Here is a 61229-nt window from a genome sequence, read left to right on the forward strand (position 1 = left end):
CATGTCCCACACGGGGCTTACAGCCTTAATCCCCATTTTACAGATGAGGTAACAGACCCAGAGAAGTGAAGGGACTTGCCTGAAGTCACACAGCAGACAAGTGGCAGAGGCAGAATTAGAACTCAGTTCCTTCTGACTCCCAGGCCAGTGATCTATCTACTATACTATGCTGCTTCTCTTTCTTGTTTAGGCCTGGCACTCTAGAACCTCCAGCATGGCTCAGTGGAAAGAGCACGGGCTTTGGAGTCAGAGGTCATGGGTTCAAATCCCGCCTCCACCAATTGTCACCAATTGACCTTGGGCAAGTCACTTCACTTCTCTGTGCCTCAGTTACCTCATCTGTAAAATGGGGATTAAGACTGTGAGCCCCACGTGGGACAACCTGATCAACTTGTATCCCCCTCAGCGCTTAGAACAGTGCTTTGCACATAGTAAGTGCTTAATAAATGCCATAATAATAATAATATATTATTATATAATTATATAATAATTATTATTATTAAAGCCCTCCAGTGATTCCTTGAGGCTCGGGGGTCCTGACATCTTAGAGCCAGAGTAGAATGGCATGGGACCTGGCAAGGGGATGACTAGACCTTCAACTGGCCTGGAGAGCATGGGTAATGCCACAGGATATGCCCAAACTTCACTCTTGCCACTGGTCAGCTCTCACCCGTGCAGACCAGTGGAGGCAGGCAGCAATGTGGATAACCCAGAGCTACAGATATGCCAGAACTGTGCTCTGGGGCAGAGGCAGACAGGCAGGCATAATGAGCTGGGGACTCGCACAGAGGACAAGAACCTTGCTCCGTTGTGGAGGAAGGGGGTGATTGCTGGTCCCTGCCCCGGTGTGGACCGGCCCAGGGTAGTGAGCCACTCCCGGCAGGGGTGTTGCTCAAGCTTGCTGAATGCCAGAGAGGCCTGGCCAGGCCCCACCATCAGCAAGGGGCAGAGGTGGGCAAGTTGGCTTGGCCGGGTGTGAGGACTGTCCTCCCAGGGGTCAGCAGGACCAGAGCCTGCCATGGCCACCGTCGTTGCCTGCGGCAGGACCAGGATCCGGCTGCCCCCCACCAGATGCCCAGAAAGCACTGGGGGACATCCAAGAGCCCCCAGAGGTAACTCGGTTCCCAGGATGGGCTGGCACCAGGCCGGGGCTGGCACACGTGGCGCCCTGCCCTCCGCCAGGGCCCCATTAGCGGATGGCTAATTAGTGATGCACAGGGGGAGGGTCGATCCTCGAGGGAGAGCTAGCTCACATAAGGCCATGGGATCCAGCTTCTGGTGATGTCCCAGAGCCCCCAGCAGCCACTTCCTACTGGCCTGCAGCCACCCCCACCCCCTGCTCTTCAACCACACTGCACGTCCCACTACATATTTCACCCCACTGCCCCCCGTCCCCCAGCCAGCCTGCATGGCCCCACCTCTTCTCCCTGGCCCCCCAGCCCCAGAAAGGGAGCTGAAGCAAGCGAGCTCAAACACCAACAAAGCCTTCCTCTCCCAGCAAGGTCGGCCCGGGCCACTTGCTCACCCGGCCTCAGTCCAGAGCTGCAGCAGCCGGGCTCTCCAAAACCCAAGTCACTGCCTCCACTGTGCCTGCCCCGCCCTGCCCTGCATGCCCACTCTACCCATAGCAGCATCTCTGGGCTCAGCTAGCTCAGACCTCTGCGTCCCCTGAGCCACCAAACCACGGGGCTGGGACTCAGAAAGACCTGGGTTCTAATCCCAGCTGTGTGTGACCTCGGACAAGTTACCTCACTTATCTGTGCATCAGTTCCCTCATCTGCAAAATGGGAATTTTATGACTTTGAACCCTATATGGAACAGGGATTGTGTCCAAACCTAATACCTAGCATCAACCCCAGCACTCAGAACAGTGCCTGGCACATAGTAAGCACTTAAAAAAATACCACAATTATTCTACCACCACAATTATTATTGGTGCCATGGGTGACAGGCCACAGCCTGGCTGACAAGTCTCGGTGTGCTCTGCCCCTGCTGCAGAGCACAGTCTTGGGGGCCAGGGTAGCGCCCAGGAGAGAAGAAGTCACCATCAGCACTGAGCGGGGACAACCAGCAGCTTTGGTCCCAGACCCAGGAGAGCCAGGCTGGCTGAGACCCCACTGTCCCCATTGCGAAAAGGGGCTGGATGAATCAGGTTTAACTGCCAGCATCCCATGGGCAAGCTCTGCATGCAGGATGCTGCCAACCTGGGGCCTGGCCTGGCAAACACACCCTGGGTGGAAGGGTGGGAGAGGGGGCTGCTGCATTAGACAGGGGGCCAGAGGTCTCCAGGCACCATGCCAGGCAGGCATCCATGCACCTTGCCAGGCTTGCCCTGTTGCTGCCGAGACAATTACTCCGTTCAATCAAACACTGGCATCATGAGCCCCAGCGAGGCCTGGGGAACAATTTCTGCCACATTGTCTGCCTTCCAGAAACCCAGGCCAGTAGCAGGAAGGACAGGACAAAAGTCCCCCTTTCAATCAATCAATAGATCAACTGTATCTATGGAACACATTCTGTGTACAGTGCACTGTACGAGACGCTTGGGAGAGTGCAATACGGGTAGAAAACACGATTCCTGCTCTCAAAGTACTTACAAATCTTCACAGACAGATACAAAGACGCCAAACAATTTGTGAATAGGAGGAAGAAGAGTCTGGAGATGGATTCGTGGATAAGTGCTTATATCCTAGATCAATATGTTCAAAAATGAAACAGCATGGCCTAGGGGAAACAGCATGGGCCTGCAAGTCAAAGGACCTGGATTCTAATTCCAGCTCTGTCATTTGCTTGCTGGGTGACCGCAGGCAAATCACTTTGTTTTTCTGTGCCTCAGTTTCCTCGACTGTAAAACGGGGATCCAATACTTGTTCTCCCTCCTAGACTGTGAACCCAAAGTGCAACAGGGACTGTGTCTGACCTGATTATTTTTTATCTACCCCAGAGCTTAGTACAGTACTTGACACATAGTAAGCATTCAACAAACACCTGTAACACTATGGTAAGTTTAAGCGGAGGCTGTGAATTGACAAGGATTGCAGTGATAGTGGGGATAAATGCCAGCATTACTATCATTATATAATCTTGTGAGGAGAGAAATTAATCAGGAAAAGCCTCCTGGAGGAGGTGGGTTTTCTGGGGAGCTTTGAAGTCAGGAAGAGCTGTGGTTTGGCAGATTTGAAGGGGAGGGGGTTCCAAGTGCAAGAAAGGGTGCAAGCAAGGGGTCAGAGATAGGAGAATCAAGGAGGCACAATGAGAAGGAAAGCTGGGGAAGAAGAGGAGTGCAAGCTGAGGTGTATTTTGTTAGTATGTTTGGTTTTGTTTTCTGTCTCCCCCTTTTAGACTGTGAGCCCACTGTTGGGTAGGGACTGTATATGTTGCCAATTTGTACTTCCCAAGCGCTTAGTACAGTGCTCTGCACATAGTAAGCGCTCAATAAATATGATTGATGATGATGATGATGAAGGGAGCACTGATACAAAAGCAGCATGGCTCAGTGGAAAGAGCCTGGGCTTGGGAGTCAGAGGTCATGGGTCCTAACCCCAGCTCCGCCACTTGTCAGCTGTGTGACTTTGGACAAGTCACTTAACTTCTCTGTGCCTCAGTTACCTCATCTGTAAAATGGGGATTAAGACTGTGAGCCCCATGTGGGACAACCTGATTACCTTGTATCCCTCCAGTGCTTAGAACAGTGCTTGGCACATAGTAAGCTCTTAACAAATACCATCATTATTATTATTATTGATGCCTGTTGACTTGATGTCTGTCTCCCCCCTTCTAGACTGTTAGCCCATTGTGGGCAGGAATTGTCTCTATTGCTGAATTGTACTTTCCAAGTGCTTAGTGCAGGGCTCTGCACATAGTAAGCGCTCAATAAATATGATTGAATGAATGAATATGTAAGAGGGAGAGAGCTAATGATGGACCTGTACAAAGGTACAGTGAATAGGTTGGTGTAAGAAGAATGAAGTGTGTGGACTGGGTTGTAATAGATCAGCAAAGTAAGGTAGGATGTGGAGAACTGATTAAATCCCATAAAACTGATGGTGAGGAGTTTCTTCTAGATATAGAGATGGATGGGCAAACATTGGAGACTTCTGAGGAGTGGGGAGACACACGAGATGCAAGGAGCAGTGTGGTCTAGTGGAAAAAGCCTGGGCCTGGGATTCAGAGGACTTGGGTTCTAATCCCAAGAGGAGAGAATCCCAGAGAAGCAGCATAATTTAGTGGAAAGAGCACAGGCTTGGGAATCAGTCTTGGTTTGGCAGATTTGAAGTGGGGGGGGGGGGGGGTTCCAAGTGCAAGAAAGGGTGCAAGCAAGGGGTCAGAGACAGGAGAATCAAGGAGGCACAATGAGAAGGAAAGCTGGGGAAGAAGAGGAGTGCAAGCTGAGGTGTAGTGGGAAGGGAGCACTAATACAAAAGCAGCATGGCTCAGTGGAAAGAGCCCGGGCTTGGGAGTCAGAGGTCATGGGTTCTAATCCCAGCCCTGCCATTTGTCAGCTGTGTGACTTTACACAATCATATTTACTGAGCGCTTACTGTGTGCAGAGCACTGTACTAAGTGCTTGGGAAGTACAAGTCGGCAACACATAGAGACAGTCCCTACCCACGCAAGTCACAACTTCTCTGTGCCTCAGTTACCTCATCTGTAAAATGGGGATTAAGACTGTGAGCTCTATGTGGGACAACCTGATTACCTTGTATCTATCCCAGTGCTTAGGAAAGTGCTTGGCACAAAATAAGCACTTAACAAATACCGTCATTATTATTGCAGCTCTGCCACTTGCCTACTGGGTAGACTTGGGTAAGTCGCTCAACTTCTCTGGGCCTCAGTTTCCTCATCTGTAAAACAAGAGACTAGATTTAGACTGAGCCCCAGGTGGGTCAGGGAGTGGGTCCGATCTGATTAACCTGTATCTGCCACAGAATTTAAAATAGCACTTAACACTTAATAAGTGCTTAGCATATAGAAAAATAATGAACTTTTTTTAGGAAAAAGATCCAAGCAGCAGAGTGAGAGGGAAGACAGGAGGCAAGAAGGTCAATGAGGAGGCTAATGCAGTAGTCAAGGCAGGATATGGTAAATGCTTGGATCAGCATGGTAGCAGTTTGGATGGAGAGAAAAGGGTGGACTCTAAAGATAGTAATAATAATTATGGTATTTGTTAAGTGCTTACTACATGCCCAGCACTATTCTAAGTGCTAGGGTAGATAAGGTAATCAGGTTGTCCCACGGGCTCACAGTCTCAATCCCCATTTACAAATGAGATAACTGAGGTCCAGAGAAGTTAAATGACCTGTCTGCTGGGTGACCTTGGGCAAGTGGCAGAGCAGCAGACAAGTGGCAGAGCTGGGATTAGAACCCAGGTCCTCTGACTCCCAGGCCCTTACTGCTTCTCTGGAAAGATACTGGGAAAGTAGAACTCTGTAGAATTTGGGGACAGACTAAATATGTGGGTTGAATGAAAGAGATGAATCAAGGATAATGCTAAGGTTATGAGCTTAGGAGACAGTAGAATGGTGGTGGTGTTTACAGTGATGGGAAAGTCAAGGGGAGGGCAGGGTTTGGGTGGGAAGATAAAATGTTTGATCAACTCGTCTGACTCCTTCCATCCTTTTCCAAGCTCCTTGAACAAGTTGCCCCCATTTCTTCTCGTCCAACTCTCTCCTTGACTCCCTGCAATCTGACTTCCACCCCACCCACTCTACTGAAACTGCTCTCTCTCAAAATCACTAATGACCTCCTTCTTGCTGAATTTAATAGTGTCGCAAGCCCCCCACACCACCACAGTTCCTACCGATCAGGAACTAACATGGAGTAGAGTTCAAACCACCCCTCTGATCACCAAGGTTAATGTGTAAAGTTTTCTACTTAGTTTCACCAACATGCAAGGGAGTGACACATACACTCCACCAAGGGTCCGATACCAGTTTGTGGTCAAAGGAGCCCATTCTGCCAACGCTTCTTCTTTCTGCTTCCAAGTACTACTTGCTTCTCTCTGCAACTCAGCTACCTCCAGCTATACCCCTCTGTCTGGCTGCCCTGTTGGGATTTAAAGGGGCCACCGTTTACCTGGCTTAGGTGTTGCTGCTGTGGCCCTATGTAGCAGTCATTGATTGCTGGGTAAAACAGGGAGAGAAAGCCCCACCTCCCTCCATGCTCCACCCCCACAGGCCCACAGTCACCTGCCTCAGATACAGCCCATTAGTGCCTTGGCAAAGTGTGTCCCTTGTTGCTGTTCGTGGGATCTCAGTCATTAAAATGGCAGCTTGTTGTGGGCTCATCAAAAGCATCATGGCTCAGTGGAAAGAACACAAGCTTTGGAGTCAGAGGTCAGGGATTCAAATCCCAGCTCCGCCAATTGTCAGCTGTGTGACGTTGGACAAGTCACTTAACTTCTCTGTGCCTCAGTTACCTCATCTGTAAAATGGGGATTAAGACTGTGAGCCCCCTGTGGGACACCCTGATCACCTTGTAACCTCCCCAGCGCTTAGAACAGTGCTTTGCACATAGTAAGCGCTTAATAAATGCCATCATTATTTTTATTACTACTCCACTGTAATCTCACTCAACCTCTCAGCTGCCTTGATGCCGTGACCACCCCCTTCTCCTGGAAAAACCAGTAAACCTTGGTTCCCTCCTGGGTTTTTTTGTTTGTTTTTATCCTCTCTCTCTCCCTCTTCTACCGCCTCATCTGCCGCCACCCTCCCGCCATCCCTGCCCTCAACTAATATAGAGAGACCCTCAAGGCTCAGGTCTGGGGTTCCCTTCTATTTTCCATCTCACCCATTTCCTTGGAGAACTCATTTTCTACCACAGCTTCAACTACCATCTCTGTGCGGATGATTCCCAAATCCACATCTCCAACCTCGAAATCTCTCCTTTGCTGCAGTCTTCTTGCCTTCAAGACATGTCCACTTGGATGTTCCACCAACACCTCAAACTCAACATGTCCAAAGCTAAACTACTCATCTTCTCACCCAAGCCCTCTCCTTCCTTCCAACTTTCCCAATGATGTCAACAACCCCACCATCCTCTCTGTCAAACAGAGAGAAGCAGAGTGGCCTTAATGGAGAGAGCTTGGCCCTGGGAATCAGCAGGACCTGGGTTCTAATCCCTGCTCTGCCACTTGTCTGCTGTGTGACCTTGGGCAAATCGTTTAACTTCTCTGTGCCTCAGTTACCTCATCTGTAAAATGGGGATGAACACTGTGAGCCCTATGAGGGTCACTGACTGTGCACAACCTAATTAGCTTGTGATAATAATAATAATAATTGTGGTATTTGCATGGCTTAGTGGAAAGAGCACAGGCTTGGGAGTCAGAAGTTGTGGGTTCTAATACCGCTCTGCCACTTGTCAGCTGTGTGACTTTGGGCAAGCCACTTAACTTCTCTGTGCCTCAGTTACCTCATCTGTAAATTGGGGATGAAGACTGTGAGCCCCATGTGGGACAACCTGATTACCTTGTATCTACCCCAGCGCTTAGAACAGTGCTTGGCACATAGTAAGCACTTAACAAATACCATCATTATTATTATTATTTACTGTGTGCCAGACACTACACTAAGCGCTGGGGTAGATACAAGCAAATTGAGTTGGACACAGTCCCTGTCCCACATGGAGCCCAGTCTCAATCCCCATTTTACAGATGAGGAAACTGAGGCACAGAGAAGAGACGTGACTTGCCCAAGGTCACACAGCAGACAAGTGGTGTAGCTGGAACTAGAACTCATGACCTTCTGACTCCCAGGCCTGGGCTCTAACCACTACACCATGCTGCTTCTTCTGTCTACCCCAGCACTTAGAACAGTGCCTGGAAGATAGTAAGCTCTTAGCAAGTACCATTTAAAAAAAAAATTCCACAACCTTGGCATTACACGTTTCTCCCTCCACCCAAATATCAGTCCATTACCATCAGTCACCATATCCTGTCAGACAGATCTGCCCTCCGACCCAGAGCTCTCTCTCACTTCAAGCTCATCTGACATTGGGAACCTCTGCCTACCATCTGAAAGGACACAGAACCAAGAACAGCTCGTGGTGGGCAGGGACCATGTCTACCAACTCCACTATATTGTATTCAACCAAGCGCTTAGTACAGTGCTCTGCACACAGTAAGCGCTCAATAAATACGATTGAATGAGTGAATGAATGAGCCAAGAAGGGCTTTTTTTTTCATCTTCCCTCTTCCTGCAGCCCATCCTGAATCCACAGTGGAGAACACAAAACAGAACAGAGGAGAACACCTGTGACACTCAGGTGACAATGACTCGGATTTTTACATATCAACAGCTGTCTGCCTTCAAGTCAACTCAGCTCTCTGTTTATTCCTAAACATTCTCCTCTTCATTCTCAAGGACCCAAATTTGATTCAGCAATTAATCAGCCAAACTGCTGTAGACAACCTCACCTATAACCCTGCAACTTCTCTGGCCCCACCAGGTCCCCTCAATCCCCTCCCTCCAATCACCCCAACCCTGTCTTCCCTTCCTAGGAGCCCCCTTAATCTCCTTCCAACCTACCCCTTCCCACCCCTTGTGCTGCCCCACCACTCTCCCCACCCCAGTTATTCAGTCCCAGAAGTCCTTCGTCCTCCTCCCTCTGTGCCAGCCCATCAGCTCACTTCTCTCTAACCCCTTTCTTCCCCTTGCGTTGTCTCCCTCCCACTCCCCTACCCCACAGCCACAGCTAAGTGTGGCCTGTGGACCCCCTACACCATCATGGAAAAGCCTCGAAGCCTTTTCTGCCTCAGTTACCTCATCTGTAAAATGAGGATTAAGACTGTGAGCACCCATGTGGGATATGGACTATGTCCAACCTGATTAGCTTGTATCTACCCCAGTGCTTAGTACATTCATTCATTTGATCATATTTATTGAGCACTTACTGTGTGCAGAGCACTGTACTAAGCGCTTGAGTACACAGCCTGGCACATCATAAGCGCTCAACAAATACCACAAAAAAGGCATCTCTTCATCCTTGACCTCTTCCTGACCCAATTACTACTCTCCTGACCAACACTGAAAGCTGGTTCTCTCCAGATGACACCATCTCTCCAGCTGCTCTCTCTAGAGAGGGCCTCATCTTCACTCACCACCACCCCCACCCCCCGGAATCACTGGGAAAGGGACAGTCCTCTTCCTTTTCTCTCCCTAACACCACTTTTGCACCAATCCACCTCCCCCATCCCTCTCTTTCCTTTCCTTTGAAGCCCATATCATCCCCCTCTGACACGCACTCGTTACGAGTCACGGTCATCTACTGTCCCCCCAGGCCTCACCTCCAACTTTTGGAACCATTTTGATCCCTTTCTCATATTCTCTACCACTTTCTCCATCCTTAGATTGATCCTTGAGGATTTCAATATCCATATGGATGTTCCTGATGATCCCTCAGCTCCCTCTTTCTGTCACTTCTCAATTCCACTGACCTCCTGCTCCACCCCACTTCACCAACTCATCAACTTAGAGACAGACTCAGTCTCCCTCTATCCTACCACAACCTTCTCACCTGGCTTCTCTCCCACACACACCCCCCACCAAATCTGTGTTGTTCCCTTACAGAGACCTCGGATCCTTTTTTTTAATGGCATTTGTTAAGCGCTTACTGTGTGTCAGGCACTGTGGTAATTATCACGTAAATACAATCACTTACCCTATCCTACCTTGATTACTGTATCAGCCTCCTTGCTGACCTCCCAGCCTCCTCTATCTCCCCACTTGGGTCCATACTTCACTCTGCTGCCTGGATCATTTTTCTATAAAAGTGTTCAGGATGTGCTTCCTCTCTCCTCAAGAAACTCCAGGGGTTGCCCGTCCACCTCTGCATCAAACAAAAACTTCTCACCCTTGACTTTAAAGCACTCAAATCACCTTGCTCCCTCTTACCTCACTCACCTAGCTACTTTCCAACCTGTGCACGTCACTCCTCTAATGCCAACCAGTGTACCTCGATCTCATCTATCTCATTGCCAACCTCTCACCCATGTCCTGCCTCTAGCCTGGAATGTCCTCCCTCCTCAAATCTGGCAAACAATTACTCTCCCCCACTTCAAAGCTTTATTTAAGGCACATCTCCTAAGAGGCTTTCGCTGACTAAGCCCTCCTTTCCTCTTCTCCCTCACCCTTCTATGTCACCCTGAGTTGCTCCCTGTATTCACCCCCTTCCCAGACCCACAGCACTAAGGTACATACCTGTAATTTATTTATTTATAGTAATGTCTGTCTCCTCCTCTAGACTGTTAGCTCGTTGTGAGCAGGGAATGTTTCTATTATTATATTGTACTCTCCCAAGTGCTTAGTACAATGTTCTGCACACAGTAAGTGCTTAACAAGTACAGTTGAATGAATGAATGAAAGCTCTGGGATAAATAAAGCTAGTCAGGTAGTCCCTGTCCCACAAAGGGCTCACAGTCTTAATCCCCATTTTACAGACGATTTGGCTGGGGCCCAGAGAAGTGAAGTGACTTGTCCAAGGTCACACAGCAGACAAGTGGTGGAGCCTGGATTAGAACCCTGGTCCTTCTGACTTCCAGGCCCATGTTCCATCCACTATGCCATGCTTCTTTTGTCATCGTGCCCCATTTAGTCTACATACCCAAAAAACCTGATGCCCTCAACACCGCCCTCTCTATTGAACTCAACTCTCTCGCTTTCATATCCCTTCACTAATGTCATACCACTAACACACAGCCCTGGATCACCTCCACAACCCGCTTCCTTCACTCCCATGCACCAGCCGTAGAAATCCAGAATTCAGACTGACCTTCCCCATCTTAAAATTATCACTGCTTCCTTTAGCCCTGCCCTCTCCTCCACTCAGCAACATTATTTCTCCATCCTTAATGATTCCCAAACCCACTGCCCTCACCAGTTGTTTCAGACATTTAACTCCCTCCTCAAACCCCTTCCCCCCACCCAGCTGTCCTTAGTTACCCCTAATTACCTGCACATGAACTTTATTAAGAAAATATTCAATTGTTCAATCACCAATGGTTTCTTCCCTAATGCTTTCAAAAACGCTCATAAATTCCCTCTCCTAAGAAAAACTCCCTCAATCCCGTGACTCCCTCCAGTTATTGCCCAATCTCCCTCCTATAATTCCTCTCCAAACTCCTTGAGAGAGGTATCTACACACACTGTCTCCAGTTCCTCTCCTCCAATTCTCTCCTTGACCCCCCCCCTCCAAACTGGCTTCTGCCTCCTTCACTCTACCGATAACACTCTCTCAAAGGTCACAAATCATCTCCTTCTTACCAAATCCAACGGCCTCTAATCCATCCTAACCTTCCTAGACCTCTCATCTGCCTTCAACACTGTCAATCATCCCTTTCTCCTGGAAACATTATCCAACCTCGGCTTCATTGAAACTGTCCTCTCCTGGTTCTCCTTGTATCTCTCTGGCAGGCCCCTTCTCTGCCTCCTAGCTGCTAACGGTGGGAGACCCTCAAGGTTCAGTTCTGGGTCCCCTTCTATTCTCCATCTACACCCACTACTCCCCTGGAGAACTCATTCGCTTCCATGGCTTCAACCATCTCTATGCAGATGATTCCCAAATCTACATCTCCAACTCTGATCTGTCTCCTCTGCAGTCTCACATTTCCTTCTGCCTTTGGGCATCTCTACTTGGATGCCTTGACGTGTCCAAAACAGAACTCCTTATCTTCCCACCCCAACCTTGCCCTCCTCCTGACTTTCCACCACTGTAGACAGCACCACCACCCTTCTTGTTTCACAAGGCTTTAGCCTTAGTGTTACCCTTGACTCATCTCTCTCATTCAACCCATAGATTCAATGTCACCAAATCCTGTGGTTCCACCTCTACAATATTCCTCTCCATCCAAACTGCTACCCTGCCGATCCAAGCATTTATCTTATTCCACCTTGATTACTGAACCTGCCTCCTTGCTGACCTCCCAGCCTCCTGTTTCTCCCCACTCCAGTCCTTACTACACTCCGCTGCTAGGATCATTGTTCTAAAAAAACATTCAGCCCATGTTTCGCCACTTCTCAAGAACCACCAGTGGTTGTCCATCCACCTCTGTATTGAACAAAACTCCTTACCATCGGCTTTAAATCACTCAAACAGCTGTCCCCCGTCTATTTTTTTAAGCACTTACTATGTGCCAGGCACTGTACTGAGTGCTGGGCTGGATACAAGTAAATCAGGTTGGATAAAGTCCCTGTCCTTTATGGGACTCACGATCTCAATCCTCATTTTACAGATGAGGTACCTGAGGCACAGAGGAGTGAAGTGACTTGCCCAAGGCCACACAGCAGACAAACAGTGGAGCCAGAATTAGAACCCATGACCCTCTGACTCCCAGGCTCATGCTCTCTTCTCTATGCCATGCTGCTTCACATTCACCTTAGCGATTGCCAACTACAGCCTGGCCCACACACCTCTCTCCCCTAGAGCCAGCTTGCTCACCGTACTCCGATCTCTATTTTGCCGTCGACCCCTTTCTCACGCCCTGCCACTGGCCTGAAACTCCCTCCCCCTCCATATTCACCAGACCACCACTCTCCCCACCTTCAACGTCTTATTAAAATCACATCTTCTCCAAGAGACCTTCGCCAACTAAGCCCTCATTTCCCCGCCCGCCTCCCTTTCCCTTCTGCATCCTGAATGTGCTTGGCTCTGTGTGCTTTGGGCAATTGAGAAGCAGCATGGCCTAATGGATAGAACAAGGGCCTGGGAGTAAAAAGAACCTGGATTCTAATCCTGGCTCCACCACTTGTCTGCTATATGACCTTTGGCAAGTCACTTCACTTCTCTGTGCCTCAGTTCCCTAATCTGTAAAATGGGAATTAAGAATGTGAGCCCAGGTGGGACACAGACTGTGTCCGACCTGATTTGCCCGTATCCGCCCTAGCACTTAGTACAGTGCCTGGCACACAGTAAGAGCTTAACAAATACTGCAATTATCATTATCGTTATTATTATTATTCAATATTCACCCCATTGCACTTATGTCTATATCCATAACATTTATGTTAATGTCTGTGTCCCCATCTAGACCGTGAGCTTGCTATGGGCAGACTCTGTTATTTTTCACTTTCCCAAGTGCTTAGTACAGTGCCCTGTACACGGTGAGAGCCCAATGATCGATTGATTGAAAGAAAAATGTTTGACTTCTGATTTGGCCTTGCTTGGTTTCCGGGTTCCATCAAGTGGCCAAGGGCCCACAGTGCAAGCTGGAGAGTTTACTCTCGCCCTCCCCAGACCCCCTCTGGCCCAGGGAGCCCCTGAACACCTGCGCCCAGGCACCTGGGAGGCATCGGACATCCTCCCCGGTGGGGATGGAAATCCTTGCACCACCCGGCTCTTCCCTAGGGCCCTGGGATTGGGCCGGGTCCCTTTAAGCGTGATTTACAGTTGTATTTCCAGAATGTGCTCGCGGGTATTTGCGATCTGTAGCGGACAGAGACCAGAGGGGCTGGTGGGGCCGGAGAACCCGGGAGTCCCGAGGGCCGGGACTGATGCACAGGTCATTAAAGCACAGATAAACAGCTCGTTCCCCTGAGTGCGGGCGGGTGGGCGGCTGACTGGCCCCTCATTAGTGTTCATTGCGGACCGGCCCCAGCGAGGGACTGCCCACGGCCATGGGGAACCATCCCCTGCAGCCCGGCCCCAGCAGCTTCGCTCTCCTCCCAAACTTTTAATTCCACTCTCGGTCCCGCCGGGGGTCCGGAGCTGGTACATCAACTGGGTTAACTCTTGCTGGGAAAAATTATGGCCTAGAGAAGCTGCATGGCCTAGTAGATAGAAAACGCGCCTGGGAGTCAGAAGGACCTGGGTTCCAACCCCGGCTCTACCACATGTCTGTTGTGTGATTGTGGGCACGTCACTTTACTTCTCCGGGGCTCCGTTACATCATCTATAAAATGGGGTCGGAGAGCCCCATGTGGAATAGGGTCTGGGTCCAACCTGATGATCTAGTATCTACACCAGCACCTAAAACAGTGTTTGACACGTAGTAAACACTTAACAAATACCATCATTATTATTATAATTGTTATTATTATTACAGCCTGCATGAGGAAGAGGAAAGAGCCAGGAGTACAGATTAGCAGACAATTGGCTGTCTCTCCATTCATGTCCCTCTATCCCCGGCTTTTCGTTACTGCCTCAGCCCTCCTCACCCACTCCCTCCCAAACCCCCTCAATGACGGAGGAATCCCAATCCCCCTCCAGCCCCACATTCTGCCCCCCTTACTCAGTCCCGCTGTCTCTCCTGCTCCTGTGACCACCACCCCTAATTCCTGAGGCTATTTCCTCACTGACCCTGTTCAGCGAGATCAAAGGAAATGATCATTTTAGTATTTTTAAGTACTTACTATATGCCAAGCACTCTGTTGAGCACTGGGGGAGATAAAATATCAACAGGTCAATCACAGTCCCCTATCCCACATAGAGCTTCCAGTCTAAGGGGGTGGGAGAACGGGTTTTTCATACCCATGTTATAGATGAGCAAACTGAAGCAAAGGGAAGTTGGCTTGCCCAAGGTCACACCACAGGCAACAGGCAGCACCAGGATTAGAAGCCAAGTTCTCTGTTTCCCAGCCTGTGCTCTTTCCACTAGGCCAGGCTGCTTCCCGAAGGAAAAATCAGCTTTCCAGTGGGCCAGGATATGGCCACTGATGCTTGGGGGAAGGTCTCACTCGGTGGGGGTGGGGCACTTCAGGCCAGGCCCAGGAACAGGAGTTGAAGACCCCCTCCTCAGCATTTTGCAGATTGTCTCTGACCCTGGCAGCCAGGAGTGCAATACCAAAGGCACTGCCAAGGGCTTGGCCTGGAGACCTGCACCAGGGCTGGGTCCCTTCAGCTGGGCCGACATGGGCACTGCCTGAGAAATGCTACAGGATGCTTCCCCAGTAAACCAAGTCATGTTAAATGCCCAGAATAATTAGGCCTGTGGGAAGTCTCAGGACACCTGGATCTTAAACCTGGCTCTGCCCCTGCTACTGTGTAGTCTTCAGTCAGTCACTCACCTTCACTGGGCCTTGGCCTTCTCATCAGCAAAAATCCCTCTCCTTTCCACTACATCCCCATCCCCCTCCAGGCCTCTCAGGGTCTTTGAGCAAGCTAATGAGTCCACTAATGTGGAAACAATTCTGAATTTTTTTTAAGGCATGAAATAAATTCAAGATGGTATCATTTACAGCCCAGCCTACAGACAGCACTGGATAACTTTGACAGTTATCCCAAGACAGCGATTCCCCACGACATTTGAGGCAGGAGAGGAGGAGGTGTGATGTGAATTATCTAGTCCATTTACTCTCATCTCAATGAGTTTGCTCATGTCACTACATTGTAAGCTTCTTGTGGACAGGAATTGTGTCTACTTACTCTACTATCAGTAGCAGCGTGGCTCAGTGGAAAGAGCATGGGCTTTGGAGTCAGAGGTCATGGGTTCAAATCCCGGCTCTGCCAATTGTCAGCTGTGTGACTTTGGGCAAGTCACTTAACTTCTCTGTGCCTCAGTTCCCTCATCTGTAAAATGGGGATGAAGACTGTAAGTCCCACATGGGACAACCTGATCACCTTGTATCTCCCCAGCGCTTAACAGTGCTTACCAGAACAGTGCTTTGCACATAGTAAGCGCTTAACAAATACCATCATTATTATTATTATTATTACTGTATTGTTCTCTCCCAAGTGCTAACTACAGTCCTCTACACACAATAAGTGCTCAATAAATAAGACTGAATGAATGAATTGATTGATATGGCAGTGAGCAGCTCTGGCTGTTTTGGCCAGGAACAAAAGTAGACACTCTAAATGTCCTTTCAGAGTGACAGAGTGAGAAGCAGTGTGACCTAGTGGATAAAGCACGGGTTTGGGTGTCTGAAGGACCTGGATTCTAATCCCAGCTCCATCTCTTGCCTGCTGTGTCACCTTGGGCAAGCCACTTCTCCATGTCTCAGTTACCTCCTCTAGCCTGTAAACTCATTATGGGCAGGGAATAAGTCCACTAATTCTGTTGTACTGTACACTTCCAAACATTTAGCACATAGCAAGCACTCAGATAATTCCATTGATTGATTGACAGGGATGGGACTCTTCAAGGACTGTTTCATGGTCATTTCCAGCTCATTTCTGGAGACCCAAGCCCCACCTTTCCTCCCCTCCCAACCCCTGATTTATTCCCATGCCGCTCCAACCCACCTCTCTCAGACCTGGGACCTTCAAGTTTGAGCATGGGAGGGGTCTGTGTTTCAGAGAGTTCAAAGAGGACTGGGTTTTCTGGGGAATTGCGGCCAGGGAAGGGTTGGATGGCAAAAAAATCACTCCCAGGCCTCTCTGAGGCAGCTGGAACAGAGGAAGTTCAGCCCCACAGAAAACAAGGGGGATATGCCAACCCTGTCTTTTTTTTAATACTATTTCTTAAGCGATTACTATGTGCCAGGAAGTGTACTAGGCACCGGGGTAGATACAAGCTAATTCAGCCGGTCACATTCCATGTCCCACATGGGGCTCACATTCTTAATCCCCATTTTACAGATGAGGTAACTGAGGTGTAGAGAATTTAAGTGACTTGCCCAAGGACATCCAGCAGACAAGTAGAGATGGGATTAGAACCCAGGTCCTCCTCTGAAACCTTGGATGCTCTTGGGTAGGAGAGATTTCACACTACTCAGTCTTCACCCACTCCTGCCAGCCTCATCTAAGGCCTACAGGCACTCCTGGGCTTAAACCATCACCTTCCAGAACTCTTTGCTCCAGAGCAGACATAGCCGCTGCTGAGGAGGAAAGGGATCAGATTTGGGATCAGATTTCCCCCTTCTAGACTGTGAACCCGCTGTTGGGTAGGGACAGTCTCTATATGTTGCCAACTTGTACTTCCCAAGTGCTTAGTACAGTGCTCTGAACACAGTAAGCACTCAATAAATACGATTGAATGAATGAATGAATTTGGGGTTTGGGAGGGGACCTCAGAAAGCAGAGAGCTGGGAGAGGAAGTGAGAGGCAGGCAGAGGAGCAAGATTTTGCTCTGGGAAGTCGGCCTGGCCCTTTAACATTAACTTGTGGACTTTAGGAGTTTGGACAGAGGGACAGCGGGGAGATGGAAATCAGGAGGCAGGCGGCCCCAAGGGGACTTCTGGCTTAGAAACAAAATAACTGCTCTTCCCCATTAAAAGTTGGAGCGGCAGGTGTCGGGGGACAGTCCAGCTCCCCAGATCCCCAGACCCGTGGCCGGCAATGGTGAGACCCTGTCCGGCACCGCCATGTGGTAATTGGTCCCGGGGAGGCTGGTCGGAGCTGAGGGGCCCGAGGCAGGTGGCCAGAGCCGGCTAAGCGGAGCAGTCCCCCACCGGGCTCATTACAGGCTAATTGGCCTCAATGCCAGGGTGGCTCCCGGGAAAAGCAGGGAGGGAGAAGGCGGAAGGAAAAGTTTTGGTGGTAATTGCTGCCTCCAGCCCAGGAGCCCAGCCCTCTTCCACAGGTGGCTGGAACTCTAGGCCCTCCAGGGACCAGCCTCCTGCTTGCCTCCAGCCCTTGACTGGCAGCTGGCTCTGGCTGGCCTAGGCCCAACCCCGGCCCAACTGGAGCAGGGCTTGGGCAGGGGCTCATTGTGGGGTCCCCAGACTTGGGAAGCCCTCTCTAAAACATCCCCATTTCTGTCCAGGTACAGAAAAGCTGCCCAGAGTTCACCCGCCCAAGAAGATTGTTGCCCCCCGTTTCTCTGTAAAATCCCCTGAGGAAACGCCCCTCCCACCCATGACCCCCATTCTGCTGTCCCCCAGTCCTCAGTTGGAAAGTTCTTCCTGGGAGAGGAAGGGAGGAGCTGAAAAGGGGTGGCACAGTAGAGGTGGGGAGACTCCTCAGAGAAGCAGCGTGGCTTAGTGGAAAGAGCATGGGTTGGGGAGTCAGAGGACATGGGTTCTAATCTCTGCTGTGTGACCTTGGGGAAGCCACTTAACTTCTCTGTGCTTCAGTTACCTCATCTGTAAAAAGAGGGTTAAGACCTTGAGCTCCACGTGGGACAATCTGATTACCTTGCATCTACCCCAGTGCTTAGAACAGTGCTGGGCACATAGTAAGAACTTAAATACCATAATTATTACTACTGCTATTATTATTATTACTAGTATTAATCCTGCCCCTTTGCAGGGAACACACGGGCAGAAAGCTGTCTCTCTGAACCAACGTCAATTTCCCAATCGTATTTATTGAGCGCTTACTGTGTCCCGAGCACTGTACTAAGCGCTTGGGAGAGTATAATATAGCAGACCCATTCCCTACCCACCACCAGCTGGGGGGACAGGGGCATAAACAGCAGCAGGAGCGACTGATCACTTAAGTACAGGACTCCTGCCTGAGACTGTGAGCCGTTGTTGGGTAAGGACCATCTCTATATTTGGCCAACTTGTACTTCCCAAGCGCTTAGTACAGTGCACTGCACACAGTAAGTGCTCAATAAATATGATTGAATGAATGAATGAATCCAGGCAGGAGGTTAATGGAGCTAAGGACTTGGGGTCCCTTCCCAAAGCAGTCTTGTGAACCAGCCAGCCTCGGCCTGGTCTGAAAGAAACCAGACTTGGGGGGTGGCAATGGTGAGGAGGGGTTTAAGAGGAGGGGGAAGGGAAGAGGGGATGGAGGTCAGAAAGTTCTCTAAAATGGTCAACTGGATGCACCAGGCTTCTGCCCTCACTCCCCCTCATCACCCCTACATCTGGTTTGCTGGTTGGTCAGTGCAAACAACCCTGTGGGGGAATTTTGCAGGGCTGGAGAGTCCTTTTCTTTTTATTTTATGGTATTGAGTAAGCATTTACTACATGCCAGGCACTGTACTAAGGGCTGGGGTAGATACAAGCTAATCAGGTTGGACACTGTCCATGTCCCACATGGGGTCTGTCTTAATCTCTAGTTCCCAGATGTGGGAACCAAGGCATAGAAATGTTTAAGTGACTTGCCCAAGGTCACAGAGCAGATAAATGGCAGAGCCAGGATTAGAATCAAGGGTCTCTGACCCTCAAGCCCATGCTCTAGCTGCTAGGCCAGGCTACGATCCCCTCCTTCAAGAGTTTCCAAGGCATATCGGGAGAAAGGGCTGGTCACATACACATTTCACAGTGCTTAGAACAGTGCTTCGCATATGTAAGTGCTTAACAAATGGCATAATTATTATTTCACATCCTTTTGGATGATCCACAGATCCATTTGGATCTGTGCCCTTTGGGCATGTGGTGTTTTCCCCACCCTCAGCCCCACAGCACTTACAAACATATAGATAAATTATTTATTTTTACTTGTGGCTGTCTCCCCCTCTAGATTGTAAGCTCATGGCAGGCAGGAAATGTGTCTATGAGCTCCATTGTATTGTACTTTCAGTGGATAGCATCGGTCTGGGATTCAGAAGGACCTGGGTTCTAATCCCAGCTCTGCCACTTGTCTGCTGTGACCTTGGGCAAGTCACTTAACTTCTCTATGCCTCAGTTACTTCAATCATTCATCTATAAAATGGGGATTAAGACTGTGAGCCTCATATGTGGGAGAGGGACCGTGTCCAACCTGACAACCTTCTATTTATCCCAGTGCTTAATACAGAGCCTGGCTCACAGTAAGCACTTAACAAATACCATTAAAATCAAAATAAAATAAAAAATAAAGACTCTGGGCAAGTCCCAACTTGTCTGTGCCTCAGTTATTTCATCTATAAAATGGAGGTTAAGACTGGGAGCCCATTATGGGACAGACTATTTGTTAAGTGCTTACAGTGCCAAGCACCGTTCAAAGCACTGGGGTAGATATAAGTTAATCAGTTTGTCCCACATGGGGCTCACAGTCTTAATCCCCATTTTACATATGGAGTAACTGAGGCACAGATAAGTGAAGTGACTTACCCAAGGTCACAGAGCAGACAAGAGGTAGAGTGGGATTAGAACCCACATCCTCTGACTCCCAGGGCTGTGTTCTGACCTGATTATCTTGTCTCCATTCCAGCACTTAGAACAGTTCTTGGCAACTAGTAAACTGCTTCAATACCAGTTTGTATCTGAGAAGAGGAACCAGCTATAAGCAATCTTCAACTCTTGGTTCTTCGAATTACAAAAGCAGTTTCGTTTCTAAATTTACATTTTTTTTGCCTTTTTTAATAGTATTTGTTAAGCATTTATTATGTTCCAGATACTGTTCTAAGCGCCGGGATAGATACAAACTAATCAGGTTGGACGCAGTCCGAGTGCCACATGGGGTTCGCAGTCTGATCCCCATTTTACAGATGTGGAAACTTCACCAAGAAATGAAGCAACTTGTCTAAGGTCACACAGAAGACAAGTGATGGGCTCAGGATTAGAACCTGGGTCCTTCTGACTCCCACCCAGGCCCAGGCTCTATCCACTAGGCCACACTACTTCTCTATATTGCTTCAACTTTCCCGCATCACAACATTAGCCTTCTTTATGGCACCAGTGGGGTGATGGGGCAAATACTAAAACCCAAGATGAGGGTGGGAAAGAAAGAAGGGGAAGTTTAAAGAGGGCAGGGGGTGAAGGGGTGGTACCTGATCCCCAGATGGAGTTACCATGGAAAGGGCCAACACATCCACTTCCAATGAAGTCAACTAATCTCTGGTGCAATCTCACTAAACACAACCACATTACACTAATGTAGGTTTATTATCTGTAAAGGACCGAGTGCCCAATTCTGGGTAATTTTGATTAAAAAATAAAATAAGGATTATGACCATGGTGTATTCTCCCACTTAAGGCATTATTTCTATTGAAAAAAGTTGGTCTGGTAAGTTTCATCGTCTTCCTGGAATCTCCTTCCAAACCTGCCTTGCTCCATCTAGCAGAAGGGCTAAAAGCAGCAGCAGGAGCAGGCCACAGCCTCCACAGAGTGAAGAACATGGGGAAGGCCACAGCCATGGCAGCCACTGGGCTTGTGACCGCTCAAGCGCTTAGTACAAAGTAAGCACTAAATACGATTCAATGAATGAATGGTCTCTGACTCACGAGAAGCCTGATACTGCACTTTTAGCTCCACTATCCCACAGCCATTTTATTCTGCACTTATTCCCATCCTCTGTCCTTTACGTTTGACTTTATTTTTTTTTCCTCATGCTTCTGTTCCTTGTCCCCTTTTCCTTTTTACTGTTGGAGTGTGAGCACCTTGAGGCTCAGAGACCCTCGTTCCCAGCGCTTAAAACAGTGCTTTGCATGCAGTAAACTCTTCATAAATACCATTACTACAACTACTTATTGTGTTATAAGCCCTGCGGTTGCAAGGTGAGACCAGGTGTATTGGGCAGGGGGATGGGGGAGGAGGAGGGGCACAAGGACCCTAATCAAGGAGGCTGCTAGCAGGCCCAAAACCCCAAACCTTGGGCAGAGATGGCCAGACATTAGGGCCCCATGGCGGTAATCTCACCTACCCGGGTCTATGGAAGAACTATGGACAGGGGTCAATCCCCAGCCTCCGATCCAGGCAATTCAGCCCTAACAGCCTTTTTATTCAGGCAATTCTTCTTGGGACTGACCTGCATCCCTGCTGCTGCTGTTTAAACTCACTTCCCCATGTTCAACAGTCATTAAAACTGTTGCCGACTTGTACTTCCCAAGCACTTAGTACAGTGCTCTGCACACAGTAAGTGCTCAATAAATACGATTGAATGAATTAAACTAAGCTTGTTGTGGACAGGAACATGACTACCAACTCTGTCATATTGTGTTCTCTCAAGAGCTTAATACAGCGCTCTGCATATAGTAAACATTCAATAAATATCATTGATTGATGGATGACAGGGCATTAGGATATTCAGTATTACCCCATGTCAGTAGTTACAGATGAAATGATAAATTAGGGTATTTTCTCCCACGGACAACTGTAAGGAGAGGAGAACCCAATCCACTTCATCTCCCTCTGCCCCACTCTGTCCCCCTAAGCTGGACTGGTGGCAGCACTGCCTGAAGAAAGGGGGGCACTTCTGGCCCAGGTTCATGTACCCCACCAAAGCCTGCCTTCCCCTCTGCTCTGAGCCCATTCTTGGGTAGGGGGTTGTCACTATCTGTTGCCACACTGCACTTTCCAAGCGCTTAGTACAGTGTTCTGCACACAGTAAGCACTCAATAAATGACAATGTATGAATGAATGCTCTCCTAGAATAGAGCTTGGGTGCCACCTAGTGGCTGACTGGGGGCATGCAGGATCCTGCTCCTGATCCCCGGCTCTCCGGGACCCACCTTCTAAAATCAATCAATCAATCAATCCTATTTATTGAGCGCTTACTTTGTGCAGAGCACTGTACTAAGCGCTTGGGAAGTACAAGTTGGCAACATATAGAGACAGTCCCTACCCAACAGTGGGCGTCTGGTCGCCCGAAGATTAGATTAGAGAAGCAGCATGGCTCAGAGGAAAGAGCCCGGGCTTTGGAGTCAGAGGTCATGGGGTCAAATCCCAGCTCTGCCACTTGTCAGCTGTGTGACTTTGGGCAAGTCACTTAGCTTCTCTGGGCCTCAGTTACCTCATCTGTAAAATGGGGATTAAGACTGAGCCCCAGATGGGACAACCTGATCACCTTGCAACCTCCCCAGCGCTTAGAATAGTGCTTTGCACATAGTAAGCGCTTAATAAATACCATTACTATTATTATTATTAGGGGAAATCACTTTGGAGCCAGGGACCTTTTCTGGAGGGGAAGCGGCCTATGGAGATCAGGGAAGGGGGTCGGATGTTGGGCCCACCCCTTGGCCCGTGGCCACAGCTGGACTTCCAGAGAAGAAGCATGGCCTGGTGGATAGAGCATGGGCCTACGATTGATTGATTGATTGGGAGTCAGAAAGTCATGGGTTCCAATCCTGCCTCAGCCACTTGTCCGCTGTGTGACCTCGGGCATATCATTTCACTTCTCTGGGCCTCAGTTACTTCATCTGGTAAAATGGGGATTGAGACTCAGCTCCACATGGGACAAGGGACTGCGTCTGACCCAATTTGTTTGTATCCATCCCAATACTTAGTAGAGTGTCTGGCACATAGTAAACACTTAAACACCAATACTTGTCTGCTGTGTGACCTTGGGAAACCACTTAACTTCTCTGTGCCTCAGTTACCTCATCTGTAAAATGGGGATGAAGACTGTGAGCCCCACGTGGGACAACCTGATTACCTGGTACCTACCCCAGTGCTTAGCATATAGTAAGTGCTTAACAAATACCACAGTTACTATTTTTACTATTATTATTGATCTTCTAGACTGTTGGGTATGGACCGTCTCTATATGTTGCCAACTTGTACTTTCCAAGCGCTTAGTACAGTGCTCTGCACACAGTAAGTGCTCAATAAATACGATTGAATGAATGAATCTCATTTATCTGGCCTGCTGCTGGACTTGGTAAAGTTTGGTTGAGCGTACATTTTGTTTCAGCCAGGATAATAAGAGTTTTGGAGGGTTGCCCTTGGCAGTTTTAGCAAAGTGGTCTGATGTCTTCGAATTGGGACTGACCTAGCCTACTGGGACCCCACCCCTCTCCCATCCCACTGCTCTCTCCCTGTACATGTTTACTTAGATAATATTCACGGTATTTGTTAAGCGTTTACTATGTGCCAAGCACTGGTCATGGTCCCATCCACACTGCGACATGCTCAGTTTAGTTGTCACAGCAACCTGGGAGTTTCAGACATCCCCTAAGGCTGGAGAACAGTACACCCACAATCCTCCCCTCCTCTCTCACTGACATTAAAGGCAGAGAAAGGGGTTAGGGTTCCTTGCCTGAGTCACTCACTCTCACGCCACCCCAGTCCATCTTTTTTTATATTTTTACGGTATTTGTTAAGCGCTTACTCTGTGCCGGGCACTGTTCTAAGCAGCGTGGGTAGGGTAGGGACTGTCTCTATATATTGCCAACTTGTACTTCCCAAGCACTCAGTACAGTGCTCTGCACACAGTAAGCGCTCAATAAATACAATTGATTGATTCTAAGCCCTTGAGTAGATACAAAGTAATCAGGCTGGACACAGTCCTTGTCCCACTTGGGGCTCACAGTCTTAATCCCCATTTTCCAGGTGAGGTAACCGAGGCAAAGGGAAGTGAAGCGACTCATCCAAAGTCACACAGCAGACAAGCAGTAGAGTCCTCATTAGAGTCCTTCTGACTCCAAGGTCCGTGCTCTATCCAGTAGGCCATACTGCTTCTCCTCAACACCCAAACTCAAATCACCACCCTCAGTCACAGCTTCTTTCTGCTCCGAAAAACCCAGCTCCCTATTCCTCTCTCCTGGGGTCAATCAGGTGACCCAGTCCTCATCCTATCCCATCTGGACTACTGTATCAGCCTCCTCTCCGATCTCCCATCCTCTTGTCTCTCCCCACTTCAATCCATACTTCACGCCGCTGCCCGGATTGTCTTTGTCCAGAAATGCTCTGGGCATGTTACTCCCCTCCTCAAAAATCTCCAGTGGCTATCAATCAACCTACGCATCAGGCAGAAACTCCTTACCCTCAGCTTCAAGGCTGTCCATCACCTCACCCCCTTCCTTCTCTCCTTCTACAGCCCAGCCCACACCCTCTGCTCCTCTGCCACTGATCTCCTCACGTGCCTCCTTCTCACCTGTCCCACCATTGACCCCTGGCCCATGTCATCCCTCTGGCCTGGAATGCCCTCCCTCCACACATCCGCCAAGCTAGCTGTCTTCCTGCCTTCAAGGCCCTACTGAGAGCTCACCTCCTCCAGGAGGCCTTCCCAGACTGAGCCCCCTCCTTCCTTTCCCCCTCCTCCCTCTCCATCCCCCCCGCCTTACCTCCTTCCCTTCCCCACAGCACCTGTATATGTTTGTACGTATTTATTACTCTATTTATTTTACTTGTACATATTCTATTTATTTTATTTTGTTAATATGTTTTGTTCTCTGTCTCCCCCTTCTAGATTGTGAGCCCACTGTTGGGTAGGGACCTTCTCTATATGTTGCCAACTTGTACTTCCCAAGCGCTTAGTACAGTGCTCTGAACACAGTAAGCGCTCAATAAATACGATTGAATGAATGAATGAATGAAAAACAACTGGTTGGACTCCTCATTCCCCAGGCCCAACCAGACAGCATCTCTGCTCCTCCCGTCTCCTCAGGGTAGGAGCTCAATAGGGGTCTTGTCCCTCCGAACTATCATGTTGTTTCTGAGCTCACCCTGATCCTCAATAGTGCCAACTGCACAGTGAGGAAGGGCAGCAGAAGGAAGGGTCTCTCCCTGCCCCAGTGGCCCATACTTTGGCACATCCCTCTGTCCCCTGGCCAGCGTCTGAAAGATCTCTGCCTCCTCTTGCAGCTGGAACACGTCAGCCTGCTCAGCCACCTGCTTCAAATATCCAGCTTTCTCCTCCTGGCAGCCTAAACCTTTCCAATCCTCATGACCCTGGGCAAGTGCATGGCCTCTTGGTGACCCCTAGAACCTGACCCCACTCCCCCTCACTGGAGACTGGAGCCTCCAGCAGCATCATTGGTTTCGGTTCGTGGCCCTTCTGAGCCAAGTGTGAGGGCAAAGAAGGTCCCGGGCTTGATCAGGACAGTCATCAGTCCGGGGCTCCTTCCAAATCCCCTGGGCCACGATGACATGCTCACTGAGGGACCAAAGCACCTGTGAGTCTCCTCAAATCTCCCTCACTTGGTACAGGGGACTGACTCCTGCAGGCTCCTTCGTCCCCCAGATATGGGACCGCTCAAATCATCCAGGGCAGATGGGTGCTCCTGGAGATCAACTGCCTGGCTCCTCAAAGCACGAGTTTTCTGGAATTACAGGGGACGGACACTTCCTCCTGCAGGTTAGCAGTCCCCATAATCCTTATCATTTCATCCAGCTTCCCCCAACTTCTGGTCTCTTTCTCCACCCGCCCCCACCAGAGGCCAGGAATTCTGGTCAAATGCAAGCTGGAATTCAGCTGGGCCAAACTAAAAAGGGGGAGGGACATGGGACAGGGAAATCCTAAGCTCAATTTTAAGTGTGGTCAGCCAGACCCTCAGCAGCATCACAATAGGTGGAGGGTTTGTTTTCAAAAAGACACAGTGACTCCCCCCCTTCCCCAGTGGAGGTCCAGAGATATGCCTGCGCGTGTCTCCAGCCAGCCAGCCAGCTGTCCTCAAAATTCACTGTTGCTAACTGCTGGCCTGAGCCTGAGGGAGGCTTTCAGGTGGCCAGTGGGACTTTGATAAATCATTTCTACAACTAATTTGAGGCCTGGTCATTTCCTCCCTCCTGTGTTCCAGTTCCCATGACCCCGCCAAAGTGCCCAGCATAGCGTTCCGCACCTCATGGCCTTCCGGACACGGTAACCGGAAGGAGGCCGAGGGAATCGAGGGGTTCCCCGTAGATAAAAAAAGCTTGACAAGAACATCAATTGAGGGACAGAGGATCTGACTCATAAAAGCAGAGTGCGTATCTTTATTTCAGAATGGCCAGCCCCACCCTCTGGCCAGAGCAGCCGTACAAGCTGAGAGGAAACAAGAAGGGTGAGGGGTGGGGGGCGTCTAAGAGCTAAACACAGACAAAGCGGAGAAGCCTGGCCCCCTGGCCCTCAAGGCCTGGGAGCCGGCCAGATGGGTCCTTCTGACACCCTGTGGGCCACAGCTTAGCCACCAAAGGGTGGCTGCACGTCGGCCCGAGCGGACAACACCCCCCACCCCGCTGAGCTGAGGAAACCCACCCAGAAGGGGTGACGGAGCCCCCTTAGGTCCCTTTCCCCAGCTGGCTTCCTCAGTAAGTCTGAGGTGACACTTCTTTCGCGACCGGCACATCAGTAGAAATTAGTTTGACATTGAGATCGCACTTTGTTCTGATTGAGCCTCTTATGGCAGTGGAGTCCAGCAAAGCCCTTCAATCTTCAGACGGTTTCACTACACCTACCTAGGCCCAAAGAAGCGGTTTTATGGCAAAGTGCTGGCCGCCCCCTCCAATCTCCTCTGCTCAGGATCCACACATGAGGCATTCATCTCTGTTCTCCAAGGAGCAGACCATGGCCGCTGTGTTCCGCTCCTTTTCCTCTTCCTCCTTCGTGGCCTTCTCCTTCTCTTTGAGCTTCTCCTTGTTCAGAGTGAACTGGATGGGGTTGGCGGCCGGCCTGGTCCGCAAGTAGTACATCCCCGTCTTCAAACCCTGTGGGAGGGGGAGGAAACAGGGCAAGCGTCAAATTGAAGCACTGCAGGCCCATGAGAGGGGAACTCAAACGCCAACTAGGCTGCAACAGTGCTCCTGAGGCTGATCTGGACATTTTTTTTTTTTAAAGGGCCCACTAGCTGGAGAGGGCTACACAAATATCACTACTTAACCATACACATAAGTGACAGCCACCGTTATCCTCCTCGCCTTCCTGGTCTTCCAGACCTCCCAGGATACCAGGTGGAGACACGGCAGCTTTTTGGTAAAAATGGTATTTAATAATAAATAATAAATAAAATGGTATTTCTTAAGTGCTTACTATGTGCCACGCACTGTACTGAGCGCTGGGGTGGATACAAGCAAATCGGACTGGACACAAAAACTGTCCCACATGGGGCTCACAGTATAAATTCCCATTTCACAGGTAAGGGAACTGAGGCACGGAGAAGTGAAGTGACTTGCCCCAGGTCACACAGCAGACATGTGACAGAGCGGGGATTAGATCCCCTGCCCTTCTGACTCTTAGGCTAGTGCTCTTTCCACTACGCCACACTGCTTCTCATGCTGCTTGCTAAGTGCTTACTATGTGCCGGGCACTGTACTAGGCAGTGGGGTAGATACAAGCCAGTTGACCACAGGCCACATCCCATACGAGGCTCACAGTCTTAATCCCCACTTTACAGATGAGGGAACTGAGGCCCAGAGAATTGAAGTGACTTGCCCAAGGTCACATAGCAGACAAGTTACAGAGCCAAGATTAGAACCCAGGTCCTTCCGACTCCCAGTCCCATGCTCTATCCTCTAGGCCACGTCAATATCCGTGCCCCATCAATCCCACTTGGAGAGGGGCATACTCATCTGTGGATATCAGCTGAGGCCCAGTCACAGCCAGCAGAGGACTGGGGTTTCTGAAGGGGTTAAAATGAGCAGATGCAGGAAACAGGAGTTCTCTTTTGCCTTCCTGCTCCAAAACTGAAACAGTTATGGAGGCCTGGAAGCTAAATGAAAGGTCTTCAACAGAAGAGAAAGGGTAAGTGGATGTCACTAACTATTAAGGACTAGTATCAAATCAGAGAAGCAGCGTGGCTCAGTGGAAAGAGCTCGGGCTTTGGAATCAGAGGTCATGGGTTCAAATCCCAGCTCTGCCAATTGTCAGCTGTGTGACTTTGGGCAAGTCACTTAACTTCTCTGTGCCTCAGTTACCTCAACTGTAAAATGGGGATTAAGACTGTGAGCCCCCCTTGGAACAACCTGGTCACCTTGTAACCTCTCCAGCGCTTAGAACAGTGCTTTGCACATAGTAAATGCTTAATATATGCCATAAAATAAAAAAATTAGGGCCAGCCTGCAGTTAGATCACAATATTGCTTTGAAAGTTGCTCTTGCCTAATTAGTGTTGCTGGTTTACTCACTCCTGGCCACAAGAAACTTAAGAAGAGTCTGTCTTAGATGCCTCTGTATAGATACCAAATATTTTGATATCTCTTTGTGTCAAGAAGGGTGTTTCTGTATGACTAACTCCAGGGAGAACATGCTATTGCTCTGGGGAAGGAGTTGAGGCTATCAACTTTCTTTCCCAGCCAGCTCTGGCACCCATGGAGGGGTTGGGGAAGCAGTTGGCAGAAAGCTCCCAAAAAGCTTCACGAGCCTCTTGGAGGCTTAAGATCTCCTGTCAGAGGATGGTGGTGGCAAATTTCCTTGGACAATTATCAGTGATCACTGGCCAGAGCTATTTAGGTCCGGTCAATTCTGCACACATCTTCACAGACAGGGGAGGGACCCAGTCTTGGGGTTCCAAATCCCTGTGCCCTGACCAGGTCCATGAAGTCAGAGGTCTGGAGCAGTCTGTACCCCAGCAGTGGCTGTAAGGAACTGCCTACTTAGAGGTCTGGACTCAAATATGGGGCAAAATTTCCCTTCAAAGTAACAGGACGTATCACATCAGCTCCCCACCTCAACGATAAAGCTATTCATCCAAAGCATGCGTACATGTGTGCTCTGTGTGTGTGTTTGTGTGTGCGCGCGCATTCTTTTTCTATAAAATATCTCCGATATCCTGCAGTACCTAAAAAGTGGTTTAAATAAAAACAGGTACCACCCCCTCCCCACCAAAGCCATGGCTTCCGTCTGTCTGTCCACTCCTCCCTGGACCTACCTGCTTCCAGCCATAGAAGTGCATGCTGGTGAGTTTGCCATAATTGGGCTCAGCGATGTGGATGTTCAGGGACTGGCTCTGATCGATGAAAGCCCCTCTCTCGGCAGCCATCTTCAGAACGGTCTTCTGGGAGATTTCCCAAACGGTTTTATAGAGTTGTTTCAGATCTTCAGGAATTTCAGGGATGCTCTGAGGGGTTGGAAAAGGAAACTGCCAATGAGCACACATGAGTCTGGCCCTACAGAAGGGGCCCGAGGGGCAGAGGGGGAATCTCCTTGGTTTAGTGCGTATGTGCCCGAGGGCACTGGGGCTCTCCATGTCGACGGGTAAAAGACTTTGCCATCTAGATGCCCAATTCCAAGGGCTCTCAAAGTTTCAGAGATGGCAGGCAGCCCATCATCATCATCAATCGTATTTACTGAGCACTTACTGTGTGCAGAGCACTGTACTAAGCGCATGGGAAGTACAAATTGGCAACATATAGAGACAGTCCCTACCCAACAGTGGGCTCACAGTCTAAAAGGGGGAGACAGAGAACAAAACCAAACATACTAACAAAATAAAATAAATAGAATAGATATGTACAAGTAAAATACAGTAATAAATATGTACAAGGATATATACATATATACAGGTGCTGTGGGGAAGGGAAGGAGGTAAGATGGGGGGATGGAGAGGGGGATGAGGGGGAGAGGAAGGAAGGGGCTCAGTCTGGGAAGGCCTCCTGGAGGAGGTGAGCTCTCAGTAGGGCCTTGAAGGGAGGAAGAGAGCTAGCTAGCCCATGTGGGGGGGGGGGGGGGTTAGCTGAGCGTCCTGAAGCACAAGGCCACCACCCACCTTGCCCCAGTGGAGCCTGCCCCTTCTTGCCCGCTGAAACTCTGCCTCCTATAGAACTCCAACTACTACAGCAACGGTCCTAAGGGGGACCGGTTTTCTCTCCCCCCACCTCTTAGCCCTTCCTCGGCTGTGCTGCAGCTACAGCTCCTTCAGGAGAAGGACGGTGGGCTGAGCCCCAGAGTGGGGAATCTCGGTGCCACCCCCAGCCGAGCCTCCTGCGGGAACAGGACACGGGTGGTGGCCCGGGAGCAGTGGCTATGATGGTAAGGGTGGTGCCCAAGAGCCCAGCCAACCCCAAGCAGAACAAAGAGGCGGGGCAAGTCTCCATCTCGCTGCCCACTTATCTCTGGCTCCCCATCCTACCGTCAACGTCTATCGCCATTTCCCAGTCACACTGCAAAGCATACGCCTTCGTCCTACTAGTTATTTGCCAAAACTACTAGATCCCAAACCTCAGGCCCTGAAACATACCATATACTGGTTTGTATGGTGCACCCTGGGAGAAGTGACAGCAATGAGGGCCTGCCGGAAGTCATATTCAATCAATCCCCCCGCTGTATACCTGGATGGAGCCGTTACAGGCGATAATCTGGTTTTTCATCTCTTCATTCCATAGGCCTCTCTCTGTCAGGTCTTTCAGCAAGTGTGGGTTCACAATCTATGGAGACCGACATGCCAGTTGTGAGAAGGAGAGAGCAACAACACAAACTCCACGTAGAGAATGAATTAGCCCCTCAGACCAAGGACCTGAAAGAAACTGGACTAGGCTTCTACTTGTTTTAGGGGGAAAAAAGCAGCGATCGGGCTACGGACCAAGTATAAGAATTTCAAAATTGAAACTTCAGCCCGCAACAATGATGCTGCATTTCTCCAGGCTTGGAACGCCTGGAGAAACTGAGGGACACTTAGAGGAGTGTCAGAACTGGCAAAAGTGCTGCAGTTTTGATGGCTCTGTGTGGCTTGTCTCCAAATCAGGAGACATGGAGTGTAGACTGTAAGCTTCTTGTGGACAGGGATCGTGTCTGCCAAATCTCTTGTGTTGTACTTTCCCAAGCACTTAATTAGTACAATGTTCTGCACACAGTACACACTCAATACCACTAATAGATTTGTGGCACTGGGGAGATTAGTGCTATGTACAATGCATGGCATGTAGTAAGCGCTTAAATCCTATCATCATTATTATTATTATAATTACTATTAAGGGATCTTGAACAGCTACTTGGCCATAAGAAACACCAGTTCCCCATCCTGAACCAGAAGGAGTGACTGGGAAAGAGGGAAGGAACCCTTCTGCATTCAATCCACCCGGCACCAACGCCCCACAAAACATCCAAGAAAAGGGACCCTCAGCGAACACATCCGGTCTGCACGGTTCCCCAACACCTCCCCTCTTCTCCAGTCCCAACACCACCCTCCTGCCCAATTCCCCAGCCCTTAGAAAGAGTTGCCTATCGTCACGTTTTCACCTGAAACTCTCCCGACAGGACTCTGCGAGTGTAGATGTTGCTGGTATATGGTTCGATGGACTCGTTATTCCCCAAGATCTGGGCAGTGGAGGCAGTTGGCATGGGGGCCAGGAGCAGGCTGTTCCTGACACCATACCTGCACCAAACATGAGGCCAGTTGGGGTGAGGGGCTGCCCACCACAAAAAAATCTTCCAGCAAGAGACAAGTAGAGCCTACATTTCACCAGAAAGGAGGCAGCCTTCAGAAGGCAGCCACACAGGCTGTGAAGTAAAATACGGCTTCGTTGGCCAGTTTTCAATTTCGAATTAACGTTCCCTAAAAAGATACCCCCTGGGGGGATGCTTTCCACTTCCTGTTACCGAAAAAGCATTCAGAGGCAGCATTCACTAAACACACATGCTTTTCATAAATCAAGAGTCCAGCTCAAACAATAACTACTTACACTCTAAAATTATACTGATCCCTACCCATCCTTAAGAATCGGACCTGATAATCTTACTTGGGATATTGAGAAATCTTAAAATGCCATTCAACTAGATGACATGAAAGAGCACAAAAGGCAGAAATAACGTTTGTGGGTACGCTTATGAATGTAACTGCTGAAAAACTGTGGCAGATGATGTGAACGTGCTTTCCACTGCAGCTCAGAAGGGGCTCCGCACCGAGAGCAGCAAGTAATGGACGATGATTTTAAAAAAAAAAACAAAAAACCTTCAGCCACCTCAGGCTGTAGCTTCCCATGTACACACTAAAAACAAACGATCACTTCACTGAAAGTCGGGGTCACCTATTTTTTTTTTTAACAAGGAGAGAGAACGCTTCCCTAAGCAACTAAGCATCTGGCTTCCTTCCCTATTCAGCAACTTGGTCTGTCCTCGAGAGTCTGAAATCTTTCTCACTGTACCTCGATCTCATCTATATCGCTGTTGACCTCTCGCCTACATCCTACCTCTGGCCTGAAATGCCCTCCCTCCTCATACCAGACAGATAAGTTCTCTCCCCCACTTCAAAGCCTTATTGGAGGCACATCTCCTACAAGAAGCCTTCCCTGACTGAGCCCTCCTCTCCTCTTCTCCCAGTCCCTTCTGTGCCGCTATTACTTGCTCCTTCATTCATCCTCCCGCCCATCCCCACAGCACAGATGCATATATCTGTCATTCATTTATTTATTTAAATTAATGTTCGTCTCCCCCTCTAGACTGAGCTCATTAGGGGTAGGAATGTGTCTGCTTTTTGTTATACTGTACTCTCCCAAGCTTTGTACAGTGTATTGCATACAGTAAGCACTCAATAAATACAACTGAATGAGTGAATGTTCGTTCACAAAGACCTGACTTGCTAGTTATGAGCAAGGAACTTGTCTCCTAATCCTGTTGTACTGTACTCTCCCAAGTGCTTAGTAAAGTGCTCTGCATATAGTAAGCACTCAATAAATATCACTTGATTATTTACTTCTCCTTGACAAGACTTAATAGCTTGCACACTGTATCAAAAATTGCTCCCCTAACCCATCCTAAATTCACTCCCAGGACAAACCGAAAATGTGCATCAGGGGCACCACAAACCGGGTGGCTTGGCTTCTGGGTATGGTTGCCAGGCTGGTTTGGGCTGGGCCACTTTTGGTATGGGAAGTCCCAAAGCAAACTCATCTGCTTCTGCCGGTGCAGCCTCCACCACTGTGGGACTTCAGGAGAACTGGGACGGAAGCTACTCACTTGGCAATCTTCTCCTTTAGAGCTTTCCAGTCCCACAGATCTGTTGGAGTGACGTTCCACATGTCATATTGAAGGATCTAAGGAAGACACAGTCCAAACTGACCGCTCTGACAAGAACTCTGAGCAAGCCTGAAAAAGTTTAGTTCCGATCGACTTCAGAGGGGAAAAAATGGAACTCACGGACGGGAAAGGGCCGCTCCTCATGAGGATAAGAGAGATAAGATAGATAGATCGATCACGAGCCCAGTGCGGGGCCGGTGCCGGGTCTATTCTGAGAACGTCATTATCTACCTTTATGCTTGGCAAATAATAGGTAATTAATAAAGGGGCAACAAAAGTTAACCAAAATGGGGATCCCCCAGCCTCAAGTATGATGACCTGGGGCAGACAGGAGCTCTGCTTTTAGCAAGCAAATAAATTATCCTTCCTTTTACTTACTCCCTTGCTGACTGGCGAGCCTTGATAGGTTTCATATGGGCCATGGTCCCTGGCAAGGTCACAGCTGGCATCCAGGGCTCCATAATAAATTGTTTCGAAGATTTGCTGATTCAGTAACTGGGCCTCGGGGCTCTCAAAGGGATACCTCATCAGGATAAAAGCATCTGCCAGGCCTTGCACCCCAATTCCAATGGGGCGGTGGCGCTTGTTGGAGGTGGCCGCCTTCATGGTAATTGGTTTGTAAAGACCAGGAGGGTGGGAGAGAAAAGAGGTCAAAGAATGATTAACATTAGCTTGAAAAATGACACATTCTGCACCATGCAACAACACCTCACCTCCAATCCTTCTCCCATACATACAGATTGGTTTACTATGCTCCCTTAGTATTTGTCTGATCCGTTTCTCAAACAGTAAAACATTGCTCCAGATGAGCCAGGCTGGCACTCGGAAGGAACATTAACCTCCCACTTTTCTGTCATCTGAGCATCCATATGTATCAAAGGGAGGTACTTTGACCTGGGTACAGTTTTAGTGGGAATTCAAGAATATTCCCCCGGGGCTCGTAACCCACGTAATCCTTCTTTTCTGTCCTTCCCAGACCCATGAAATAAATATACCAAACAAGAATTTCTAATGCATGAGTCATTAGTCACTAAACCACTGGGAAAAGGCTTCTACTCTGTTACCCTGGCTGGAGAAGAGGAAGCAGAGCCATGAGAATGACGAAGTGGCTGCCGCGGGTCCCACAGTGAGCACAAGTTCTGGATTATATTCATCAAACTGCCTCCGTCACTTTACAGTGAGGACTTTAGAGCTCAAGTTCTATGGAAATGTTTATAATGTGCACCTGCATGTTGAAACCATAACAGATGAGCATAAAACAGTATTAAGAAAAGGTAGCTGGGTCCATTTCTTGGGTCCATCCCACATGACCTGTAGAAAGAGGTTTTAGTTCAAATAATAAAACAGAAACCTCAACCCCAGGCATCAACATGAAACAAAAACCCCACCTACCTCAGGGATAGGGTAATAATTGATGTCAATAATTTTATTTAAGTTACGGACGATGACTTTGGTGACTTCGGCGAGCTTCTTGAAGTCATACGTATGTTCCAACGTGACAAACATGTTCAAGGCGAGGGAAGCTAAGTTACACACGGCAACCTGAAATACAAAAAAACAGGACAAGCATGGCATTAAGCTCCCAACATCCAAAATCACCATAATCATCCTTCACCCAGAATGCAGGGAAGTAAAAAAATCAGGCAGGATACAACCAAGAGAAGTGACTTGCCCAAGGTCAAATGGCAGACAAGTGGCAGAGCCGGTTTTAGAATCCAGGTCTGGGCTCTTTTCATTAGGCCACCTGCCTCACACTGTGATGGTTTAGGTTTCTATTTGCAAGGCAACTTTACTACCATTAGCTTTTGCCCTTTCAAAGCCAAACGGCTCCCCTCAGAGCCCTTCTCTATGCCACATTTCAATCGCCCACCCTGCTGAAAAAATCAAGGATTCTCCTACTACAGGAGAAGAGCTCCATAGGTAGAGCCCTACTACTTTAAGAAAAGCCTGTTTCTTTTATGGAAAAAATGCAGTAAACTCCCATGCAGGAACTGGCAAATGCAGATTATTACTATTAATAATAATAATAACAACAGTAGTAGTATTTGTTAAGAGTTAACTATGTGCCAGGCACTATACTAAGTGCTGGTTCAAGCAAATTGGGTTGGACACAGTCCCTGCATCACACGGGGCTCACAATCTCAATTTCCATTTTACAGATGAGGTATCTTGGGTACAGAGAATAATAATAATAATGGCAGCATTTGTTAAGCACTTACCACGTGCCAAGCACTGTTCTAAGCGCTGGGAAGAATACAAGGTAATCAGGTTGTCCCATGTGGGGCTCACAGTCTTAATCCCCATTTTACAGATGAGGTAACAGGCACCGAGAAGTGAAGTGACTTGCCCAAAGTCACACAGCTGTCAAGTGCCGGAGCCAGGATCAGAACCCACGACCTCTGACGCCCAAGCCCGGGCTCTTTCCACTCTGCCATGTGAAGTGACTTAACCAAGGTCACACAGCAGACAAGTGGAGGAGCCGGAATTAGAACTCATGACTTTCTGACTCCCCAGGCCGGTGCTCTAACAACTATGCCATGCTGCTTCTCTAGCAAACAGTCACCTCAGGTGCAGACTCAGTAAACTGAAGACCGTCTCCCCACCCACCTCATCTTTGCTGGTGTACTCGACGACTTCTGTGCACAGGTTGCTACATTTGATGGTCCCTAGGTTCTGCTGGTTGCTCTTCCGATTACAAGTGTCTTTGTAGAGCATGTACGGCGTTCCGGTCTCCGTCTGGGACTCTATGATGGAGTACCACAGCTGCTGGGCCTTCACCACTTTGCGAACACGACCCTGCTTCTCATAACTGAAAGGCAAAGCCAAGATATCCAAGAGCATCCCGATGTAGCGTTCTACTCTCCAAAACAGATCGGTGGTTGGGATGGCTTGGAAGCAAAACATTATTAAACTGTAAAGTGAGCAGCAGTCCTCCAGATGTCTTCTCAATGTGGCGGCCATTTCCCCCTTATGCTGGAGGCCACGATGGCAATTATGGTGGCCCTAAATCCAGAAGTGAGGCTTTCCATCCCATCTCAATTACCAGTTGTGCACATCATTTCTGATTTGACACAATGGCCGCTGTAATCAATAAATCATATTTGTTTGAGTGTTTACTACGTGCAGAGCACTGTATTAAATGCTTGGAGAGTACAACAGGGTTGACAAACATGTTCCCTGCCAAACTGTCGCCATCTTAGGAGCTTTAACTTTTGGTTGAATGTGGAGGCAAGCTAAGGGTGGGGTGCTGGGAACAGAACATTAAGAAAAAGGGGGAAGAGTGAAAAAAAGGGAGGAAAAAGGGGGTGAGGGTGAGGCAGAGGGGAGGGGAGAAGGGAGAGGAAGGTAAAGATTCTCATTTCCCTAATGTTCAGTAATTACCGCCATGCTCTGCAGGCAGGGGAGAGGAAAAGAAGCCAACACCTTGGCTCAGCCTCTGGCCCTTTCTCACTCCAAGGTGTAAAGTGGGTTGGGCAAGGTCACCGACCCTGCCTAAAAAGTTGTGGGGGGAAAGTTGATGACTTCACCCACTTGATGGCAACCTCTTGTGGGACAAAAGCTCCCCCACCACACGTGCATGCACACACACGTTTTCTACCCCAAAATCACCTGGGAATGAGAGCTAGCTCGGAAGAGTATAGCCAAATTAAATATGGCTCCTGAAATGTGGCCATGAAAGTTCAAAGGACGCCCGTTACATAGTCTTCAGGACTGGGAAGGGGGCAGAGAGTTAAAAGATATACATCAGAATTGTTCTCATTTTTCCTACCTCTCATAGAGCTTCTCAAACTCCTCTCCCCAAACTTCATCCAGCCCAGGACACTCATTTGGACACATGAGGGACCAGTCCTATTAAGGAGGCAGAAGAAAATGCATCTCATCCCACCAGTCACCCTTATCTCTTCAGTGTACATCCATTTCTTTTTTTCCCCTAACATATTCATTTTTTGGCTTTCGTTTCTTACTAGTAACTTGATCGGTTGTGCATATCCATTATATAAACACAATCTGTTCCTGCCCATTTAACTCCTTTACACTGTGAACTCCTTGAAGGCTAGGATCTTATCTTCTTTTGCTGTGAGCTCCTGAGTGACTGGTAAAATGTTCTAGGCACAGTAGACAATCTTGGGTCTGGGTCTCGGGTCTCATTAAACCCTTTGTTCTGCATTTTGGAAGGGATTCACAACTCCTTTATAAAGTCTACATCAACATTGGTCTAATTTAATATATCAATCGTATTTATTGAGCGCTTACTGTGTGCAGAGCACTGTACTAAGTCTAATTTACGTTGTAAACTTCTAGAGGGCAGGGACCCTGCCCCTCAATTTGCTTTGAACAGCACCCATCACACTCCCAATTGTCCTGTAGGCATTTTTATTTAATCAATCAATGATAATTATTGAGCGTTTTCTGTGTACAGAGCACTGTACTAAACACTTAGGAAAATACACTACAACAGAGTTCGCAGACACGTTCCGTGCCCACGAGGAACTTACAAGTCTAGAGGGGCAGATGTTAATATAAATACTTCATAATATATAATTTTAGATCGCAACCATATTTATTGAGCACTTATGTGCAGAGCACTGTACTAAATGCTTGAGTACTATAAAACAGAGTTAGCAGAAGTGTTCCCTGCCCATGAGGTTACAGCCTAGAGAAGGAGACAGACAATAACATAAATAAATCACTTATAATATACAATTTAAAGATATGTACAAGTGCTGTGGGGGTGAGGTGACTACCAGATGCCCAAAGGTCACAGATCCAAGTGCCTACATGACACAGAAGGGAGAGGGAGGCTGGGAAAAGAGGACTTAACTGGGGAAGGCCTCTTGGAAAAGATCTGACCTTAATCAATGTATTTGTTGAATGCTTACTAAGTGCAGAGCACTGTACTAAGTGCCTGGGGAAGAACAATACAACAGAGTTGGTAGATGTGAGCCCTGCCCATAAGGAACTCCTTGTCTTTTCTGTGGTTTTACTATTTCGAGGGTTCCGTTTCTCCTTATGTGTCTGTCGCCAGTCTCAATTTCCCCTTTAGTCGTAGACTAAAGTGGCCAAAAGTTCTCTGGTACCTGACGAAGAGCAAATACTCAAAAAACACTTTTTATTGACTGTTTACTGTGTACAGCTCATTGTACTAAGCAGCTGGGAGACGACGAGCTAATATTACGGACACATTCCTTGGCCACACCAATAGTCTGTCAACTCTTTGTGGGAAGGGAATTGTGTCTACAAACTCTTGCATTGCACTCTCCCAAGTGCTTCATTCAGTGCTCTGCACATAGGAAGTGCCCAATAAATACCACTGATCGATTCACTGATAGATTCCGGCTCTGAGCTAGGAAATCTTGGCATAACAGAATACTCAGGCCTTACCCGATTTGTCTCAACACGTTTCATGAAGAGATCTGGAATCCAGAGGGCGAAAAAAAGGTCCCTGGCTCGCTGTTCTTCCTTGCCAGTGTTCTTCTTCAAATCCAGAAACTCAAAGATGTCCAGATGCCATGGCTCCAGGTAAATGGCAAATGCCCCAGGCCGCTGAAAAGGAAGCCAGAGGTGCTAGCAGAACCACTAGGTACATACGGTCCTATGCTTTTGGGCCCAGACGCAATCGTGCCCGAACATGCTCTTTATAAAAGGAGAGAACTTTCAAAACTCCATCTACACTGCCCAATTCTCAGAGGAAGAACAAGCTAAAAAGGAATAAAATTACAGAGATAACCAGAAAAACCCCACTGAAAATGGAAAATTTAGCAAGACAGGGCACTGTAATCAGGAATAATTTGTCTTTAGCCAATTTAGCTACCTTATAAGCAATCTTCACAGAAGAATAATAGTATCTTGAAGCATTTAAAAGTGACAGGGTGGTTTTGCAGACTACACCAAAGGAATGATTCAACAGATCTAAATCTTAGCCCTATTTTATACTTGTTGGGACTTGGGTAAGTAACTTGGTCTCTCTAAACTGTAGTTCTCTTACCTGAAAAATTGGAAGGGGGAGGAAAAAAAACAACCACCAAGAACCTATTAAATATTGAAAATACAGGTTGAACAACCAGCAAGTCACTCCCAGTGGGTGTGAAAGATGTTACCACGAAGAACTTGGATTCTAAGGAATACGGCATACCTTATTCCCACCTTGGTCCACATAGCGGGCTGTGTTATTGTACACTCTCAGCATTGGGACAAGCCCATTGGAACTGCCATTTGTCTGAAAGAGGGATCAGAATAAATGCAGCAGCCAGTCAGGGGAGATGAACAAAATCAGATTAACAACCCTCCCACCTGTACAAGAGCAGAGAAGATTCCAAAATTCCAGATGGGGCCCAAAGAAGTTTCTACTCTTCCCTATCATTAGCAAGAGCAAGAGAACAGATTTCCCAATTTACAAATAGAAAGAAAAGGGAGTTCATTACCTCCTTTTCCTCTGAGAAAAATATGGCTTTGGGTGTAAATTAAGCATGGCCTAGTGAATACAGTCAAGGCCTGGGAGACAGAAGGACTTGGGTTCTAATCCCAGTTCCGCCACTTGTTTGATGTGTGACCTTGGGCAAGTCACTTAACTTCTCAGCCTCAGTTATCTCATCTGTACATCATCTCTAAAATGGGGATTAAGACTGTGAAGCCCACATAGGACAATGATTGAGTCCAACCTGATTAGCATGCACCTACACCAGCACATAGTACGTGCTTACCAAATACCATAAAAAAATACTAAATAATTATAGTATCACAGAGTGACGTCAATCCCACAATGTACACTCTACAAATATATAGATAAGTGTATATATATATACACTTATCTATATATTTAGCTATATATATATATTATCTATATATTTAGCTATATATATATTATCTATATATTTAGCTATATATATATAGCTATTAAAATGGTCTCAAAATTCACTCTATGAACAGAATGGGAAAAGCACGTGGCTAGGGGAACCTTAATTTACATGTCTTGATGAAAGTTGATTCTCTTCTTCCCCATTCCCCATGTACCCCAGGAAAAATACCACTGGGGAACTCCCCCAAGAGTGGTGGCACTCAGGGAAAGGGCCAAGAATACACGGGGGGATCCATGGCTCAGTGGCAAGAGCACGGACTTGGGAGTTAGAGGTCGTGGGTTCTAATCCCAGCTCTGCCACTTTGTCAGCTGTGTGAATTTGGACAAGTCACTTAACTTCTCTGTGCCTCAATTACCTCATCTGTAAAATGGGGATTAAGACTGCGAGCCACATGCGGGACAACCTGATTACCTTGTATCTACCCCACTGCTTAGAACAGTGCTTGGCACATAGTAAGCGCTTAACAAATACCATCATTATTATCATTATTTTTATTATTATTAATCAGGGGCAGAGCTACTACCCCAAATACCAGCCCCTCCTAGTCTTCCCTCTGGGAAACAATGTGATATGCGCCTGCTTGGCCTGTTTGCCCCAAGACAACTCTAAAGGACGTGACGCCAGCCCTGCAACAGTGCCTGCTAAAGTTTGATTTAAGAAGAGGCATTTGTCTGACTGAGGGACCTTGGAAAGCTGAGTGGTGCAACGTTGCATCCCACTCAAGGAGAGTTTGAGTTGAAGCACCCCAAACTTACCCCAGCAATATAACTGCCAGTAGCTCGGATGCAACTCACTGCCACTCCGATCCCACCAGCGGACTTGGAAATGAGTGCGCACTGTTTGAGGGTGTCGTAAATGCCTTCAATGCTGTCATCCTTCATACTCAGCAGGAAACAACTGAATTAAAGTAAACACAGAGCAGGATTAACTCTGAAACCATGTATAGCAGGAAAAAAAAAATCACTGAAAATGGAAAATATGGGAATGGGATGGGAATGATCTGTCTTTAGCTGGTTTAGCTCCTTTATAAGCATTCTTCACACAAGTTCATTAGTTTACATTTGTCTACAGCAGATTTGAATCAATTAATCAACAGTATTTATTGAGTGCTTACTGTGTGCAGACCATGTACTAAGCATATGGAAGAGTACAACAGAATATGGAGGCACAATCCCTGCTGCCCTCAAGGAGCTCATAATCCAGCAGGGGAAAGAGATACAAAAATAAATTGCGGGCAGGAGGAGATAGAGTATAAAGATGAAAATACACTATGAAGAGTATTTCTTTAAATTTCTTGTACGGCCTTGCCTGAGTTCCTTCAGTCCTGTGAAAGGGATGGGCCAGGCTAACCTCCAAAGCTGTGGAATGGGCCTGCTAATAACACATTCCAGGGCAAGTGCTCATCCTTGGACATGCCATAAAGTTCCACATTGTTTAACTTCGCACCCGGGGGCTCTAAGGCAGGGATCAGCAACCCATGGGTCAGGAGCCAAAGCTGGCTCTTCTTGGAACCAAACTGGAAGTTTGGTGGTGGGGGCAGAGAGCGGGGCCTTGTCCACGTCCTTGGACTAAGAGGGCCCCCAGTGAACACCTCACAAGGCTCAGGGTCGCTATCCTGCTCAGAGGCACTGAGAACTCCTCACCCTCGGCTTCAAGGCTCTCCATCACCTCGCCCCCTCCTACCTCACCTCCCTTCTCTCCTTCTACAGCCCAGCCCACACCCTCCGCTCCTCTGCCGCTAATCTCCTCACCGTGCCTCGTTCTCGCCTGTCCCGCCGTCGACCCCTGGCCCACGTTATCCCCCTGGCCTGGAATGCCCTCCCTCTGCCAAGCTAGCTCTCTTCCTCCCTTCAAAGCCCTACTGAGAGCTCACCTTCTCCAGGAGGCCTTCCCAGACTGAGCCCCCTCCTTCCTCTCCCCCTCCCCATCCCCCCGCCTTACCTCCTTCCCCTCCCCACAGCACCTGTATATATGTATATATGTTTGTATGAATTTATTACTCTACTTATTTATTTATTTTATTTGTACATATTTATTCTATTCATTTTGTTTTGTTCTCCGTCTCCCCCTTCTAGACTGTGAGCCCGCTGTTGGGTAGGGACTGTCTCTCTATGTTGCCAACTTGTACTTCCCAAGCGCTTAGTACAGTGCTCTGCACACAGTAAGCACTCAATAAATACGACTGAATGAATGAAGCACTGCCACAACTTATCTAAAAGCAGGAGCAGAGGGTCCCAGTCAGGTGGGCTCCAACCAGCCCATGGATGAGGGGGGGGACGAGAGGGATATCAGCAATGTCCGGCCTGTCTGCGGTCTCCACCAGGAGGGGCAGGTGGGGGCCAACCCTCGGGGCCACTCAAGACGGCTCAGCCTGGGCTGTTTAGACGAGGGAAGCCTAGCCCTGTCCCACCCAGGGGTGGAGGAGGGTCTTCCCATTCCTTTGCAGAGGGGAATTCCCACCTGCTGTGGAAGCAGGTTAGCAGCTCTAAGGGGTCAGGACAGAAAGGGGGCTAGCAGCAGAAAGCCCCAGGAAACCAGTGCAGCCCAAACCCGCTCCAAGCTGGAAGGAGCTGCACCCACCTGCCTCAGAGATGCTTCTGCAGGCCCCAAGAGAGGGGCTCCCGTCCGCTGCCAATGGGTCCAGATGGTGAGAAACAGGCCGCATCACTGCTGCCTATGCCCGGCTGGTGGACATGGCCATTTCATGCCGGGAAGCAGATTAGAGGGACAGGCAAAGGAACAGACTAACCTCCCCCACCACTGGCCTGATCCATCACCCCTCCTTTTCCATCCCCTCTCTTCCCTTAGAGAAGAGGCTTGACCCAGCACATAGATCATAGGCCTGGAAATCAGAGGACCTGAACCCTAATCCCAGCTCTGCCACTTTTTTTTTTTTGATAGCATTTATTAAGCACTTACTGTGTGCAAAGCACTGTTCTATGCGCTGGGGAGGTTACAAGGTGATCAGGTTGTCCCACGGGGGGCTCACGGTCTTCATCCCCATTTTACAGATGAGGGAACTGAGGCTCAGAGAAGTGAAGTGACTCGCCCAAAGTCACACAGCTGGCAATTGGCAGAGCCGGGATGTGAACCCATGACCTCGGAATCCAAAGCCTGTGCTCTTTCCACTGAGCCACGTTGCTTCTCACTTGTCTGCTCTGTGACCTTGGGCAACCCACTTCACTTCCCTGAGTCTCAGTTACCTCATCTTGAAAATGGGGACTAGGACTGAGCCTTATGTGGGACATGGACTGTGTCTAACCTGATTAGTTTGTATCCACCCCAGAGCTTAGCACAAGGGCTGGCATAGAGTAAGTGCCTAACAAATACCACAATTATCATTATTATTATTTATTTTCCCTTCCTTCAGTCCTGCTCCCCTTCCTTCCCCTCTCCCTCATGGTACCTGCAACTTTCGCTGTGACGCAGCCCTGCAGGGCAATGACATCATCACAATGCCCCATTTACAGCACAACCATGTCGTCACGTGGGAGCCCCACGAAACCAAACAGGCCCGAGCCAGGACACTGGGGATGTTAATCTGCTCCAGCCCCCACCAAGTGGGCACTGGGCGGCAGAGGGTGAGCCGTTGAAAACCATTAGATTCACCACAAAGTAAATTATACTATGTGTGTTTCAACTGTACAGTTGGTTTTTGGGCGTCAAAGGCTCACAGGCTTCATTTTGCTTGGCTCTACTGCACAAAGAGGCCGTCGATCCCCAATCTAAGAAATACTTGGACCAGAAATCCCCTATGTCCTGTGGCTTAGTTCACTGGCCATTTCTTGGCTTCATAACATTCATTCATTCAGTTGTATTTATGGAGCACTTACTGTGTGCACAGCAATGTACTAAGCGCTTGGAAAGTACAATACAGCAATAGAGACAACCCCTGTCCACAACGAGCTCACTAAGCACATACTACACACCAAGCACTGTCCCTCCCTCTGCTCAAACCACTCCCTGCAGCACTTTTGTATATACATATTTATTATTCTTATTTTATTAATGTGTATATATCTATAATTCCATTTATTTATAATGATCCTATTGATGCCTGTCTACTTGTTTTGTTGTTCTAGACTGTGAGCCTGTTGTTGGGTAGGGACTGTCTGTTGCCGAATTGTAATAATAATAATGATGGCATTTGTTAAGCGCTTACTATGTGCAAAGCACTGTTCTAAGCGCTGGGGAGGTTACAAGGTGATCAGGTTGTCCCACATGGGGCTCACAGTCTTAATCTCTATTTTTACGGATGAGGTAACTGAGGCACAGAGAAGTGAAGTAACTTGCCCATTGTACTTTCCAAGCCCTTAGTACAGTGCTCTGCACACAGTAAGCGCTCAATAAATACGACTGAATGAATGAATGAAAGGTGGAACATAGCCCCTGTCCCACATGGGGCTCACAGTTTCAATCCCCATCTGACAGCTGAGGTAACTGAGGCCAAGAAGTGAAGTGACTTGTCCAAGGTCACACAGCAGACAAGTGGCAAAGCCAGAATTAAAACCCAGGTCTTTCTGACTCCCGGGCCCAAGTTCTATCCACTAGGCCACGCTGACCTCTCATCTCCCAGAAGTTCGGAACCTAGCAACTCCCCTACAGCCCTGATGGATATGCTCTGAATGCCAACCTGCCACTGCCTCAGCCTTCTGGCGATAGTTCAAGGACCTCAGGTGATCTTTGCATGACTGGCCAAACTGTTTCCATTCTGTTGGGATCATTCCTGGAGAAATCCATGGACAAGCAATGTGTCTGCCTGTTGTAATACTGTAAACTCCCAAGCGCTCAGTTCAGTGCGTTGCACACAGTAAGCGCTCAATAAATATGACGGAGTGAATCAATCAATCAATCAATCGTATTTATCGAGCGCTTACTATGTGCAGAGCACTGTACATAGTACAGTGCAGAGTACATAGTGCAGAGTGAATGAATGGTTTCCTCGGGTCACGGGTTAAGTCTCCTAGCCAGGAGCCCCTGGGGGGGGTAGGAGACAAGGGGTCAATCTGAGATACCTGGAGAGCTGTGGACGGTTGGTGCCAGCATTGAAGAGCGTAGGGGAGGCATGGGTGAACCACCTCTCAGACAGAAGGTTGTAAGTCTCAATCGCAGCGTCAATATCCTCTTCATGAATCCCCACAGCGACTCTCATTAGCATATGCTGAGGTCGCTCGGCAACTGAAGGCAAGAACAAGACAGTGATTCTAGCAAGACGTATCATACAACTGAAGCACATTTGGGGCACCTACTTTTGTTTAAAAGGAAAGACATGGTATAAGGACATAAGAAAAAATTCAGAGGACATCGGAGGATGGTCTCAAACATTTGTCTGGAGTAAAGAGCAAATGTAGCCACATTTCCGGATGCTTTTCGCCATTTTGGTCCTACACTGAAAGAACAGCATTGCCTAGTGGAAAGAGGGTGGGCATGGGAGTCAGGTGACCTTGGGCAAGTCATTTAACATCTCTGGGCCTTGGTTTCCTCATCTGTGAAATGGGGACTCAATACCTGCTCTCCCTTCTCTTTAGTCTGAACCCCATATGGGACAGGGATTGTGTCTGACCTGATTATCGTGTCTCTAACCTAGTGCTTAGAAGAGTGAGCCCCACGTAGGACATATGTATATGTACAGGACACTTGTATATATGTATATGTGTTTGTACATATTTATTACTCTATTTATTTTACTTGTACATATTTATTCTATTTATTTTATTTTGTTAATATGTTTTGTTGTCTGTCTCCCCCTTCTAGACTGTGAGCCCGCTGTTGGGTAGGGACCGTCTCTATATGTTGCCAACTTGTACTTCCCAAGCGCTTAGTACAGTGCTCTGCACACAGTAAGCGCTCAATACGACTGAATGAATGAATAAACAGTGCTTGGTGCATAGTAAGCATCTAACTACCACTATTATAATTATTATTACTACTATTAATAACAACCAAAGCACTACCAGAGGGTCTACCTTTGCATAGCTCCTACACATATCCCATCACCTCTCTGGTCCTTGGTCAAGATTGGGCTAGCCCAGCAAAGAAGAGAGACAATATGGGTGGGGAATTGATTCTTCCCCCATGGATACGTGAATTGGTTTCTTTATAACAGGCATGTCCAGAACCTTTTGAATCCCACGAAAAATCACTCTAATCTCCAGTTACTCATAAAACGGTAAGTCAGAGAGCAATGACGGAACTTTTCCCACCCTTGAGCAAGGTCGAGGTAATGACAGTAATACAGCACAAATACAAACTCATCACAAGCACAGGGCTGCCTTTAGTTACCTTTTCCATTGATCTTCAGCAAGTAGGAGCGCTCCAGGGTCTGAAAGAGAGAAAACCAAAGCAGCCCTCATAAGTCGCTCCAATTTTCCCTCAACAAGCCACGCATCAAAAGACCAACCTTTTGAAATAAGGCAGACCCTGGTTAATTTTTTTTTTAAAGAAAACTGCAGTGGAAATCCCCATGAAATTGGGATTCGGAGGTGAGAGTGGCCCACCCCTTTTCCTCCCCACTTGCCACCATGGAGGAGGGGGTGTGGCAAAGACTCCCCTCCCTGGCTAGTAATAATCAAAGATGGATTGTCTTCTTGTCAACTGGAGGAAATTAGAGTGCTGGGATAAACTCTGGCCCTTTTTTATAGGGCTCTTATCTCCAGGCTTTTGCTGGTAACACTTTTCACACCTGTGAAAATTGCATGTGCAATTTAAGGAATTTGTTATCCCTACTGTTATCCCCAAAGCTGGTAATGATTGAAAATGGCAACCTAGTCACTGATCTAAGTTGGGAAGCTTGTTTATCGTTCAGCACTGGGAAGCTTGGAATTGCCAATTACTCATCCCCCCTTCAAAGCCTTGCTGGAGGCACATTTCCTCCAAGAGGCCTTCCCAGACTAAGCCCCACTTTTCCTGTCTCCCACTCCCTTCTGCATGGCCCTGACTTGCTCCCTTTGCTCTTCTCCTATCTCCCACCCCACAGCACTTACATATATATCTGTCATTTTATTTATCTGTATTGATGTGTGTCTCCCCAGCCTTTAGACTGTGAGCTCGTCGTAGGCAGGGATGGTCTCTTGCTATATTGTAATTTCCCAAGCGCTTAGTACAGTGCTCTGCAGACAGTCAGTGCTAAAAAAATGCAACTGAATTGGAGACAGGGTGCACAAAAACCATCTGCCCACCTGATAGAACCACTCTTTTCATTCATTCATTCTTTCAATCGTATTTATTGAGCGCTTACTGTGTGCAGAGCACTATACTAAGCGCTTGGGAAGTACAAGTTGGCAACATATAAAGACGGTCCCTATCCAACAGCGGGCTTACAGTCTAGACGGAGGAGACAGACAACAAAACAAAACACATTAACAAAATAAAATAAATAGAATAAATATGTACAAGTAAAATAGAGTAATCAATACGTACAAACATATACATATATACAGGTGCTGTGGGGAGGGTGAGGAGGTAAGGCGGGGGAATGGGGAGGGGGTGGAGGGGGAGAGGAAGAAGGGAGCTCACTCTGAGAAGGCCTCCTGGAGGAGGTGAGCTCTCAGTAGGGCTCTGAAGGGAGGAAGAGAGCTAGCTTGGCGGATGTGGGGAGGGAAGGCATTCCAGGCCAGGGGGAGGATGTGGGCCAGGGGTCGACGGCAGGACAGGCGAGAACGAGGCACAGTGAGGAGGTTATTGGCAGAGGAGCGGAGGGTGTGGGCTGGGCGGGAGAAGGAGAGAAGGGAGGTGAGGTAGGAGGGGGCGAGGTGATGGAGACACTTGAAGCCGAGAGTGAGGAGTTTCTGCTTGATGCGTAGGTTGATTGGTAGCCACAAGAGATTTTTGAGGAGGGGAGTAACATGCCCAGAGCATTTCTGCACAAAGACGATCCGGTCAGCAGCGTGAAGTATAGATTGAAGTGGGGAGAGACAGGAGGATGGAAGATCAGAAAGGAGGCTGCTGCAGTAAACCAGTCGGACTCTTTCACCAAACCGCTGCAACTCCCAGTGTTCTACCTGGTGCGGGGAGGAGCTCAAAGTCTTCTGCCCTCCCAAAAGCAATATTCAGTTTTTACTGTTGTTGTTAGTGGGGTGGGTTTTTTTTTGTCTAAATTAAATCCACCCTCTCCATTCCTTCCCTGAGCATCTGTGACCTTCCTTACATTTCCCTTCAGATTGTTAGGACTCAGTGGGTCACGGGAATGTTTCCGAATCAATCTCTCATCAGCATAATGTTTCTCAGATCTTAAGCACTTCTTAAATGTTATTACTACTATTATAAACTATTCCCCAAATGTATTTTAAAATACTCGTTGCAATTTCACTGTTGGCTGTTGCATTCTATTTTGGGGAACAAACGAGTAGGTTTCAAGTCACAGGAGAAAAATGAAAAAAAAAAACTAAACTAAAAAAAAATACTAAAACAAACTCCATAAGCAACTCAGGGCATCGATGATAAATTCTGTAATAACACGTCCCATTCAGAAGTCACCTAAAGCAGCACTAAGAAAAAAACAGATGACCCACATCCAGGACAAGAGCGTCTACTGTACCATTTTCTAAATATTCCCAGTATCTACTCTTGCACAGGAAGAAAGAAGGCAAAGAGTGTGGCCTAGTGGAAAAAGCACAGGCTTGGGAGTTGGAGGACTTGGGTTCTAATCCAGGTTCTGCCACTTGTCTGCCATGTGACCTTAGGCAAGTCATTTAACTTCTCTATGCCTCAGTTACTTCACATGGGGATTACGCGGACTAAGACTGTGAGCCCGACATGGACTGTATCTAAACTAATTAGTTTATATCTACTCAATCCATCCATCCAGACTTCAGTACTATTTTGGGTACATAGTAAGCGTTTAACAAATACCATTAAAAAAACTACAAAAGTGCTGTCAACGTCTTTGCATTCACACACCCCAATCTTTACCTTAAAGCCAAAGTAGTTATAAGAGAAGTCTCGGTCATAGATAATGGCAGAGTTGAGGCGCTGGAGAAAAAAGAGCAGTTAGATGAAACCATTATATTACTTGGCCCACAATTAACCAGATGACTTCACATGACTTAAAAAATTAAATATTCACACTATTCTATCGCTTCTTGACTTTTAAGTGTTAAGCGTCAAGAAGGCAGGGATTGTGTCTTCTAGATGACCTGTAGGGTACCTTGCCCGTAAGGACTGCAAAGCAGAGTAGCCTAGAGGACAGAGCCCCGACCGGCTTGCGAGTCAGAAGGACTTGAGTTCTAACTCTGGCTCCGTCACTTGTCTGCTGTGTGACCTTGGACAAATCACTTCACTTCTCCGGGCCTCGTTTACCTCATCTGTAAAATAGGGGTTAAGACTGCGAGCCCCATGGAAGACAAGGACTGTGTCCAATCTGATTAGCTTGTTTCTATTCCAGCACTTTATACAGTGGCTGGCATATAGTAAGCACTTTAACAAATAACAAATAAGCACTTAACAAATAACAAAGAAAGATTTTCAATGAATAAATGGTGATGGCGCTTAACTCTGAGAAGATAAAATGGAAGGTTGGGGTTCATTTTTTATTTTAACAATTTGCACATGAAATGCCACTGAGCACAAGAGAGCACAACTTGGGGCCCGAAAGGGTTATTTTTAACAAAGGCCTCCTTAAAACCTGGGTCCAGGAGTTTTACCTACATCTTTATTTGCCAACACAATGTCCAGTGTTGTCTTTGCGACCATAGGCGAGTGTTTGCCGTTATGAGGATTTATGTAGTTGTAGAGATCTTCCATCACATCTGAAAAATACATTTCAGAGAAGTAGTAAATAAAGCCCTGTAGTTCAAATCTGCAAACAGCAGTCTAAAAAGAAAAGGTTTCCTGCCCCCATTAATTCAGAACACCCAAGTCCCAACAAGCCAACACCTACCCTTTAATGCTTATGCTCATGTGTATGTTTTTATTTATTTCTAGTCAGTTATTTATTCAACTATTTCATCCTGGGAATTCAGTCATTTCATTTTTGTACTACTCCTTGCTATTTATCTTTATTCTTCCCCCTTCCGCTCCCATTTGTAAATAATTTTTGTCAGTCCGTATCCATTAGATTGCAAATTCTTTAAGGCCAGGAAGGGAATGTGTCTTGCTACTGTGGGATTATTATTTTTATTACTGTGGCATTTGTTAAACTGTATGTGTCAAGCACTGTTCTAAGCACTGGGGTAGACACAAGTTAAGCAGGTCCGACACAGTCCCTGTCCCACAGGGAGCTCACGACCTATTCTCCCAAGCACTTAGTACAGTGCTTAGCACTTGGTAGGTGTTCAATAAACCCCATTTGTTGATTTGTATTTTAATGTTTCCTTTCCTACCCTTTTACATTTTTATTGTTTCTTTCTCCACAAAAATTAGCTGACCTGGGCAAATTTATCTCAAAAGAATAGAAAGTCGGAGGAACAGTAAAAGGATATTTTTTAAAAAAACTGGAGGCCCCTGGTGACATGTGTTCTAGGGCACTTAAGAAACTGGTGGATGTTATGAAACTACAACACATTATGTTGAAAACTCTCAGAGGGCTAGAAAAGGGCACTTGGGTCATTTTTAAAAAGGAGAAAAGGGAAGACTTGTAATTTCAGACTGGTTATTTTAAAATCGATAACTGGAACAGACTGTAAACTCAGGGACTTGTGATTTCTACTTTTGGTGACACCACTAACCTGTTGTGTGACTACTCAATGCTCCCGTGCCCCACTGCCCTCATCTTATCTAAGGGGGAAGAGGAAATTGAGACTTATCAGCACACTAGATAATATTAATATTAGGTGAGAGTTAACACTGAATGTGTATATGGGGAAACAGAACGTGGTTCTAGCTAAAATCAATGGATTAAAACAGAAAACCCCCCCAGACCATTCAATGCTCTGGGGTTGGGAAGTGGACAAGACCATGATAGTGATGACAGTAATGACGATAATAAAGTACTTGTTAAGCACTATATGCCAAGCACCGTACTAAGCCCTGGGGTAGATGCAAGATAGCCAGGGATGATACAGTCCTATCCCAGAGGCTCAGTCTAGAGAAGGAAAATGGGTATTGAACAGATACACCAGACGGACGGACGGACAGGGACACGCACGCACACACACACAGACACACACCCCCCCCACCCCAATGAGAGGCAGCTAAGGTACTTCAAAACACAAGAAAACTCCATCCTGACTACCCACCGGTTCTCTCAGTACCCCTATCTCATTGATTGACTGACTGATTCTTGAGCAGAGCATAGTGGACTTTCTGCCCCCAACTCCAACTCACCACTGAACACTTTCTTTGTTTCTTTGTGCAAATTAGAGACAGCAATCCTCGCTGCTAGGATGGCATAGTCTGGATACTTAGTAGTCAGGGTCGCAGCTGTTTCAGCAGCCAGCGTATCTAGTTCCACCGTGGTGACCCCGCTGTATAAACCCTGGATTACTTTCATGGTGATCTGAGCCTGGAGGGAAAAAAGTCACAGGTTATTTTCTCTCTTTCTCAAAAGTGATTAAGAATCCAGGGCCTACATAAGATCCAATAAAGATGACCTCCTCTGAAAAAATGCACTGCCCCAGAGCTTTACATTTTTAGAGAGAGGAATTTTTTTAAGGAGCATGAGGGAAGCTGACCATGATGGCTCACAATCATGTGATTAGGCACCAATAGTGTAGATGGTAAGAAACGAGATGTAATTCCTCGGTCAGACCAATGGTCCACCCAGATCAGTATTCCGGAGGTTAATGATTAGGGATGTGTCATACAATAATAATAACAGTTGTGGTATTTGTTAAGCGCTTACTATGTCAGGCACTGTTCTAAGTGCTGGGGTAGATACAAGATAATTGGGCTGGACAACCAGTCCCTGTCCCACATGGGGCTCACAGTCTTAATCCCCATTTTACAGATGAGGGAAGTGAGGCACAGAAAAGTGAAGTGACTAGTCCAAGGTCACACAGCAGACAAGTGGTGGAGCCAAGATTAGAACCCAGGTCTTTCTGACTCCCAGGCTCACTCTCTATCCACTAGGTCACACTGCTTCTCTGTTCAATCTTCTTCTCACCCAACTGCCACTTCCACCCTTCCACATTATCTAAGCAATCACTTAAGTACACATTCGTGTACCTGTTCCCCTCCTACTTAGCCTGTAAGCCCCACATGGGACCTATCTTGTATTTACCCCAGTGCTGAGTACAGCGCTTGGCACATTAGTAAGCGTTTGACCAATACCCCAATTATCACCTCTCTTTATATTCCTACCTGTACCTTATTTTAGTGTCTGCTACTCTCCGCAGTGTTCGTTCAGTGTTCTGCACACACTAGGCGCTGTACTGATTGATATCACTGATAGAATGATTCAGTAGCTGCTGTCTAGTCCTGATAAAAATGATCAATCTGGGCCCTCAATTGTTCAAACACACTGTGGAGAATTGGTACTTATGTCAAACTGAAGCCATTAACACCATGTTATTCTGAACTCCACCCTCTAGAAGGGAGTAGGGGAACTCCCTAAGCAGAGGCCCATCTCTACCATCAAGGGAAACCTTGACTGGGGAAAAAATTTTAAGCTGTAAACCCAAGGGTTTTATTCCAGAAAATTCCAAAAACCTAGGGTTCTGGGGAAAGAAAAGTGAATTTGAATAAAAATAACTGCTCTGTGAAGTCTTTGATCCTATTCAGAGAAGGTAGCGTGGCTCAGTGGAAAGAGCACGGGCTTTGGAGTCAGAGGTCATGGGTTCAAATCCCAGCTCTGCCACTTGTCAGCTGTGTGACTTTGGGCAAGTCACTTAACTCCTCTGTGTCTCAGTTACCTCATTTGGAAATTTGGGATTAAGATTGTGAGCCGCCCCCCGTGGGACAACCTGATCACCTTGTAACCTCCCCAGTGCTTTGCACATAGTAAGCGCTTAATAAATGCCATTAAAAAAAAAAGAGTTGCTTACTGGATCAACGAAGTCCATGTTAAGACCATAGCAGAGCTTCTGGATCCGAGAAGTGATTTTGTCAAACATAACCCGCTCCTGGCGGCCATCTGCAAAAAATCAATCATACACTTTGCATTAAGACTTGATACGGCAACTGTTTCAGGGAAACGCACCCATCCCCTTAGCTCAAAGTTTAAGCGACACTTGAGATCGTTCTACTAAATTTCTGCTGGTCTTCACTCAGTTCTTCAAAGGTATATTGATGCTTAAGGACTTTTAAATGACTACTTGTTCAAGCCTATAGAAAAGATTGATTTTATTCGTTTTCGTTAGCTCCGTAATTCAGACTATGTAGCCAGGATGGTAGGACTGTGCTAAACATTAATACTGATCAGTAATGGAGAAATACTGTGCACGCCAATGCTTATGTTTCTAGAGCCACACACCACCAAATGTTAGAAGCCAGGAGAAAAACTGCTAGATTGTCTTCTAAACCCTGATTTTAAAATAAGCTCTAAATCTTGCCCTGAAGGCTAACAGACGGGAAATTCAGCAATCTGAGAAAAACTGAGAATGAAACTTCTGATGACTTGTAAAACCATCAGTTTGTAAATTAACAAGTTTCTGCTAACACTTCTGCTATTCTTAATTGCTCTTGGGATGTAAACTTCTTTTTTAAGAGTCAGTTGAACACCATCCTGAATTTTTCAGCATTTTCAAATATCCTAAGATGCTTTCATATCAATAACCTTATTTTATCCTCACAACATACCTGTGAAGTAGGCAAGTAGGAGGCTATTATTACCCCCATTTTCAGATGAGGAAACTGAGGCTTCTAGAGGTTAAGTGATTTGGCTGAAGTTGCAGAGTAGACCAGGGACAGAGCCAAGACAAAAACCCAGCATTCTTAATTCCCAGACCCAGGCTCTTCCCATTACACCATATGTATCAGTATCTTCTTTAGAGCAAGAAATGGGCCACTGAATTCTACACCATCCAAGGCTCCAAAGTTCTTCAAATGCAGTAAAAAAGAGAATGAATATAACAACCTATGCATTCATTTTTAGCATAAGGTTACTTACACACACACACACACACACACACACACACACACACACACACACACACACACACACACACACACACACACAAAATGAACCCCTGGAGAAACTCAGAATAATGTGTTCAAACCTCACGCTCCGATATGGTTCCCAACCACCTAAAGGAGGTGTAAAAAACACCCAATTTAAACATTCAAACCTCAGGATTTGAGAATGCTCCAGTGAGTGAAGTGCTACCCAACTTTACTTTTTCTTTTCCTGTGAAATTCTTCATATATTCCCAGTTGTCCAAGTCCAAGAGAGAGCATGTTAAAATCATTTTCAAGGGCTGTTGAAATTAATTTGCAACTTACAGGCCTAATCTAGAACAGTGTGATCCACAAATTTAAGTACCATAGATGACCAAAGAGACTTTTGAAGAACTAAGCATGTTCATGAGTCCTTGTGAATGTTCCTTACTAACATCAGAACAATTATTGTGTACTTTCCTATAAAAATAACAATAATTATGGCATTTGTTAAGCACTTACTTTGTGGCAGGCACTATTCTAAGCACTGGGATGGATACAAGCAAATCAGGTTGGACAGAGTCCCTGTCCCAAATGGGGTTCACAATCTCATTCTCCAATTTATGGATAAGGTAATGGAAACACAGAGAAGTTAAGTGACTTGCCCAAAGTCACACAGCTGACAATTGGCAGAGCTGAGATTTGAACCCATGACCTCTCTGACTCCAAAGCCCGTGCTCTTTCCATTGAGCCAATATACCATAATTAAGAGATAAGGGGTGGAACTTAACACATAATGGAAGCAAGTGAAAGAGCAATTGCTTGACAGGAGAATGGAAGGATAGTTAAATACGCATAAATAAAGTAGTGCAGAGGGTGGCTGTTGGGAAGCAGTGTGGTCTAAGTGGATAGATTATGAATCTGGGAGTCAAAAAGTCCTGGACTCTGTCAGTTGTCTGCTGGGTGACCTTGGGTGAGTCACTTCACTTCTTGGGGCCTAAATCACCTCACCTGTAAAATGGGGATTAAGACTGTGAGCCCCAAGTAGGACACGGACTGTGTCCAACCTGATTATCTTGTATCTACCCCAGCTCTTAGTGCAGTGCTTAACAAATACCATAAAAGACAAAATGTCTCCTACAGGAGATGGGTATTCAGAAGGGTTTTGAAAGATCGGGAGGGCTGTTGTCTGGCAAAGTATGAGGGGTAATTCCAGGGGAATGGCTGAGCAAGTAGAGTCAGGAGATACAGTACAAAGGGGAGCTCGGAAGGATCAGAGAAGTAGTGTGGCTCACTGGAAAGAGCACGGTCTTGGGAGTCAGAGGTCATGGGTTCTAATCCCGGCTCCGCCATTTACTGGCTATGTGACTTTGGGCAATTCACTTCATTTCTCTGTGTCTCAGTTACCTCATCTGGAAAATGGGGATTAAGACTGTGAGCTTCACGTGGGACAATCTAATCACCTTGTATCCCTCAGCGCTTAGAACAGTGCATTGCACATAGTAAGCACTTAAAAAATACCATTATTATTATTATCAAAGAGCCCAAACTTCAGTGGGTGAGGAGAGCTGATTACACAATAGCTGGGCTGAAGGGAAGCCAAATGAAGGAACTCCAAACTGGGGACTGCTAAACACCTGCTCCCTATGGGCAGCGATTTAATCTACCAACTCTGTTGTATTGAACTCTCCCCAGCGTTTAGTACAGTGCTCTTCACATTGTAAGCACTCAATTACCACCTAGTGACTAACTGATCTGACCTCCTGCAAAGGCGGGAGGATTGAAGTATTTTGTGCACAAAAAATGTGAGGGCATGTGCTGGGAGAGGGGATCTGGCTTGGGCATGAAAACTGGCCGGAACCTCCCTAAAAGCCTGTCCCGGTTTTCCTACAAACGGAATCCTGGTCCAATGGGCTCAGAAAGAGGGGAAGCCACCCACGCCCTGGGGCAATTTCTAGAGGGGGTCCATCTCCCGACCCCTGGTCTGATTTTCTTGCAACCCCCGGCCCGGAGGGGGCGATTCATTCATTCAATCTTATTTATTGCGCGCTTACTGTGTGCAGAGCACTGTACTAAGCGCTTGGGAAGTACAAGTTGCCAACATATAAAGACGGTGCCTACCCAACAACGGGTTCACAGTCTAGAAGGGGGAGACAGACAACAAAACAAAACATGTAGACAGATGTCAAAGTCGTCAGAACAAATGTTGGGAGGGAAGGAATAGTAGGAATAATAATCATGATAATAATAATAGCATTTGTTAAGTGCTTACTATGTGCCAGGAATTGTACTAAGCACTAGTGTGAAGCAGGATGGCCTAGTGGCAAAAGCACGGGCTTGGGAGTCAAAGGTCGTGGGTTCTAATCTCTGCTCCACCACTTGTCTGCTGTGTGACCTTGGACAAGTCACTTAACTTCTCTGTGCCTCAGTTACCTCATCTGTAAAATGGGGATTAAGACTGTGAGCCCCACATGGGGCAACCTGATTACCTTATATCAATCCCAGCGCTTAGAACAGTGCTTTGCATATCATCATCATCATCAATCGTATTTATTGAGCACTTACTGTGTGCAGAGCACTGTACTAAGCGCTTGGGAAGTACAAGTTGGCAACATATAGAGACAGTCCCTACCCAACAGTGGGCTCACAGTCTAAAAGGGGGAGACAGAGAACAAAACCAAACATACTAACAAAATAAAATAGAATAGATATGTACAAGTAAAATAAATATAGTAAGCACACAAATACCGTCATCATTACTATTATTCTCTGTGACTCCGTTATCTCATCTGCAAAACGGGGATTAAGACGGCGAACCTCAGGTGGGACAGGGGCTGTGTCCAACCTGATGAGCCCGCTGTTGGGTAGGGACCGTCTCTATATGTTGCCAACTTGTACTTCCCAAGTGCTTAGTACAGTGCTCTGTACACAGTAAGTGCTCAGTAAATACGACTGAATAACTACCCCAGGGCTTGAAACAGTGCTTGGCACATATTAAGCGTTTAACAAATGCCCAGACTGAGCCCCTTCCTTCCTCTCCCCCTAGTCCCCCTCTCCATACCCCCATCTTACCTCCTTCCCTTCCCCAGAGCACCTGTATATATGTATATATGTTTGTACATATTACTCTATTTATTTATCTTACTTGTACATATCTATTCATTTTATTTTGTTAGTATGTTTGGTTTTGTTCTCTGTCTCCCCCTTCTAGACTGTGAGCCCGCTGCTGGGTGGGGACTGTCTCTATGTGTTGCCGACTTGTACTTCCCAAGCGTTTAGTACAGTGCTCTGCACACAGTGAGCGCTCAATAAATACGATTGATTGATTGATTGATTATGATTTAAGGTGCGAGTCGCAGGGAACCGCCCCCCTCCCCACCCGCCGCTGGGAAAGCGACCCTCTTGACTCAAAGGCCGTCGTGAGCCGGGGACGTGCCCGCTAATTCTATTGTACTGTGCTCTCCTAAGCGCTCGGCACAGTGCTCTGCACACTGTAATTGCTCAATAAATACCCCTGATTGACCGTAAGGTCCCTGAGGGCAGACTCCGCGCCTCCTCCTTCTACACATCGCTCAATCCATCCGCCGGAACAGCCGGGCTAAGCGCTACGCGCCAAAAGCGGAGGGCGCTCAGTAAATACCAGAGGCTGATTGACCGACTGACCGTCCGGGTGGGGAAAGGGCACTTGGGGTGGGGGGTGGGGTCAGCAGCCCCCACCCTGCTGGCTTCCTCTCTCTGCTGAGTCAGTCCCTCAACCCTTGTTTATTCATTTATTCAATCGTATTTATTGAGCGCTTCCTGGGTGTGGAGCACTGTACTGCGCGCTTAGAAAGGACAATTCAGCAACAACGGGCTCGAAGGGGGGAGACAGACACCAAAGCAGGCTTATTGAGCGCTTACAGAGCGCTGGGCACTTGAGTAAGCGCCTCCTGCTGCTCTCCCGCGCGGGAAACCCGCTACCCTCCCTCCTCACATCCGCCAAACTCCCTTCCCCCCTTCAAAGCCCTCCTGGGAGCTCACCTCCTCCAGGAGGCCTTCCCAGACTGAGCCCCCCTTTTCCTCTGCTCCTCCTTCCCTCCCCATCGCCCCCAGCCCTACCCCCTTCCCCTCCCCATAGCAGTTGTGTATATATGTTCATATTTATTGCTCTGTTCATTTTATTAATGATGTGTATATAGCTATAGCTCTATGTTGATGGTGTTGACACCTACTTGTTTTGTTGTCTGCCTCCCCCTTCTAGACTGTGAGCCCGTTGTTGGGTAGGGATGGTCTCTATCTGTTGCCGAACTGGACTTTCCAAGCACTTAGTCCAGCGCTCTGCACACAGTAAGCGCTCAATAAATGCGACTGAATGAATGAATCCAAAATCCCATTCATCTATTTTGATGCTATTCATGCCTGTCTACTTGTTTTGTTGTTTGTCTCCCCCTTTTACACTGTGACTCCGTTGGTGGGTAGGGGCCTTGGTGCCGAATTGTACTTCCCAAGCGCCTAGCACAGCGCTCTGCACACAGTAAGCGCTCAATAAATTTGACTGAATGAATAAATCTAAAATTCTATTGATCTATTTTGATGCTATTAATGCCTGTCTACTTGCTTGTTTCGTTGTGTGACCCCGTTGGTGGGTAGGGACTCTGGTGCCGAACTGTGTACTTTGCACAGTGCTCTGCACAAAGTAAGCGCTCAAAAATGCAACTGAATGAATGAACAAATCTAAAATTCTATTGATCTCTTTTGATGCTACTGATGCCTGTCTATTTTTTTGTTGTCTGCCTCCCCCTTTCACACTTGTGACCCCGTTGGTGGGTAGGGACTGTATCTGGAGCCGAATTGTACTTCAAAGGCGCTTAGCAATCAATCAATCGTACTTTGATTAGCTCTGCAATCAATCAATCGTATTTACTGAGCGTTTACTGTGTGCGGAGAACTGTACTAAGCGCTTGGGAAGTCCAAGTTGGCAACATACTGAGACGGTCCCTACCCAACAGTGGGCTCACAGTCTAGAAGGGGGAGACAGAGAACAAAATCAATCAATCAATCGTATTTATTGAGCGCTTACTGTGTGCAGAACACTATACTAAGCGCTTGGGAGGTACAAGTTGGCAACATATAGAGACGGTCCCTACCCAACAGTGGGCTCACAGTCTAAAAGGGGGAGACAGGGAACAAAACCAAACATACTAACAAAATAAAATAAACAGAATAGATATATACAAGTAAAATAAAGAGTAATAAAATAAATAGAGTAATTAAATAGAGTAATAAATAAGTACAAACATATATACATATATACAGGTGCTGTGGGGAAGGGAAGGAGGTAAGATGAGGGGGATGGATAGGGGGATGAGGGGGAGAGGAAGGGGCTCAGTCTGGGAAGGCCTCCCAGACAAACAAAAGATATTAACAAAATAGAATAGATCATCATCATCATCATCAATCGTATTTATTGAGCGCTTACTATGTGCAGAGCACCGTACTAAGCGCTTGGGAAGTACAAATTGGCAACATATAGAGACAGTCCCTACCCAACAGTGGGCTCACAGTCTAAAAGAATAGATATGTAAATAAATAGAATAGATACGCAGACAGTAAGCGCCCAATAAATACTGCTGGATGAATGAATACCCGGTGCGGTGCCCGTCCCCCGGCCTGCAGCCCCTCACCTCGCTTTATCACATGCATGGCGGCAACGCTGAGGATGGGTGGGGGGCTTGGGGGGTCTCTGTGTCTCTCTTTCTTTTTATCTCCCTCTCTTCTTTATCTGTCCGTTTCTGTCTTCCTCTCCCTTTGGGTGGCCAAAGTCCTTCGGCTCCGGTGTAGGCTCAGGGCCAGGCCCAGACGACAGGTCGGCCCGCGGGTAATCCAAACCTCCTTCCCGCTCCCGCCAACGGCGACAAGCAATGGCGGGGCGGCCCGGCGCCGTGACGCCACATCCGGCCCACTCCCGCGCCCAGCCCCGCCATGTTCATTCATTCCTATTTATTGAACGTTTCCTGGGTGCTGAACCCTCAACTAAGCGCTTGGAAAGTACAACTCGTCAATAACGTGGACCCCACACCCCGCCTTCTTTCTCGGAAGTGGTTCTTTTTATCTGCCCCGGGCCGCCTCAGCCCCGCCCAGGCCTCAGGCCTAGATGCCAAGATGGGGCCCGCCCGCGGAGGATTGTGGGAGAGGGGCGGCCTCCACCTCAGCTTGACCACAGTGGGGAAGTAATCCAGTCTGAAGGCCGAGATAACCTGACTGGAAACGGGCGAAACCACGGAAAAGCAGGCCTGGGAGAAGCCCTCGGGTCAATAATAATAATAATGATGGCATTTATTAAGCGCTTACTATGTGCAAAGCACTGTTCTAAGCGCAAGGGTCGTCCCTCCCATTCATTCATTCATTCAATCGTATTGAGCGCTTACTGTGTGCCGAAATAACCTCATCATCATCATCAATCGTATTTACTGAGCGCTTACTATGTGCAGAGCACTGTACTAAGCGCTTGGGAAGTACAAATTGGCAACATATAGAGACAGTCCCTACCCAACAGCGGGCTCACAGTCTAAAAGGGGGAGACAGAGAACAAAACCAAACATACTAACAAAATAAATAAATAGAATAGATATGTACAAGTTAAATAAATGGAGTAATAAATATGTACAAACATAAATACATATATACAGGTGCTGTGGGGAAGGGAAGGAGGTAAGACGGGGGGATGGAGGGGGGACGAGGGGGAGAGGAAGGAAGGGGCTCAGTCTGGGAAGGCCTCCTGGAGGAGGTGAGCTCTCGGGCCTTGAAGGGAGGAAGAGAGCTAGCTTGGCGGATGGGCAGAGGGAGGGCATTCCAGGCCCGGGGGATGACGTGGGCCGGGGGTCGATGGTGGGACAGGCGAGAACGAGGCACGGTGAGGAGATTAGAGGCGGAGGAGCGGAGGGTGCGGGCTGGGCTGTAGAAGGAGAGAAGGGAGGTGAGGTAGGAGGGGGCGAGGTGATGGACAGCCTTGAAGCCCAGGGTGAGGAGTTTCAGCCTGATGCACAGATTGATTGGTAGCCACTGGAGAGTTTTGAGGAGGGGAGTAATATG

General features: G+C 47.6%; 1 protein-coding gene across 1 annotated transcript; it reads right to left on the minus strand.

The window, feature by feature from the left end:
• Positions 1-26352: 26352 nt before the first annotated feature.
• RRM1 (ribonucleotide reductase catalytic subunit M1) lies at positions 26353-60046 on the minus strand. Its single transcript, XM_038767887.1, has 19 exons — positions 59822-60046; positions 53108-53196; positions 51450-51627; positions 49833-49933; positions 49098-49157; positions 46470-46509; positions 45203-45365; positions 40943-41084; positions 39464-39547; positions 38713-38874; positions 37100-37179; positions 35938-36139; positions 34723-34872; positions 33709-33930; positions 33271-33347; positions 31555-31690; positions 30648-30743; positions 29249-29437; positions 26353-27090 (listed from the first exon to the last, which is right to left on the minus strand). Exons 1-19 carry the CDS (start codon positions 59838-59840, stop codon positions 26902-26904), a joined length of 2379 nt encoding a protein of 792 aa, XP_038623815.1. The 5' UTR covers positions 59841-60046; the 3' UTR covers positions 26353-26901.
• Between the last annotated feature and the right edge of the window lie 1183 nt (positions 60047-61229).

Source organism: Tachyglossus aculeatus, chromosome 2 (genome assembly GCF_015852505.1).
Source record: "Tachyglossus aculeatus isolate mTacAcu1 chromosome 2, mTacAcu1.pri, whole genome shotgun sequence".
NCBI classification, from domain to species: Eukaryota; Metazoa; Chordata; class Mammalia; order Monotremata; family Tachyglossidae; genus Tachyglossus; species Tachyglossus aculeatus.

What these genes read in the sequence shown, in the direction of transcription:
- RRM1 (XM_038767887.1), bottom strand. An exon ending in TTTGAGAAGCTCTATGAGAG is followed by an intron (nt 36,140 to 37,099) that starts GTAGGAAAAATG and finishes TTTGCCTTTCAG; the next exon opens with TTATGAGAAGCAGGGTCGTG. An exon ending in AGTACACCAGCAAAGATGAG is followed by an intron (nt 34,873 to 35,937) that starts GTGGGTGGGGAG and finishes TTTGTATTTCAG; the next exon opens with GTTGCCGTGTGTAACTTAGC.